Source organism: Acipenser ruthenus, chromosome 12 (assembly GCF_902713425.1).
Source record: "Acipenser ruthenus chromosome 12, fAciRut3.2 maternal haplotype, whole genome shotgun sequence".
Classification (NCBI taxonomy): Eukaryota; Metazoa; Chordata; class Actinopteri; order Acipenseriformes; family Acipenseridae; genus Acipenser; species Acipenser ruthenus.
In genome coordinates, this window is record NC_081200.1 from 24,877,750 (window position 1) to 24,949,838 (window position 72,089).

Below are 72,089 nucleotides of genomic sequence, written 5' to 3' on the forward strand. Positions count from 1 at the left end.
CACTTCCATAGTCGCAGATGATGTCCCCAAATTTATCCAGCTTCTTTTTAACTGTTCCACTTAACCTTTCCAACGCAAAACAGAGATCTGTGTTTACTGTGTCCACGCAGTTTTCTCATACGCTCTTGGCCATTTAACTCCAGCCTCGTGCCCATTTAGGTTATTTTCTCTCTTATGCTGACCGGGTTCACAAAGAATCAAAACATCTTAAAACATATGAATGATCTTGAATTGAATTAGAATTGAAGAAAAGAGAACTAAACACTATTAAAACACAGGACTGAATTTATTATTTATAGGGTTCGTCAAAGATATTACTTTCATGATAGCAGACCAAGTCATTTGCTAGCTCTCAAGCTGAGCCGGAGTGAATCCTTTTCATCTATTACAGCTATACGATCTCCCTCAGCTGATGTTGTCTCAGAACCTGGCCAAATTATCTCTAAGTTCCGCACATTTTTCGCTGGTTTAAATGTTTTAGATACTAATGCCTGTGTTCAATTTCTGTAAAAACTAGATCTTCCCAAACTATCTCCTAAAGATTCCGATTTGCTTGGTGACCCAATCTCTCTTCATGAGCTCAAACGTGCCCTTCAGAGTATGAAGAAAAGTACATCTCCCGGCATTGATGGTATTCCCCCAGAACTGCTAGAGACATTTTCGGATCTGTTAGGCCCAGTATTATTGGATGCAATACATTCAGTGATCGATAAAGGATCATTTCACCAAAACCAAAATTTGGCTCTAATCACTCTTTTGCTAAAAAAAGGGAAAGACCCTCTTGAACGTTCCAGTTATCGCCCGATTTCCTTACTGAATTCCGACATTAAGCTCTTTGTTAGAGTTTTAGCCCTGCGACTTGAGAATTTTATTCGCAAGTTGATACATCCATACCAGGCTTCCCCGAGTGCGGTGGTATCTTTAGATGCCGAAAAGGTGTTTGATCGACTAGAATGGGATTATTTGTGGCTGGTTCTAAAACATTTTGGCCTGGGTGTTTCATTTATTAATATGATTTGTGTTCTATATGCCAATCCATCCGCTGCTGTATTAGCTAGCTCTGCCCAATCTTCACATAGAGGTCCTTGTTCCCCCTTATTGTTTGCTCTCTCAGTTGAGCCTTTGGCCTAAGCTTTTAGACAAGGGAACTTTTCCTCCCCTATTGAAATTGGATCATTCAAAAATGTCATATCCCTATATGCAGATGATGTTTTACTTTATGTATCTGACATTGAACAGTCCCTGCCCTGTATACTTTTTTTTGATACTTTTAGTGCTTGGTAAGACTGTAAGATTAACTGGTCAAAATCTATTTTGTTTCCCCTTAATTCTGCCATGGGTAAAGTTTCTATACCTTCCACCATCCCTGTTAAAAAATAATTTACTTACTTATGAATTGCTATTTGCATTTCTTTGCATTCAGTCGTTAAAGAAAACTAGTTTACATTGCCACAGAAAATTAAAACCGATCTGGGCAGATGGTCCTTGCTCCCGTCCTCCTTACAGTCAAGGATCTCTGTTGTTAAAATGAATATTCTTCCCCATGTTAATTTCCATAGTTCTATGATTCACCTATCTCCTCCTAATACATATTGAGACAAATTACACTCTGTAATAAAAAAAAATATTTGGAAATGGAAGCAATCCAGAATTAAATTTGCCACGTTTCAGCGTGCCAAATCTGCAGGTGGACTGACGATACCAAATTTTAAACTTTACCATTTGGCTTTCCAGCTACGTCCCCTTAAAACCTGGTTTGATACTGTTTCATCTGTCCCTTGGCATTCAATTGAAAAGGTGTTAGTTCATCCTTATCAATTAGACTATTTTTTATTTAATGGCGGTTTGGTCCTATCATAGCTAACTCATTTGCAACCTGGCGGGCTGTTGAGCGATATATGGATATTAAAGATACAAGGCATTACCATACTCCTATTTGGCATAATTGTTCCTTTCTTTCTGGTAATAAACCGTTTATATTTTCAGCTTGGTCAGACAAAGGAATTTGCTTATTTAGACACTTGTTTGGTGCTAATGGCCTACTCAGCTTCCAGGAGTTAAGATCCACTTTTAATTTGCCAGGCTCCTCTTTTTTTTGTATCTTAGGTTACGATCTGCTCTACGTGCATATGGAGTACCATGGAACACAGTGCCCTCTACATATTCTATAAGGAACTGGCTCACTAATAACACTGTGTCAAAAGGATTGATATCAGTTATTTATAATCATTTGCTTAAAAAATCTTACAAGCTTCTTGGTCTACTTACGTCTTGGGACCATGATATCCGTGTGTTTAACAAAGAGATCTCGTGGGATGTTGTGTGGGTTAATGTTTTTACAGCCTTGAGGAATCCAGATCATCAGTTAATTCATTATAAACTATGTCATAGAGCTTACTTGACTCCACCTAAGCGATTCAGAATGGGACTTTCCCCCAATCCAATGTGTGGATTTTGTCACCATGGTGCTACTGGCACTTTTATGCATATGTTTTGGACATGTCCTGATGTTTTTTTCTTTTTGGAAGCAAATTGCCTCCACTCTATCAAGGATACTTAATTATGAACTTCCTCTGGAGCCTTAATTATTTCTTCTCAATGACGACTCTACAATTCAACTCTCTGTTTCTCTAAGGAGAACTTTGCTAGCCGGTCTCACTGTTGCTAAAAAACGTATTGGTTCAGGGTTGGCTTCCTCCACACTCATTATCTTGGCGACACTGGATGCTTACTTTCTCTGACGTTATTCTGTTAGAACTATCTACTGCCAGAGTCAATCATGCCTCTGCTTTTGTTCTTGAAATATAGAAGGAATCCCATGTTAAGGTGTCCACATTGATCATGGAATAGTTTTCTCTTATTTTATTCTGGTCCGTGGGAGGGGGGGCATTGGGGGGACTCAGGGTAGCGTCATAGTAAACTACTTGTGTTTTTACAGTTTTGTATGTACATAAATCTATTTACACCTGTTTACACACTAGTTTATTTTGAAATGTTTATTTTATAATAGTTTTTAATTTTTTGAAGTAGTGCTTTGTATGTGGTAAGTTAGAAAATAAACCTTTTTATGTTTAATTGTTCATTTAAATACGGTGTTTCGGCTGTGCAGATGTTTGATATGATGTGCTTGAATAAAACTTTTGAGTTGTTTTGTGTCTTTCGTTTTAATATTGATGATGTTTAAAATGTACCATGATAATGACTGCTGTGTATGAAGCGCATTTACGTAACTGTATTCAAACTGAGATTATTATTATTATTATTATTATTATTATTATTATTATTAGTACAATGTTTCCAGAAGTGAAAAAAGTTTACACAAGTCTACAGATCTGAAGGGACTAAATATATGTGTACTATATAGTATTTAAATATGTATCATGCACTTAAAACATTAATATACTACATGTGATTATTCTTTTTTTTTTTCATTACCCGAAAAAGATCTGGGTACCCAAGTATTTTTCATTGCGGGTACCTGGTTCCAGATTTTCTACCCGTGTGGACCTCTAGTTTTAATTAACGAAAATTATACACAAAGTAGATATTCCCATTATTTTTTATTTCCATTTGGCTGGTGGGAGAGCCGTCTCTCCCTGTACGCTAGTAGTTTCCATAACGGCGAATTAAGCTGCATCCACACTGAACGCGAGCGAATAATTTATGTCACTGCAGTCAAATAGGAGTATCAGCAGCAAGTGACGATTGCGACGTCGCTTTGAGAACCTTTTGCGTCTCTAAAATAGAACCTGCATCTATACTAAGCATCAAAAGAAACGTATCACTTATATTTCGATAAAATTCAGTAGATGTGATCGAAAAATGACAAACTCTGTTTTAGAGCAGGTGCAGGGCCTTTTTATTGTGGTGGTTAACAACTGACATCACGAAAATGCTGCAATATGATCTGTTGATCTTGGGCAGGTGTTGTGACTCTTGGTCTCCCAGTTCGTGGCCTGTCATTGAGAGAGTGTGTCTGGTTACACTGTCCTGCCAGGTTTAAATTGCTGGCTGTGAGCACCCAAGACGGCGATCCACAGTACACTCCTCTAGTCCAGCCTCCAACATGCCGATTGCACGAAGGCGCTGCTCTCTTGACAGACGTGGCATACTGTTTTTTTTCTGTGATTTTCTTTATTGCTTTTATTCAAGCTTGCAGTTCAACAGCTGAAATCACTCCATATACAGTGTCCAATCAACTGCCTCACTAATTAAGTGCATGTGCTTCAGTCATAGTCACTCAGGTGTGTCATGGTCAAGGATGAATGATTAAAAAGAAACCAAAAACATTTTGTCAATGTCCATCATTTATATACCTTATTTTTTTCTAAAATAAAGGTGTTATTATTATTATTATTATTATTATTATTATTATTATTATTATTATTATTATTATTATTATTATTATTTATTTCTTAGCAGACGCCCTTATCCAGGGCGACGTACAGTCATGAACAAAAATACATTTCAACAATCACAGTACAAGTAATAATACAATTAAGAGCAAGATAAAATACAATGACTTTGGTTCTAGCAAGTACAAGTATATGACAAAATACGATTCAATAACGGAGCAGATAACAGTGTCAGTGATAGTTATAGATTCCAGTACTCTAAAGTACATGATTAACTGCAGTAAAATAGGGAGCAGATAAGAGCAAGTAAAATGCATTTAAGGAAGAGTAATAAGTGTCCAGAGGGAAAAGAGGAGTTTCTACAGGTGCTGTCTGAAGAGGTGAGTCTTGAGGAGGCGTCGGAATATGGTCAGGGACTGGGCAGTCCTGACATCTGTAGGAAGGTCATTCCACCACTGCGGGGCGAGGATGGAGAAGGAGCGGGTTCTGGAGGCAGGGGAGCGTAGAGGAGGTAGAGCCAGTCTTCTAGTGCAGGAGGAGCTGGGTGCAGTCTGGTCAAGGCATCTGTAGGCGAGTACAAGAGTCTTGAACTGGATGCGAGCAGTGATCGGGAGCTAGTGGAGTGAGTGGAGCAGTGGAGTTGCGTGGGAGAAGCGAGGCAGAGAGAACACCAGGTGAGCAGCGGAGTTCTGGATGAGCTGGAGCGGACGGGTGGCAGACGCAGGGAGGCCAGCCAGGAGGGAGTTGCAGTAGTCTAGGCGGGAGAGTACCAGGGCCTGGACCAGTCGGTGAGGAAGGGTCGGATTCTTTGTATGTTGCTCAGGAAGAATCGGCAAGTGCGTGCCAGAGTGCTGAGAATAAGAGAGGCAGAGGTCCAGAGTGACTCCAAGGTTCTTAGCTGAGAAGGAGGGAGAGAGTGTGGTAGATTGCAGAGGAACGGAGATAGAGAGATCAGAGGAGGGGGAGGAGGGAAAGGAAAGGAGGTCAGATTCAGAGAGGTTGAGTTTGAGGTGATGCGAGTGCGTTTTTTTGGTCGCACGACTGGAATGAAACTGACCAATCAGAAGCAAGGTTAACACATCAAACACACGCCTTAAAACAAGTTAATCATGGACGACGAAAAGTAAATTTATGAGGTGCAGCAGTATACATATTATATGATTGCGAATTGAATGACTACAAAGACATCCAGAAGAAAGACAATGTCTGGGTGGCTTGCAGGTGGTGCATTTATGCAAGTTGCATAAAAATAGGTTTATTAATAAGCAAAAATAAACCGGAGCATACATGCAGTCTACATATCCAGCATTTAAATGAAAAAATGTGCACTTTTGCTGGCTTTTAAAAATGACACAAAAAGGTCCCGCATTCATACAACTTGAAAATGTGACCTACTTTTCAGCTATGGCTTTTTTTTTTGGTTTGTTTGTTTGTTTTTATGATAAATAACGTTTTGTTCACTAAATTGTTCTGTGGCACAAATCCCTGACAAGAAGTTATTTACATATGCATAAAGCGAAGTTTTGTGGAGATTCACCAAACAAACAAAAATATTATCGAGGTCCTACCATGATGATGGACAACAACAACAACATAATAATAATAATAATAATAATAATAATAATAATAATAATAATAATGTTGCACTTTAAAATACTTAAGTTAAAAAACAAAAAGGATCAATGAAGGAATTTGTAAAGAAACACAATTGAGATTGCAGTAAGTTGTAGATATACTGTACATGTATAACAATAAAATAATAGAAAATATCGGTTCAACTATACTACTATTGTCCAGATGTCTTCTGACAGCTGCAGATGTAAAGGGCTTCAAATCAGACCGCTACTACTACGACTGGTACCACGAAAAATAAATAAATAAATAAATACTACGACTACAACTGTACAATTACTACTAATAATAATGATAACAATAAAACTGTTGGATGGCTGTTCAATAACTCTGATCTATAGATTTTACAAGTCCAAACTTTATTTTACAATGGAGTTGCCGGAGGTCAGGGTGGTAACCAAACAAGACCTGTTTTGTAATGGGACAGCCCATCTCTAGAATGTCCAATAGGAATGCATGGGCGGGGTCATGTATTTATTTCCTGTCTTTTGGATCGTTTCCAAGTCGCGTCTGATGTGGCGTGACATTCGGCAAGTTTAACTCCCATTGATTCTTATTCTGTACTATTCTGTACATACTTTTGATATATCATGGTCATCAACTTTTTCATCATATTGACAGCTCTAATTCAGAATTTAAGGCCGTGGCGGGGCTGTCTGTGATTTTAACTCATCCATGGATAAAACAGATTTGTTTGTCAGCTTACCGTGTTCTAACAGGCATTGTACACAAAACAAATAATGTTAAAGCCAAGTTGCCTAGCCAAGTTTCAAACACAAAGCTGACAAACATCAAATTATTAATGTATCTGGGCATATTGTCAACTATAAACTAACATAAACATTTTGGGTTTACAGATTTAAAAAAAAAAATAATAATAATTTAATTTGCCAACCGTGGGCAAAAAATAAATAAATAAAATAAATCCTTATTTACTTACACTTGTTTGTGAAGTAACTTAATTTACAACTGCTATCTCTTTAAATGTAAACAGCTGCTAACAACACCAATTCATATTTGGAAATTTAAAAAAAAAGGGTTGGACAACAAAGGGTGCTGGCTTTCTCCACTTGACAAAGACAACACTAATTTGCAGTATTTGAGTAATTGCACAAACACCATTGCAATCATGATTGCAATCATCAGAAACATGTACAGGGACAGTAAACAGAAAAAGAAAGAACATGCAATTTGAAGATGCTAAAATGGTCTCAGAGAATTGCTTCAAAGTTTTCATTCTGGGGCATCACCCTTGAGAAGTGGCAAAAGGGCACATACTGTCATCTCCAATTGTCCATTTGCATTTAGAAGCTTTATTAGTAATAACCACTAGATGGGGCTGTGTGCTGTTCTAGATTTGTTTACCACTTTTCTTTCAGGATTCACACTTTACTGTATGGGTGCATGTACATGCACCTCAGTATGGTTATTGTTGTATTTAATTCATTTAACAACATGAAATGACTCATTACAATTACTAATCTAATCCAATCATGAGTGTCAGGATGTCGGTTTTTGAAGAGATACATTCAAGAAATAAAACACTAAGCTTAAAAAGAACACACATGTGATACCTGATGCATCTAATAAGTCCACTATTTGAAAGTTATGAATATATAATAACTATAACTATATATTTAGCATTAGAGATACATATTAAGTCATGGATGATCAAATGAGAGATTATTCTTTCATTTGCACTACATTTTACTGCCAGAAAATATTGGTCACATTTACCATTAATAAATACAAGCTAGGGATGGAATATTGTTCCACTCAGATCATAAAACAGCCATATATATATGGTTTAGTGATTGATTTAGTGTTGCTAAATGATACAGTAAATAACAAAGATGTAGACTGGTACTGGAAAGGTCCAAAAAGACAAGTCATAGATTTTTTTTACACATTGCACTTTTATGTTTTACACAAAAATACATTTGGCACAGATTCTGTGATTACATAATTAAGAAAATGTTTATGGTATACTTGCATAGTTTAATTCGTTATGGAACACCAATATCTATTTGTTAAATTACACATAGTAAATCTGAATTTCACAAAAATCCATACAAGAACATAAAGATATCATACTTCGAAAATCTAGTATTATAGTATTTTAAGTTGTCATCATAAATGAGTAACTGAAACGTATTGGACATTAAAATTGCATGTTTAATTCGATGTTTTAATATCTTAAAGATACAGCAGTGCTATATTACAATCATGCAACAATCCCTTGCATCTTTATTCAATCTTTTTTATCTTTAGATGTATTCCATTCAGTGACCTGAGGACCACTTTATTGATCTTCTTTGGTATTCTGGACAGGTCTACAGCCAGTTCAAATCGATTCAGTACCATTGCGACTGCCACTTTCATTTCATTCATGGCAAAGTTTTGTCCAATGCAGTTCCTATTCAAAAATATGGTCATGGATTTTAAAAAGCAGCTTGAAGGAAAAAGACATGGCAATACAAAAGTTGTCTTCAAATGAAACATTACCAATATTTGAATGAGATTAAAAATGTTTTTAGAGGAAAGAATTGCAATTTGCATTATTTGAAGCAAACGTTAAACCTGATTTCCTGGAATAAATAAATGCAGGCTACTCAATTGATATTGGAGACTGCTAAGCTTCTTATAACCTACATGCCTTCATTTCCTTGGGCACTACCCCTTAAACAAAAATAACTAATATTGTCCTTGTTGTATAGACTTGAGTACCAGGAAGTCTAGCAGACTGTCAAAGAACTGGGTCCAATAAAAAAAAAAAATTGTGTATTTATTCTTACAGGCCACACAGGTTTGTAAGTGGCAGCATTTGATTTGAAAGCAGGCAAAGCTATGACTCTAAACTGTATGTTGCCCTTAGTAGTAAGGTTACAGATTCTTTCATTTGAACTACCTTTAAATAGCACAGCTCATTAGAATGTAGTCTTGTTTTCCAGTTAACTTGCCAAGGAATGTCACACGAGTCACATGGAGGGTGGGTAATATGTTACCATGGTGGTTCATTGAACTGTCGCTATAAAGAATGCTGTCTAGTTGTCTGCCCATAGAGCAGAGACTCGATTATCAGCGGCTTCCTCTGATTTCCCTGTCTGACTTGTGCTGTTTCTGTTCTGAAGTCTTGTTGTGAGGTCGACTACTGTCTACTAAAAGATAAGTTGAGAGCAGTAAACTGATTTCACTAATTCAAACTATGGCAGGGAAAGTTGTCTCTTCTAGTCCAGGTCTTTGTCATATAAAGGTCAGGGTCCAAGTCAGCCATATAAAATTATTGATACAGTGCCTATCATGTGAATGTATTCACTTTTTCTTGCCAGTTTCAAAGTACTCAGTTCTTTCATAACTAGTATGTACATAAACATGGCGTTTTAAAATGAAATAAAGATTTAAAATGACCCCTTACGTAGTATCCTGATTAAAGTTAAAAAAAGTAGAACAAAACAAAAAGATCTTTAGCATAAAAAAGAAGTGGAAGAGTTCTTATATTTTAGAGGTATATGCAGAGGTAAGAATGCATTTTTGCAGCTTTTGTTAACGCTCATTATACTGATTTGCACCAACCTTGGGCCAGCAGAGAAGGGTATAAAAGCATGTGGGTGTCTTTTGGCCGAGTTCTCAGCTAAAAACCTCAATGGGTCGAAAACCTAAAATAAAAGTGATAAAAAAAAATGAATGACATCTATACCCTTATAAAATTTGCCACAGTAAATGTACCCAATGTTGCAGTTCATGATTTTACCATGGTTATACAATGCATTTACCATAGTTTACCATTTGTTTTTAAGTATGCTTTACCATGCCTCTCTGTGCAATGCTTTACCATTATTTTATTATTTTTTATTACACTTTACTATGGTATGGGGAAGTTTTAATTGGGGAGAGCAGGTTTAATTTCCTAAAAGATAATGTTAGTTATACATTTAAAAAACAAAAACGTTAGTAACATACATCCTTTGCCACGAATTTACATAGAAAACCTGGGCTGTTAGTGTCATAGAAAAGTAGACCACCATAACCTACATACATAGTATACTTCTGATGTTCAATAACTTGTGTTAAAAAAAATGTTGTTACCAAGTTTTGTTACAAATCTAGCACTTATCTAGAAATACTACAAGTAAAAATGTAAGAGTTACATATGTTTCTAGGTAAAGATAGATGGTAGTTTTAGGTAATTGGATACTCTAAAGTGAGCCATAAATAATAATCTTTCTTTTATATAGCGCCTTTCATAGTGGACCACCATCACAAAGTGCTTTACAAGATACAAGACTAGGGTGTGTGAACTATTCATCAGCTGCAGTGTCACTTACAACAATGTCTTACCCAAAAAAACAGAGCACAAGGAGGTTAAGTGACTTGCTCAGGGTCACACAATGAGTCAGTGGCTGAGCTGGGATTTGGACCGGGGACTTCCTGGTTACAGGCCTGTGTCTTTAACCATGGGACCACACAGCCTCCCAAACATAAAAATATAAAGACAATACCTTCACAATATATAGTACATAAATATTACATTTGTGCCATTTTAAAGCATACCTCTGGATTTTCCCAAACACTTGGACATCTGTGGATACAGTAGATGCTGATTCCAACTAGAGAGCCTGTAACAATAATATGTCTATTTAATGAGCTGAAACACACAGAAATATATCTGTTCACAAAACCATTGGACAGGCATATATGGGCATTAACAGCACCTCATATTTTTTATTACATCATTGCATTTCCCATTGCTTGTTTGGTGCCAGCATTTTACACCATCTTGTACAGCCACAGCAATATACCATGCCAGCGCTTTACAGTATATCTATCAATAGCTTCAACACAGCCCTAAAATCTGAATAACTGAAGACTTTCTTTAGTGATACTGAAAATAACTCTTCTAACAAACCCAAGGCCCATGACACATTGTTCAGGTGACTGAGACAGGTAATGGCTTGCATTGTTGTTTTCGTGTACATTTTCTTGAATGTTTCTGTTGTGTTACTCACTAGGAATGCTATGAACTGCAATAGCAACAAGGCTGTTCAGATAATGGATAACACACAACCTTAAAACTTTATTGTGCTGAAATTCAAGGGCAGCAGGTGTAAAGTGCAGCTCTAACAAGACAGAGGAGTGAGGGTGTAACAGGGGAGATCTGTGCTGACTGTCTGACGCATGCATAGTGCTGCAGGAAGAGGGCAGCTGCCAGAGTGGGTGGCGTCAGACCAGAAGCAGGAAGGAATACAGAGAGACTTGGGGTTTTGGTATAACTGAGCGCGTGATCGCGCTCAGCATTTAATAAACCGAACAGAAAATAAAAAGGTTGTAACAAAAATACAGGACACGGCACTTGTAGCCAAAATAAATAGACAGACAAAACGGACTCACACTAAACAAACGGTGCACGGAGAGACAAACAAACACGGTGAGAACAAACACTTTACGTTTACGATTTTACTTTGCTTTTCTTTCTCCTTCTCCTTCTCCTTCTCCTTCTCCTTCTCCTTCTCCTTCTCTCTCTCCCGTTCTCCTCTTCCGAACACCCAACCCCGAGTGACAGAAACGTGCATCTATATATACTGTTGTGCTGGGATTCAATTACTGATTAATTATTCACTTGAATCCCAGCACGTGAATTAATTCTGTGCAACCCCGTGCTCACATATTACATTTAACCAGCACGTAAAGTGATTTGTGCTCTCCTCGTGCCTAAATACAAATCTACACTTTTTAAATACACGTGAAACACAGACCCGTTTATATCCCATGTACCAATGACTACACACCAACATTAACACACGCAACATACAGCAACACATAACACACAAAATACACACAGGGGCAGGCACTTTGCCACAGTGTGTAAATGGAAATTAATGACAATAGTGAAAGGGTTATCTCACTGATTTTGTATCCACCGTCAGCGCGCCTGCGCAAAAATTGACCGTTAATTTAATTGACCGTTTCCAGAAGTTGGTGGTTTGCATTTGAGTGGCTTGTTCCTTAACAGTAAAGTTGGATAAAAGGTAAGATATTTAAAATCATTCATTTGAGGCATGTTTTTTTTTGTTGTTGTTGTAAAATGAATGTTTAATTGTTGTGAAAAGCTTCGGGGTATACCGTGTAGGCTTTTCCATGTCTCCTGACACAAACGTTAAAAGTCTAACAATATGTACAGTTCCTAATTAGCAGAAATGAGCACTTGCTAAAATATATTGCATTACTATTTTGTGTACACTGTTTATGCCACAATTTGACTTGTGCAGTTGATAGTATCACACTAGCCTCTATGGCAGCTCCATGTATTAACGTTTTCAAATGCTTAACTGGCGTTTTGCTTCTTTTTGGTTTAGTGTAGTGAAAAAAAAGAAAAAAGAAAAATCATCGACGAATAGACGTAAAGTTGCAAGTGGATAGGCTATCAAAAGTAAAAATAAAGATAAATAATGAAGTTTAACTAACTCAAAAATGAAAAAAAAGACGTTTTATTTAAATGTTCCTCTGTAATTGTTTTTATTTTAAGATCTTGTTTAATGAAAACGATTGACACCGCTAAGTTAAAATGGAGTCTTAAACCTATTTGAAATGCGACTTAAAATCATGTTTAAATTTAAAGAATAGTACAGTTTACACTTGATTAGAGGACTGTTTCCTCTTTTTACCCAATATGATTGGAAAAATGTTCTCCCCGTCTTCGCATTGTGGGTTTTCTCCGGGTACTCCGGTTTCCTCATTCTCACTACTAGCTGTAAACTCTCCAGTTCGCCCCAGTATAACCGCGTATGTAAAAAGAAAATACATAAAATCACAAGAAGAAGGAAAACGGCGATCATCAGTCTGCTGTGCCGCAGGCATAGGCCTACACTATATGACTGAATTATAAATATCGATCTGTATAAGGGTGTCTACTTGGTAAATAAATAATAAATTTTAAGAACATAGCAATGTGGGGGGGGGGGGGGGGGGCTAATTGCACAAGTGAAAAATATTCTAGTAGTATATGATGAAGTGTATGTGGCATTTTCAGTATTTGAACAACAGCAGTCATTATTTGACTACCCATTACAATCATCTGTTTTAGGTATTTATAAAGTGGATGGTCTTTCGCAAACAATACATTGATGCAATTTTGATGATAATAATGGGAAGTGTTTTCTTGTGCCTCATGGTAATCGGTTTGTTTGTGTGCCCCTCTTGCATAAGGATTTGTCATAGTTATTACCGCATACATCCTTGTAAGATCTTTGCATAAGGTGTAGCTTTATTTCTTATGGAACAGTTTAAGTTTTAAGAGTCAGGAGTTGTCTTACTTTTCATAACAGACAAGGTAGTGTGAATACTGAGTTGTGATCAGTTTACCTAATTGATCGTGTACATTTTCTTTATCTGAACCAGGTCTTGATAATGTATCTTATTGTTGAGTTTACGGAGGAGAGAAACACTAGCATAGTTGCCAAGTCCTGGGTTGATGATGGAGTGGCATGGTGACCTCCTTACAAAGGGCATGCCCGTTTAAACCGCTGCATCAGGAATATGGAGGTGCCAGATTCCGAGCAAGGGTGGAAGCTGTACAATGTCTGTGTACTGTATGAAACTGGTAATTCTTTTCAAACATTCTTTTGTGTTAATGTATCTACAGTATATTGTGCATTAGATGTAATAGAAAAACAGATCTTAAATTATTGTTTTAATAACTAGAAATATAATTATTTTAATTAATAAGACATTTCAATTGTTTTGGGAATTTTCATAATTTCTCTTTCTTTTTTAGCTTCTTTTGAGAAAGCACATGAAAAATTGGCTTTGTCGTGTGACACTTCGGATTTAAACTCTGATGCAGACCTGGATCAGATTGTAAAACGCAAACCCAAGTAAGGAGAATACATTCCTTTTCCTATTATATATCCACATAACACATTATTGTTCTTTATTACATATATCTAAATTAATTTAATATAAATGCGTTATACTTTTCTAAATGTTCTGTATTATAAAAATCCCTGTGCAAATTATTCTATAGAGCATTAGGTTGACATTGAGTTTAGTGTTGCAATCAATACTCTGTGCATATTCAAGGCTGGTGAACATTGTTAATAGTAGAAATTTGCATTAAGTGTGAGTTTTTCAGATCTAATCAGTTAAGGAAAATAACCTGGTTTCTTGGTGTGGTCATAAGAAAACTGCAGTGAAAATGTAGGTGGTGGGGTGAGTGCAGGGGAGGTTAGCCCACAACCGCCTGTCATAGGATTGTATGATTCTGTTTCAGACTGAACAGAAGGTGGTCTTCATCTGAATAATCATCTGATGGGGATGAACCACTGCAAAGGATCTTGAGCAAAGACCAAAGGAAGAACAAAGCACTGCGAAACATTGAGCCTGCACCTGAATGTCCTCCATTACCTGCTCCCAGACCCAAAACTCTTGTGCCAAAGAAGACCACTAACACACCACAAGAGACACCAAAAAGGATGCGGCTAGAGGGTACTCCTCCACAAGCTTTGGACGCACCGCAGCATGTGACACCTTCAAGTAAGGCAGTTGAAATGTAATTTGCTTGTGGAGTTTACAAGAAAACAAACACTCATGTTTAAAATAAGTGAAAAGCTTATTTTTGCAATTGCTTCTAACTGTCAAATTATGTTTTCATTTAAGTGTATGAATATTATTGAAGTCTAGGGGGATTTATTCCAACACCATGTACTAACATATGATTGTTACTGCCACAAACTCTTTATGGTTTCTTATTTCTGTATATTTATTTTTTAAATCTTCTTCATCCACTACATCGTTTAGAGTACCTGCAGCACTCTTTGCAACACCAGGTGTTCCACTGGCATTGAAACATTTACGTACTTGTAAGTATTCTTTTTAAAGATATCTTCTGGTAACTAATAAATAATTTTATATTTCAAAAACATTTATAGATTGTATTGCTCATCCAGTTGCCTAATTCACATTATATATAATTATGTTTTGATTTCACTGTATATATAAATTTGTAAAGAATGTATGTTTGTATATAATTTTATTATGTGGCCTTCTATACTTTATTGGCTGAACAATAATAACATTACATGTTTATATATTATATTTTATTATTTTTTTTAAGTCACTTTCCGCTTTAAACGTATTGAACTGAATATTTAATGTTTGCTGGAAACTGGCAATTGTCTGTTACCTGTATTGCCTTAATTACTGAAGTACACATGCTCAACGACCAAAAAAAAAAAAAGATTGCTTTTTGTGCCAGTTTCCTATATATGTGCTGCTATGAACAACATATTTCCTAGAATATCTGTCGGCCGTCAGTTGCACGTTTTGTTATAAAATCAGTGTCCACTGTTTGCAGCTACTGAAATATTTGATAACAAATCACATTTTTGTTACATATTGCAGCTGTTGAGAGGCACATTCTTGCGATGTTGCATAGCATAAAGCTGCAAGTTCAGCACAACACTGCTGTTCTGCAGTCTCTAAACCCATCCCAGGTTGTGCCATCAACACTGCTCAAGAAACCAGATAGTGTTGACTTCCTGCCACTGGAGGACAGAGCCTCACTGGATGCCCTGGAGGAAAGACTCATCCAGGAAGTGGAACTGAAGAAGGCAATTGTAAGTGTTAGATAGTGTGAACTAAATTATATGTACAGTTTTAATACAGAATTGGAAGAATCAATTATAAAGATTTTCAAATATTACATGTACTTTTTTCATACAAAACTGGTGTATGAAAGTCCAAGACTAAGTTGATGCATTATCTGCCGTTAAAGTAACTGATTCAATGTAAAATATTGTTAAAGCACATTGAAAGAAGGTGGTATAACATGTGATATGGTTTGTGATGTAAACCTGCAGTGATTTCTTCTGTCTTGCAGATAGCCTATCTTGCTCCCACTGGTGGCACTACTATGAAGGAGACTGTGTGGCACATTTGTGATAAAGTCTTTTCACAAGAACTATCCAAAGCTTAACTGGTGTGGAAGAGGAGTTAAGCGAGGTTTCAAGCCAATGAAACTCTGCAAGCTCATAGTTCATGAGTACAGCTCATTTGTTTTATTTTGTTACATTTGTTTGTACAAAGTTTTCTGCATATGTCCAAGTTAGGAGTGTTAATTGTTAACAAAGTGTCAAACATTATTTATATTTTTGCATAATCGGTTAAACTTTGTCATAAAAAGTCAGTCAAATATCTGTAGTGGTCAGTGGGTAAAATATTGATGGGGCACGAATTAGGGGCTGGTATTCATGTAACAAAGTCATTTGTTTCCTTCATACAGTTTGCTCAGAGTAAGTTACTTTTTTATTTATTTAAATACAGTACAGCATACGCATGATTAATTTACAATGGGACCCCGTATTATTTCAACTCCAGTGAGAAAAAGTACATTGGCCTATATTCTATAAGTTCAAAGGGAAAATATTACACATAGATATTCACACTTGTGTTCGATAAAAGTAAAATTATGTGTTTAGGGGTGTATAATAATGTTTAAACTGTGTTTTAAAAAATGTTTAAATATTTACTAAATTACACAGAATCTAACATCCCTCGTCCAAATTTGCAACTTTGATCTGTTCTACCCATTTAGAAGCTAATGTATGTACTGTGCTTTTACACTTTTTAACAGAATCAACACTCAGCAATCCGCTTCTCAGCAATTCCACTGAAGTGGAAGCAGAAAATGTCATTAAAGAATGGCTTCGGCTGTCCCAGGACAGAAAAGGAGGGTGCAGAAAGAGGGAGGAAAAAAACAAGCTGGCCAAGCAAGACGACCAGAAGTGGAAGATTTGTGTTAAATTATTTTTTTGTTTTTCCTTTACTGCATTTCAGAGCTCATTCTTTTATTTGTTAAACAGTGACATTGCTGATTTTATGATTATTATTCAAAAAAGTTCATGTTCGTTATGACAGCACCAGCAATGTTTCAAACCTTACTTATATAATAACAGTGACAGTGGGCGCGTTAAGTAACTGAGTGGCTCAGTAAAAGAATCAACTTAACGGTTTGCTCAGTTCCGCTCTTTCTGAGCCGCTCAGAGCGCTGCTGAGCATTTTGAATTGATGATCAGAGCACTCAGTGAACGGAGTGAGCATTCTGAGAGTGCGCACTCTGAGCCACTCACTTACTTAACACGCCCATTACTGATTTTATGATTATTATTCAAAAAAGTTGACATAAAGAAGTATATTAATAATAAAAATACATTATTATTCAAATCTTGCATTCCGTTTTCATTGATGGTATTTCGTATTATTAAACTGAGTTAAAAAAAAAAAAAAATTCTTAAAGGTTTTCCCCATCTAGAAAAGGAATCCCAGTCAATGGGATAAGCAGATTTATCCCTGTATTCAGAAGGTATTACAGAACGCAAAGCGTAAGGGGTGATACTATAAAAAACTAGGGCATGCAACAACAATGCATTAATGATCTTTAGCTGGACATAGCTACATTAATAATATCATGTGTTTCTTAACTCTCATACATTTTATTATGGCTGGGAGAATATGAAATGCTGTTATCTTTATAATACATACTATTATTGCTGTGCCCTGTTCTCCGCTGGCTCACTTTTAATAAATTATTTTTTCCTAATGTATTGATGTTTCAAACAAAATCCAAACACTTCCATAATGTGTATAATGTTATAAATATAAAGATTGTAGGCCTATTATAATTATTGTAAACACGTAAGTTGCCTTGGATAGACTTCCCACAAATTACTAAATATTATTATTATGTGGATTTTTTTGGCTGTGTTTTTATCCAAAGCAACTTACTGGTGTTACAATTCATAATTTTATATGCAACTTCTGCCCATTTATACAGTTGGGTTTCCTTGTTCATAGTTCATTAATATAGTAGGTAATAAAGCAGGTTGAAAGAGGGCCTCTGTCGAACCATAATATTCAGCATCGGCTGAAGGGCGGATGTTGACGTAGGGCCGACATAAGAGGCATGACGTAGGACCTATGAGCAGAATTATGCTGGGCCGATGCTAGCAGCTGATGTTGGGCCAACATAACCTACAATGACGTGCCTACATAGGGCCTACGTGTAGGTGCTATCTGGGAACGTTTTTCAAGTACATCGTGTGATTGATGTGCACCGTGGCCTACTTAGTAATCGCAGCATGGAGCTTAATTTTTTCCATGATTGAAACTCTTGCTTTAACTTTTGGACAATCGCTCGCATACCTGCTGTCCATACTGTAGTGCTTCCCAAAACAAAAACACCTCCAGAAATGCAAAATAACGTTAATACGTAACACATTTTGCTAGTTAACGTTTGTTACACAAACAGAAATACACAATCAGAAATGTACAATCATACAATTCATTTTAAATGATTTATTTGCTGCTAATATAAATTACAGCGATGTTCACATTCCCTTATCTAGCGTAATACTGTCAAATATATCCGATCTATATGTTAATGTAAATTAAACGTACAAAAGTCATTTTAAATGATGCATTTTTGTTAGGCTAATATATTGGATCTAAAGAGATATTCACATCATCTTATCTAGCAGCATACTGCCGAATAAATCAGATCTACTAATTGAAATATACTATACTTACAAAATTAATTTGAAATTATTTGTTGTTCATTAATATATTCCGATCAACTTATTTCCTGGGCTCAATCTACTTATTTCCTAGCCTAGGCTCGTTTACATTAGAAACAATGGAACCTCCCCTTTAAATTCTAGAGCTTGATCAACTTATTTCCCAATCAACTTATTTCCTGGGACACTGGTACTAGAATAATAGGGCCAAAGGAAGAAAAACTAAATACTTTAGTGTAAAGAGGTCATTTATTTAAATGAATGTAGTCCAGCTTGCAGGATACAATACAATGTAAAATCCCATTGGTAATGCCTATGAACATAGGGGGTTAGTTTCCAGTAATACAGTTATGTACCTTAGTGGAACACATCTATGGAAATGGAAGGACTGGAGAAACCCCTTATAACAATATTTTCCACCTATGATATTTCACGTCCCATTTCCTTATTATACCCTGCTTTTTGCACATTCCCATGATCAATAAACTGTGCTGACTGGATAAAAAATAACTTGCCCCATTAAACTGCATGGCTCTGGATCTCCTTAGCTTCATCACACTAATACATTATTTCCTATTTTATTATTATTTATTTCTTAGCAGATGCCCTTATCCAGGGCGACTTACAATTGTTAGAAGATATCACATTACTTTTATATACAATTACTCATTTATACAGTTGGGTTTTTACCGGAGCAATCTAGGTAAAGTACCTTGCTCAAGGGTACAGCAGCAGTGTCCCCCACCTGGGATTGAACCAACAACCCTCCGTTCAAGAGTCTAGAGCCCTAACCACTACTCCACACTGCTGCTATAAACACAGCAACACGCTTGAAGCTGTGCAGTTGTACTGAGACAGCCCACAATAATAATGCACACCTTGTGTGTCATTGATTTACATAATCAGGCTGTTGAGTACTTCTTAAAACTTTGCCCTATTGAGTGGTTGCTATTAGCCAGAATGACTAGTCTTGCCCTATGAAAACTGCTCATTAAAGCTTTGAAATTAATTTTGCATAGCCAATCACTTCATCTTCTTGAAAAGGGATACACTTGTGTTCTCTACTTAAGGCTCCAAAATACTAGTATGTTCGTTTGCTTTAGGAATGTTATAAAACAATCCAAATCAAAAAAGTATTATTTTCTATCCATCAGCAGGTTGGGTTTGTTTTTATTTTTAACCAAACTAACAAACGCTGCACGAGTTTTGGTTCATGAATGTCAACCATTCATCAGTTGCCAATACTCCGTGTCTCAGCCAACATGAGATTTTGTGACCAAGACAGTTAACACCCATGATTAATTAGATTTAGGGTTAGCTATTCTATAACCCCATTTAAAAGACTTTTGGAATAGCTGAATCTATATGACCATTTTGTGATCAGTAAGACATGACTTAAGGCATATCTACCACTTAATTTGTAGAAATGTGTGTTACATATGATGCAGCTTCCCTAACTTAGAATAATACAAACACACACCTTCAGGCAGCGTTCTCCCATCACAGAATGTCATTGGTTTTGTCAGTTTCCGAGCTATTCCAGGTACTGGGGGGTTGAGACGAAGCGACTCCTTTATGCACATTGTAGTGTAAGGTATTTTACTGAGATCTTCCCTGAAATCAGAACGAATGACCAGTTATTCTCTAAACTGAAGACATGAAATACAAATAGCACAGTGTAACAGTCTGCTCACCAGTTCTGAACTATTATTGAAGTTAAGGTATGGATGTAAAACTACAGGGAACTCAAAATGGGGTCTATTAATCTATTAAATTGATCTGATTGGAGCATCTGTATACAACCCTCAGTGGTGTATTAAAAAATAAGTAGCTTCAAATGGTATGTATAACGCTAACTTCTATATATGTCATGCATGTTTCTGACAAGTTAAAAGTTTAGGGAAAATTCTGGAAAATGTTTAAACATTTAAACTCTAAACTAATAACACCCCTCTACTCAATGATGCGAAGCTCAGGTGAAAGCATTGTGATTTTACCAGTCCATGGTGTCCTTCCCTGCTAGCATGGCCTGTACTTCATCCCTACATTTCTGCTGGTGTTCGGGATTGGCAGCCAGGTTGTACAATATCCAAGAAATACCACTGGCAGTAGTATCATGTCCCTCAAACATGAATGTATCTACCTCTGCACGAATGTCTTCGTCAGAAAGGCCTTTGTCATGTTCATCCTACAATTAAAAACAGGTTTGTCTTCACTGCTTACTGTGAAAGCGTGTGCCAAAACTGCAGGGTGTAACATGATGGGGAATATTCCAAACATTTTAATGGCATAAAAGTTGGAGGAAACCTGTAATATAGTTTACATGCTCAAAACAGCACCTTTTTTTCTTGTTGGTATTATGTCATTACAAATATTTGATTTAATTCAGAGCATTAGCCGTTTCCCTTGCAATATGCTATGCAAAGGAGCATGACTTTCTCTCCTGAGTTGTGCAAAGGAACACTGTGTCCCATGTCTTCAAAGACTGGCAAACCTCCACAAAATACAACTGCTGAATGGTCTGTATCAGCTCCTCACTGGCAGGGGGAAACATACTTCTTCAGTAAATTGTAAGAGGTGGTTGTCACTGTGCATTACAAACAAAGACAATTCCCCCATTGAAAGTAATGAGCAGAATCACGCAGGGTGAATATCCTTAGCTGAATACCGATCAGGTAACCTCTTATAGTCTGCAGTTTGCCTACAGTAGTTCATACAGCCCTGTCATTGAACTGTGGAGAACAGGAAAAGCACTATGTTGTCAGAAGAATCAGTTCACACACGATGGATGGAAGGAATACAACTGTGGAGCCTCAGGAAGCCCTCTGCATTGATTGTTTTGGGTCTACCATCCAGCCTGCTTAATAATATACTTGTCTTGTCTTTTGTCTGGGACCAGTTTCTCCCTTGGAGGGTAGAGTCAATGGGCAGGTGCTTAATTGCCTTTCACTTTGATGGACGAAATGTGTTTTAATATTACCTATTGACTGTTCCTAAACACCTGCCGTGGCCCACACATTCTAACTGAGCAAATGTGGGATGACCTGGAATGTCAAATGCATCAGCAACCGCAGTCACCAACATGCCTGGCTCTCCACTGAAATATACGCAGCTGTAACTTGTTTAAATGGATCTATCACTAATATTTTCACCAATTTGGTTGAAATTAAAGGTGAAACAAATGTTATGAACTGTTTGCAGGGAAGAGACAAGATATAAAATCAAGATAGTGCTGTGGTAACGTACCCTTGCACACAGCAGGATATCCAAGAAGTCTAAATACCTCTTCTTCTGAATTTTGAAAAGTTCTTTTCCATCCTGTAGAGTTTCTTTTCTTTGTTTTATCACTTGTTCTGTCATAAGAAGGGAATAATAATAACACTTTTTTTAAGAAACCTTTTCCACAGTATAGTGGCAGAAACAAACCATGTTCTGTAGCTATTACCACAGGACCAACAATAATACTACTAATTATTATTATTATTATTATTATTATTATTATTATTATTATTATTATTATTATTATTATTATTAGTTGTAGTAGTAGTAGTAGTAGTAGTCGTAGTTGTAGTAGTAATTTAATCCATGTAGCCTTTTATGAGTAAATAGCATACCAGAAAAAATAATTATTAAAAAAATATATATATTTTACCTGTGTGACCATGTGCTAGCTTGCAGGCTTTCCGAAATCTATAACCATGTGGACTAAGATGGAAAATAATGTCAATATGATAAGGAAAATACCTAAACCTGGTATTTGTGAGATTGCAAAGTTCGTACACAGCGCTGATGTAAGAATTTGTACCGCTGAAATAAAGAACACAAAAAGACCAGATTTATTTTTTTTATATTAATCCCTGCTTATCACTAATGACATGTTGACATGAAAGTGTTAATAATGCCAGACAAAATGGTTAATAACAACTGTTAAATGTACTTTTTTCTTTCTAAACATCCTATGTTCTGTAACTATTAACTGAAAAACACAGAAACACCTTCATATTATGTGCCACAGATATGATAAAAATGATACAACAGAACCCCTTTATCCAAGATGCCCCCCTTATAATGCATATTCTGCTGTACTGGTATAATCTGTGATATTGATAGCTTTTTTTTTTATACACAGCCCAGACTCTGCACACTCCCAATTGCTAATGTGTCTAGGTGCTGAAGGGTGGAGGAAGAATCTGAAACAATAAGTAATGCCAACTCTCTGATTTGTATTCCTTGAGAGACCAAGAAAATGTCTCTCAAAAATACAAAACAATATGCACAATATATCTTTCTTGCCTCTGCAATTACTTTATTGTTCCAATAACGTCACAAAGTCCTTGATTATATTCACGAGGAAGAATCCTCACACATTTTGATGCGCCAGTTAGTCATAGCTTAAACATATTTACCTCTCAGTCTGGCAGTTGCTATGGTAACTGAAAGCACACTTCATTATACTATCAAGGGTCATCAGGCTAACGTGCTGGTAAACTTCCATAGACTCCTCCTTCCCAGCAAGTTGTTCCCATTTATCCTGTTTAATAGGAAAATGCTTGTAACACATAACCTCAGAAAATAATATAAAAAACACATTATAAAATTCAGTGGCCCTGGATGCTTTTCTCCAGTGGTGTGATCTACAGTGCATGTTAACATGTTAAAATGCAAAGTTGAGGCTTGGATGTTTATAGTATAGTCAGTGAAAGAAAAAATGACTCTATACTATGTTTTTTTACTTCTGGTGCAATCACAGGGACTGATTAACCTTTTAGCTTGTGATTAAAAATAGTGTAATGTAGGATGTAAAGATCACGCTGAACACAATTCAAATATGTGAGTAGAAAACGTTCTTACTATATGTAGATGTATTTTTTTATACACGCTACACTTGCCCTGGCATATTTGATGTTTATGAACAAGTGTTACATTCATTAATGTTTGGCCTGGAGGGGGGCCATCTTTCTCTTCCTCTTCCTTCACCACTGATATTCTGATATAAAGTATATTTTTGTTTTATGTTTTAAGAAGCAATATAAAATAGTTCATACCAACATAATGTTTGAAGAATCTGCTACCAGTTTCACATATGGTTTTAAAACATCGTAATGGAATCCAGGCGTCAAAAGTCTCCTATGCCGAAACCATTTCTGACCATCTGCCACCAGCAATCCGTTTCCTGTTGACATATGTAAACATGTTGGTGAAATGTACAGTATATTATATGCCTCATAAATTAAAAAAAAAATCTCTTAAAGAGCAACTTTAGTCTGAAATATAGCACATAACAATTGAGTAAGGTAGACACAAATGCCAGAAGTATGACGTCTACCGATTCACTCCAAAGAAGTGTTCAGATTTTTTATCACCTTCATTTCCCAGTTGACTTATGAACCAGATATGTAAATAAAAACATTGAAACAATCGAGATTATGATGAAAAAGTAGTGTTTGTGTTGTAAACACTAAAGGGTGAAAATCGACTCTACAGTCATGACTGCGTTATGTTGTCACGCGAATACACTGTGAAAAAGCAAAAGAACGTCCGTTGGTCAGCGCAACTTTAAGGGCAGGGTCCCGAGTGCAGGATGGCCCTATAGCCTGGAGATCGCAAGTTCGAATCCAGGCTATGTCACAGCCGACCGTGACCGGGAGTTCCTAGGGGGGGCCGCGCACAATTGCCCGAGCGCTGCCTGGGTAGGGAGGGCTTAGGTCGGCAGGGGAATCCACGGCTCACCGCGCATCAGCGACCCCTGTGGCCAATAGGGCGCCTGTGGTTCTGCAGTGGAGCCGCCAGATCTGTGTTGTCCTCCGGCACTATAGGTCTGGTGGCATCGATGTGGATCCGCAGTGCGAAAAATGCTGTCGTTTCCCGAGTCAGCGGGGGAGTTGCGAGCGGTGAGCCGGGAATACAGATAATAATAATTGGGCATACTAAATTGGGGAGAAAACCGGGGTAAAAAAATTGGCAATGACTAAATTTATAAAAAAAAAAGAAAAAAAAAATAGCTGTAAAAAACCCATGTAAACCGGAGCAGGAATCGTGCTTGTGTCTCACGAGATGCATGCATGTTGTTAAGCACAACTAACCAAACTTTTAACCTCATATTATTATTATTATTATTATTATTATTATTATTATTATTATTATTATTATTATTATTAGTAGTAGTAGTAGTAGTAGTAGTAGTAGTCATATTTTCTTTCTCTAATTCTTTTAAGATGTTCCAGGAACAACAGAGCTCCACCTCTTCCACCACACAGAATTGGAATGAATTGTTAGCATCAATTGGCATATTGTGCAATAAGTAATGGATATAGTTAACAAACAACATGAATGTACCATATTGCTTTAAATAAAGACTTTTGTTTGAATGCTTATAATATTACAAGACATCCACGTTTCATTATAATGTGTGTGTGTGTGTGTTGAGTGGATTCTGCGCCTGGCAGTCACTGGCTTCTCGGAGCAGAGGCAGGGTATAGGGACCGGCAGATGTGTACAGGAACATTAGGATGCTCAGCCTGGTACTCCGCCTATAGAACTGCCAGTCCATGAAGCTGCTCAGGAACCTTGTGTGTATTTTTACATATCCCCCTGTTCTCAATCTTATATTCATATAGGCCTAAGGATCATACTGTTTTGTATTGTATTGTAGTGTAACCCCCCGTGTTACCACATTTTCCACATACATTTATAGACTACTTGAATTAAATACAACTTTTAGAGGTTACGCATATCTATTTTTTGAAGTTTTATTTTATATACTTTTGTGTGTGTGTGTGTTGGAAAGGTAACGAGACACAAACAAGCGTGACAAAGCGTGAAATGTTTTGGGGTAGACAAATGAACAGTACATACCGATCCAAGGAATAAGGAATTTATATGCAATATCATCTTTTGGTTCTGTAAACATGAATATAAATACAACAAAATAGGTTAATAGCTCAAGAAGCAATACTTCTTGACAACATTTTACATATATTACACATGAATGTTACAGTAATGTATCATGAAGACCTCCTAACTGAAGCAAATCATTAAAAATAACAACCCAATAGCAAAACTTTTTTTTGGATTTTTTTTTTTTTCAATGGTATAAATTGTTATTACAGTATATTATACACAAGATAAGATGTTTTGTATTGACACTGTAAGTGCTGGAGATCTGCAGCAAGACCATTCCTTAAAACGAATTCAACATCTTAGCTGATCCCAAATCATTCAAGTAATGTATATATCTAAAACAAATCTATACAATCAAAACTGGGTAAACAAAACATGTATAAAGCATCTGCAGTTTAATTAGACTATAAAGAAAATGGCTGTAAGTACAGTAAGAGAGAGACACATACCCGTTGTTGCTAGGATGGTTTTAACATAATCTGGATGGTTGATCTCCAGGAATGACACAAAAGGCCCAAACCAGAGAGGGACACAGTAGGGATACTGTTTTGCCCAGTTGACGGTCTTGTCTAAATCTGTCCCATCTTGATGAAACTTTACAGGTTGGGGAAGAAGGTGGGTATGTACAGTATTAAACACCAAAGCATACATTACAAGTGTACTAACGACAGATTATTCCGTAGTTTTGATGAAGTCTGATTTATATTGTATTCTGTAGCTTTGCATTAAGGTCTGTACATGTCATATTTTGGTCACGCATACATGTGTTCAGAGTTCTAGTGCTAAATGACTTTTTTTGTATTTCATGCATCTTGCATTCATTCAATCCAAGGGCAGAATTACTATCCGAATTGCATTGATCTAAACAGATTCAGAGCCTGAATTATGGAAATGATCCAAATTCAGCTGTTTAATTTAGCTTTTAAATACCCTTTGTTTATTTAGCAGATGCCTTTATCCAAGGCGACTTACAGAGACTAGGGTGTGTGAACTATGCATCAGCTGCAGTCACTTACAATTACGTCTCACCCGAAAGACAGAGCACAAGGAGGTTAAGTGACTTGCTCAGGGTCACACAATGAGTCAGTGGTTGAGGTGGGATTTGAACCGGGGACCTCCTGGTTACAAGCCCTTTTCTTTCTTAGTACATGCAATTTAAACATAATACTCCATGAACATTCATGCTGTGCTACGTTTATTTCACTCATGAGTATGGCATATACAACCCATAACTACCTGGACTGCATGAATGTTGCAAAAATAAAGAGACTTTAAAATAATGGAAGTAAATTACACAGGTGTAAATGCCTTTAATCACAGGTTATCCTGTTCATCTGTATACTGAGTGCCCAAAACATTTCAATGACCTGCTATAACATAGAAACAAGTGTGTCTCATTTTTCAGGTTTCTGTGATTTGGGCCACTGCAGCATATCTGTAGTTTATCACAATACATGTGCATAACTCGCCTTTTAAGCAGTTAAACAGTAATCAAGATAAGTAGTTAAGTAGAATACACTGCACTCACATGTTTATGGAAACAGGTATAACACATTCCTCTGCCATAGGTTTCTAATAGCAAAGTTCAGTTGTGAAGGTTTTTTTTTTTTTTTAACATTTTGCAAGACTGCATTCACAGCTATAAGTTCAGTAATATTACAATCTACTGTAAAAGGTAACTGGTAACTGTTTGGGGCACTATTTCTACTTTTGTCTTTGTGGACTTTAAGCTTCCTTTGTTAAGCAAACAAACAAAAAACAAACAAGTGTAAAACAAGTGGATGACACAGATTTCTATAGACAAATTAGAAAATGGTAAATGAGAAATTGAAATGTTGTTCTGTTTTCTTTCTGGAGATTTTTTTTTCCAACGGAAATACGGAATACAATGCTATATATGGCTGTTAAACCAGTTAGGCAAAAACATGATATTAACCCTAAAGCAGAAGCTAGGGACAGAACCATGCTTGGGTTGGTTTAACACATGAACACAAAATGGCTTCCTTGTGGCACAAACACAAAATTATGATGATTTTGTTTTACAGTGAGAATAATCTGGAATATGTCCAAGAACTCTAGAAACCGTTATTATTATTTCATTTCTTAGCAGACACCTTTATCCAGGGCAACTTACAATTGTTACAAGATATCACATTATTTTTATATACAATTACATTTTTTTTACACAATATTTTTACATCCAATTACCCATTTATACAGTTGGGTTTTTACTGGAGCAATCTAGGTAAAGTACCTGGCTCAAGGGCACAGCAGCAGTGTCCCCTTCCTGAGACTGAACCCACGACCCTCCGGTCAAGAGTCCAGAGCCCTAACCACTACTCCACATCCCATATACTGGTCTAGGCTTCTAGATTATGTTGATCCCTTTAGAAAATGGCCAACTGAGTGTCCCACTAATAAAAGTAGCGGTCAAAAGTTTGACATGTATATATTTTTTTAAGATTTAAGATATTTCCATACAAGACTTCAGGTGATTAAAAAATCACCTTCATTGATTTTTTGAACAACACTAAAAAATGTCAGGACAAATGTCAGTCAATGAGGCACCTGGAAAGAGAGGCCATGACACAGCCACACCTCTGGTAGAGTGCGCGGCCACCCTCACAGGTGGGGATAGGTCAGCATTATTGTATGCAGTCGATACTGTGTCCACAATCCAGTGGGACAGTCACTGCTTCGGCAGGGCTTGACCCAGGGTCCTTTCACCATAGCAAACGAACAGCTGGTCAGACTGACGCAGTAAATGGGGTCTGAAAATACCTCCACTGTAAGCATATAGTGCTCTTGTGGTGGAAGTCCTAGCATTCTGCAGTGTCCTAATGACTGCATCTGAGAGCCCTAAGGCAGACAGACGGTCCCGTTCAGGAAAAGTGTACAAAAGCACTTTGGGCCATTCGTTGGCTAATGCACTGCTCGGAGCTCCAGCATATTTATGTGCAGGGATGTACAGCAGCCTGTCCAGGACCTGCTGACTCCTTTGCCTGTCCAGACCTCACCCCAACCCAGGATGGATGCGTCTGTCGTCACCACTTGACAGTTGTGTATCGCTCCATCCTTACACCTTCGCTCAGGTGAGAGACTTGCCACCACCAGCGTAGGGCTTCCTAGCATAGGTGAGACACGGTCAGCCGATGGTGTCTGTCGCGCTTGGGGTGTAGCTGAAAGGAACTGAGCCAGGCTTGGATCGGGCGCATGTGGAGTAACCCCAGCTAGATGGCTGGTGAAGCTGCGGCCATCAGACCCAATAGTTTATGACAAAACACCTATTGTACTGTGAACCCTTGTTGAAACAGGTCCAGACAGTTGTGAATGACATCTACTCTGTCGTCCAACAGGTAGGCTCGCATCGTAAGGAAATCCAGCCGGTGACCCAAGTAGACCGTACTTTGCAGCAGTATTAATTGACTCTTGGCATTGTTGAGGGTGAGACCCAGCCTCAACAGATGCTTCGTCACAATCACTGTGTGGGCCTCTGCTCCTTCCTGTGACTGGGAACAGATCAACCAGTCATCCAGGTAGTTCATCACCCTGATCCCTTGCAGCTGCAAGGGAGCTAGGATGGCACCCATGCACTTTGAAAACGTGCGGGAGGCTAAGGAGAGGTCGAATGGCAGCATGGAAAACTCGAAGACACTCCCCTGAAAGGCGAAGTGGAGATACTTCCTGTGTGCTGGACGAATAGGGACATTGAATACGCGTGCAGGTGTTATAGACATGCTGGGGCATCGAAGGACAGAGGCTCTGAGGCACCGAGAGGTGCCTAGCCTTAACCATATGTACTCAACAAAACCCAGGGTAGCGCATAGCATACAACGGGGTGGATACACAGGCTTGAGTGGCTACAGTAGGCAATCAGGAGAGCTGTACAGGGAAGCGCACAGTGTTGCACCAGGGTGCAGTGTGGCGATAATCTGGTTCTGGACCACGTGCAGTCACACAACGGGGCAGCATGTAGCCTTGTCACACGGCTGGCTGAGTGGTGCCATCAGATCCAGGAAATGAATACACAGAGACCGGACAGATGAGGTGAAATGATGAAGGCGCTTGCTTGCGCCGGTTTATTATAAATAAAAAGGTTTTAACAAAACACAGGACACAGCACTTGTGGCCAAAATAAACAGACACACAAAACGAACAGACACTAACAAACAGGGCCGAACACTAAACAAACACGTCCCGTGCTGCTCCTCCAGCACGACGTAGCAATTGATTATTTTTATTCTTTACCTCCTCTCTCTCTCCCGTTCCTTTGCCCTGAACACACAACCCTGAGTGAATGAAAGTGCATCTATATATACGGTTGTGCCGGGATTCAATTACTAATTAATTATTCACTTGAATCCCAGCACGTGAATTAATTATGTGCAACCTCGTGCTCATATATTAAATACTTTAAATGCACGTGAAGTGATGTGCAATCCTTGTGCCTAAATACAATTATACATTTTAAATAACTCGTGCTGCACACACCCATTTATATCCCGTGCAGCCATATCTATACACCAACATTAACACAACACACGCAACACACAACACAGAAATGCACACAGGGGCGGAGTACATTGCTACAAGCCTATACCGGAGTGGAGCACAGGCTCAAGGAGCTGCGGCGTGTTAGGCAGGATGAAAAAGTGTACTGCTTTTTTTTTTTCTTTTTTTTAACTGCAAGGCAGGAATAGAAAAAGAAAATAGAGGCTCACACGCACAGCAATTGAGCTATGGGAGAACAACAGTCACCACGCCAGGCGGGTGAGCTGAAAAATGTTATTATTATTGTCATTACCAAGCGCACCGAATAGGCGGGCTGAAACAAGCTAGCAGATTCAACTAAACAGCGGGGCGCAGCAGAGCTAGGTCCCGGTTGAGGCATCGCGCTTCTTTTTAACATTTTTTTAATAAACTGCAAGGCAGTAAAAGAAAGAAACACATACATGGACGCAACAGCAAAGCTGTGAGGGTAAACGGAACAGTCACCACGGCAACGCGGGTGAACTGAATTTTTAAGCACACTGAGACGACGGGCCGAAACAATCCAGCGGAGTCAACTGCACAGTCGGGCAAGGTGGGGGATCACACGTCCCTTTTCCTTAATTTTCTTTTTTTTGGCTGCAATAGCAGAGAAGAAAACACAAAACAGCCAGCTCTGTAAGGTTAGAAAAGCAGACTACAATCGCAAAGCAATGTAGGCTGTTGAAAAGAAAAAGATTAAATGTAGTGCAGTTGTGCAGCGTTTATAGTTGAGTTCACAGAAGCAGAGTTTCTGATTCCAGGGGAGTGGCAAGCCGGCTTCCAGCAATAAATTGCAGGGGAATGCCAGAAAACTTGAGATAGAGCTGTTTCACACAGGCTCAATCACAGCAACTGGAAAAGGGTGTCTACCCTGGACTGCGTGCAACTGGGGCAGCGCGTAGCCTATAGCGGAGTGGAGCACCGTCTACAGGCAGAGGGCATTGAGGCACCAAGCCCCGTGCCGCGTGCACCGAGCACTGAGGCACTATGCACACCGAGGCACCAAAGCACCAGGGATCAGCTAATGCAGTGGTGCCTACCCTAACTGTGTGTAGTCAGCCTCCTGGTCAGTGAACAGCATGCACACACATAGGCTGAAGCCATGGCGGGCGAGAGCACCGAGGTACTATGCACGCAGAGGCACCGAAGCACCGTCGCGAAGGGAGAACTCACTTTTCTTTTTTTTTTTTTTGAAGGCCCGACGCACTGAGGTGGGTGGGCAGAGGCAGCTGGCGAGGTCTACTCGAAAGCGAGTTAGGTTAGAACACAGCCCCGGTGAAGGACACACGGCTGACTGGCTGTTGTTGCTCAATGACGGGGACGGCAAGCCGAGCCCCGGCAGAGGAACGGTGTTCTCCCTGAAGGTGTAGGTTGAAAGACAACACACTCACACACCCTAATACTGCACACTCATATGACAGACAGCCAAGAAACGACAGTCTGCGACAGAAGCGAAGCAGGCTGTGAGAAAGAAAAAAGACACTCAAATGGAGCCGCTGATTCCACAAGAGCGACAAGCCAGCTCTCAGCACGAATGCAAGGGAACTGCAGTCGACTCAGAGGAGCTCTTTCAAAAACACACTCGGTTAAGTGACACAGAAGCTTACCTTACCGTAGGGGAGAGGCAAAAGAGGAAGTGATCACCGCGGAGCGTGTACTTTTTCCCTCGGCAGGCGGGACTGAGGACATGACTCCACGAAGGGGCCTATCGGCAGCTCTGACATAAAATGCTCAGCGAATACCTACCTAAGGCAGACATATCCCAAAAGTATTGTTTGGTGGTCATCTTCTAATCGAAAGGGAATCGTTACATCATTAACTATGTAGTAAATTATATCACAAACACATTATCAGATTTAAAATAGAAATAAGTGAGTGTGGTTACCAGGGCATCAAAAGCCTATACTTACTCTGCAGTTTGTTTTCAAACACACTTTCTTTCCATTGACAAAGGTATAAAACATACAGACAAGTTGGGAAGTTGGCTCTTTTTTGCAGTCACTTTGTTTTAGTTTGTTTTATTTGCTATCAAAGATTAAATGTCAGAAGTTATTGGTTTATTTGTAATGCATATACAATGTATAAGAAAAGACCAATAACTACCAGTAGCTCCCTAAAACAGTTCTTATAAAATGTGTTACACTGTAACTTACTCTGCTGCAACAGATATAGACTGGAGTAAATAATGGCACACTCTCGAGGTAAGGAATCCTTACCAGACCAGCAAATATTTGTAGTAATTTTCTGACAAGACAGTAAACTCATATACTGTAAAACTTCAATTAATTGCCGGGTTTAAAATAATCGCCTGTCTCTATATTACGCGCATGGTCTGCTGGCAAATATTGTAAATAAACGACGGGTCTCTGTCATTACCATTGAAATTTAGGAAGATAAGGAGCTTGAGTGTAATGAAGTGACAGCGATGAAAGTGACTCTTAGGATTAATAAATAATAATAATAATAATAATAATAATAATAATAATAATAATAATAATAATAATAATAATAATAATATAAAACGTAATTTAAGGTAAGCCTACATGTAATGCATATTTGTTTAATGCCGTTATTACGTTATTAAAAATGTTGATAATTTTAAGTGCTGAAAGTAGACCAGATACAAATCTCTTGGTGTATTTTAACGTGTTTTGTTGTATTAACAATGTACACGTTTGAGATTAAACAGTAAATTATTTTTGATAATGACACTTATTACTTTTAGTGTTCATTTTTAAAAACATTTGAGAAGTTTGTATTATTATTATTATTATTATTATTATTATTATTATTATTATTATTATTATTATTATTATTATTATTCTGTAAGGGTTAGCCTACACGCCTGTGTTCTGATAACTACAGGGCTGTCTTTTAGTGGATTTAACTGTTATTATTATTATTATTATTATTATTATTATTATTATTATTATTATTATTATTATTATTAACAATGGTAGATCTAATTCTGTTTTTAAATACAAATTCGTTCTTCTGCTTGTTCATTTTCCAACGTTTTGCATACAATATTGTTAGCCAGTGCATATAAAAAGACTGTATACTTTCACTTTATACTTGAGGGTGTACAATACAATGTAATTTTGTTATAAAACAAAACTGTTACTTAGTTCCCACTGACACACAACCTTTTAACAAAGTTGCTGGAATGTTTAAATTGAGTTAAGATCCTGCTACGGTTGTGTGTTAGCGGCTTCTCAATGACCGCATGAAGCATGTGAAGCTATTGATCTAATAAACGCCGGTCTCTGTCAAATACGCGCCGGGTCTGCTGGCAAATATTGTAAATAAAACTTTAATTGAAGTTTTACAGTAATTCACTTATGTAAGCCAGCAACTACAATGTCATAACAGTAAACCAATACTGTCGTTGTGTCCATGCACCGCCTGTTGCTGTTTCTTTACTGCTCTACCACCATAATATAATTGAAATCAATTCACGTTTCCTTTATGTTTTTCTTATACTGTATATACTACAACACGTAGGCCCCTATTCTATTGCAGCCAGTTCACAATATAAACATTTTAATACTGTACCTCATGCACATGGCCATAAAGCCAGTGTGGCGGCGGTCCAGGAAAAGCCTCCAATACTTTGATCGATTGTTTTCTACTAATAAACAGCTTTGTTATTTTCAGCACCAAGTTTACCAGACAGAAGACAGCAATTAAATGACACACGCGATGAACATCGAAAGGAAAGGACACCAGATTTCTTAAAGCTTCGACCGCGTCCATTGCTACGCAGGTACTTGTCAAATAGGTTGCAGCACACTGTATGTATACTCTGAATACTATGCTGTTTGCATGCTGTATCTTGATACACCACATGACGGTGCTATTGCAGCTTCCTACGTGTAAACGAAAGCAGACAGCAGTAGTCATGCACTGTATGATCTTCCTATATTATTATCAACAATATATATATATATATATATATATATATATATATATATATATATATATATATATATATATATATATATATATATATATATAATGTATTAATGATCCATTCATGCTAGTTTTTGCAAGTCCCTGTTTTTAAAGAGTATAGTTTCAAAATATTTTACAAATTGTATTAGCATTACATAATGCTAATACAATCAGAAGTGCATTTGAAACAGACTACTATAAAGTAAGGCATGTAAACTGAGAGCGTTCTGTAACCTACTGTAAATCTTTATCACTTGATTTAGAATAGGTTAACACGGGACCATATTAAGCTGTGGTTATCATTAATAACAACAGTTTTATTGTAGTGTGGTTGAAGTTAGTATGGACAGTGTATTTTTTGTTAAATGACGTAAACAACACGATGACGAGTTAGTGGTAGGCTGAACTTCTGTTACACCAATCAGATGACGGTTTGTTGGACAGTCGTCCTGTCAGCTGCTGGGGAAATAAAGCTGTTTAAGCAAGGTAGTTGTTGTTGATAAGTACATGTTAAAACTTTAAAATAAATACCAAAAATAGTGTACGTTTCAAATTGAATGGAATCAGAAATAATCTCGAGACCAGAGGAATGAAATGGTGACGGTTTTAATCTAACTACTTAGAGATAATACTGTACTTTGCTTGTTTAACATTTGGAAGAGGTAATTGTCAGTATTGGTACGCTTTTAGTTACTTAAGTACAATCGCACCTTCCCTCTGAAGTATAACTTATATTTCGTCTGTTTATGTGTAAAAATAAAACGCGCACAAGCTGGATAACAAAACGCTGGATATTGGGTATAAGTCGGGTTCGACAGGGGCCCTGATACCGCAGAAGAAAATGAAGAAACGAAAGGAACTGGACGCTCTGATTGGGCTCGGCGGTGACAGTAAGAGGAAAAAAACCAAGAAAGGATCAGGACACAGATTGCTCAGAACAGAGCCCCCTGATTCCGACTCCGAGTCAAGTTCCGATGAGGGTGATGTATTTAACACCCTGGGAAGCTCTGGGTTCAAGTGCGTATATTATTAATAATAGCTACGCAGAATTACATTTTTGTTCAGCATTTCACACTATATCTGTTTGTAATCTCAGATGTAGCAAGACTTTTCCATGGAAAGGCTTTGTTCGCATTTAAGTCATTGATGCGGCAAAGCCTTGATTTGTGTGAAATACTTTTAAACCTAGTATTTAACCACTCATTACAACAATTTAAAGTAATGATAAAGACTTATAAAACAATACAGTTGCAGCTTTTACAATGCTGGTATAATATAGCACTGTAAACACAGCATGTTTGACTTAAACCCTAGCAACATATGTTTTCTTAATACAGTACTTTTTGGACGAATACAGTGTGTGATATTTCTTTTAATAGGGGAGGCTACACACAGTGCTGCAAAGTGTGCTATCCTTTGTGTGTATTCATCGTTCTTGTAGCATGTGTGGTAGCATGTTCTGGCTTGATATGGATGCAGATAGCCCTTAAAGAGGACCTTGATGCTATGAAGGAAACGATTCGAACAAGTAAGAATTGATCGCAAAATTATTTTATTACCTGAGTTAAAAATGATCATTTACCATATACTATACCTATACTGGTTATAGCTGATGAAGTAATTATATAAACAGTGATGGAAATTATTGCATAGCAGTTTCACCCATTCCAGGTTTTACTGCTAGTTCGTTTAGCCCCAGTTTATAGGTAACAAGTGCAGGTGTGTCTTATTAAACACATAGTAAAACCAGGAATGGATCAAATGCAATGGGAGTCTTATTTCCATCTCCGATCAATCTTGTTGTGCACTTTTGAAATAAGTATAGGTAACACAAAATTAGTAATAGTTAATTAATAATAGCTAACACTGTATTATATGACTTGGTCATGCTACTTTATCTGAAGTGGGACAAAGTCCAAACAATCGGTAGCCACAGACATGTCACATATAAGCCTACAGTATTCATAAGTTGAAAAATCCATGCCAGTCTAGTTAATGTTCTGTATACAGGAGGACTGGCATCCAAAAATCTCCTTTGAGAATCTCTTTTTTATTAATGTATTCTTTACTTGTAACTGTAATGTGTCTGTGCCACAGAATAAGTAGTAACTTGGAAAATTTGAGACATTTTGATGAGCTCGGAAGAGTATTTAATCATGTCGATATCATTCCTTCTGGAAAATAAGTGAGATCACACATTAACCAATTTCAATTAATTCCAAGTACAGTAGTAATTTTGGGAGCAAACAGTGTTTTTATTATTATTATCCCTTATACAGCAGTGACTGAGGACAGGAATCATCAGCAGCAGCAGGTTCTGTTTCTGCTGTACCTTCCACACCTAGCCACTGATAATAGAAGGAACTTAAGTATAGTAAAAAAAAAAAAAAAAAAAAAAGCTTCTAAAGTCATTTGAGCTTCAGTTTGAACACTAAATAGCTGAACTTGTGAACAATTAAGATTGACATTTGGGATTTTTTTAAAAATGTACCCTGTTCCGCAAGATTTTTTCACTAAAAAACTGGTGACATGCCAGCCACTCTTATTATCTGAAATAAGATGGGTAGTGGCAGCTTTTATTTGCTAGCAGTGATTGGTCTGTCACATTTTTGTTCATTGAAAGTAAAATAGTCTCATATACTGTTGCAGTTCATATTATGAGGAATACATTTTTTGCTTACTCACATAAGTAGGCCTAAGCCTTTTTATAGTTTGTATTTGTGACCCATCACAGTTTGTTGTCTTGGTGTTATGGAACATTTTCTGGGTTGGTTTATTAGGTTAGATTTGTTGGTTTCAATTGTGATTTCGGTACTGACTTTATGCAGTAGCACAGATATAAGCTGTCTGTCACTTTGGAACTGCCTTTGCTTTGCATACCACAAAGTCAAGCCTCTCTCTCTCTGATCTATAAGAGAGTCATGGAGTAATAATATAATGTGTGTTGCTAGAAGCACTAAAAATCAATCCAGGTATTGAACAGTAACAATTTAGGGGTATCGGTTGACAACATTAAATTAATTATTTATCACTGTAAAGAATACCTGCAGAGCTGTGTTTAGAGGAGATCAAAAAGCAGTAGGAATCAGAGCTAGGAATGAGAAGGATTTTTTTTTCCAATGTCAAAGGATTCTGTTTCTTTTGGATACCGTTATACTTGGTTAGCCTTGATGAATTAATATAGAAAATATATATTTTTGTAAAATGAAAGAAATTAAAGTGTTGAAATGTTATGGCATTGTTTAATACAAAACAGGATATGCACATGTAAGCTCATGGAACAAACAATCAAACACCTGTTTAAATCAGGGTGTCAATTTTTTTTTTTTTTTTTTTTTTTTGCATTTACTGAAAATTGTATATTTTACAAGTATTTCTTTGCTTGTTTTCTTTCAGTGGAGTCCAGCCAAAAGATATCATCACATGAGATTTCAAAGCTCAGTGAGGATCTACTTGAAAAACAGAAGCTACTTGAAAATATGGAACGTGGAAGCAAAGGTCTTAATAAAATTTGGACAAATATGACAGAAATACATGAACAGGTAAAAAAAAGCTTTAAATACAGTACATATACTCATTATGTAAAGGACTTAAAGGTCCTTTAACAAAGTACCATTTAACACATCTGTGGCATTTTAGTTTAGCCACAGTCTTCTAAAAGGCCACAATTGCAGTCATGTTCCACAATGTGTTTTAAAAACTCAGGCCTTGAGCACATCCTGAGTGCTCTGAGAACTTTGAACATAAACATAAGAATCCTGGGAGATGCAGCAATTGATGGCTGTTACTCATCTTCCTACTATGGGACTTTACATTTTGAAATATGTATCTTTTTAAAGAAATGTTATACATTGTTTCTCTTGGTAGTAAAGAGCCATTTTTAACTTCCACATATTTTCTAAACTAGGGTGAAAAAACATACACAACCCTCAAATACGTTTTAGGACACCCTTGTATAAGGTTGTATAATCACATAAATATTTTAAATGAAGAACTATGTTTGGCCATGGGTCTAAGTCTACCATCAATTGGCCACATGACCTGCTGCTCAATAATGTACATAAAAAGTCTCAAATACCATTTTCTCTCAATATCTCCTGACACTAAATCAATATTAATAATATTATTATAATATGTAGGAAAAAATCATATTCTGTATAAGGGATAAAACCACTGCAGGAACTTGTAACTCAGGCTCCATTTTTTTGTATTGAACATTTTAATCCTATAGTGCTACTCTGGATGTTCATTTATAATTTCGTGTTGTGTTTTCACACTGGACACTGCAATTTCTTACCTGCAGAGATTATGTAAAGCCCTTTATTTTAGTGGACTGAAAATGTAATGTGTTTATATATACTTTAAATGTAGCAACTTTTATTTTAGCGGTTTTCACCTCATCACTGGACACCAACTTTAAAGTTTAATGTTTGTTTTGTGAAAAGATTTGAAATGACAAAACAGTGGACATACTGCAACAGCTTTGAATTGTATTTGTTATTAAATATGTTTACTGCACTTCTTGATTCTTTATCGTGTCTGTGTGCTCTGCTCTACCTTTTTGAATTTTAAGCATGCCTAATGTTAAAAATACTCCCTCTGCATAATGTCTGTGATTTCTCCCCTCACTGAGTCAACCCCCACCACACACTTTTGCCTTAACGACAACTTTACACCCCCTGGTTGTAGACTTGGCAGAATCTGGCAGTATTCTAACACCAAGTTGGATTTCTCTTTTCTTAAGAGTTTTCTGACAGAACTTATTTTAATACCAGTATTGCTTTTTCCATTTTAGATTACCTTAATTGATTCTGCTGTCAGTCACCTGCAAGCAAATATAAAATCAGCTTCTGACTTGATAAATCTACCAACCACAGTGGAGGAACTTCAGAAAGTAGGTGCAGTATGTTGCAGTACAAAATGTACCTTTTAGCTTATTTGTGACTGTTAGCCAGCTGTGCAGATACACTTTAGCAGAGCACTGCAACTGCTGGCAAGTGTATAGATATTAGGACTATAAACCTTAACCACTATCTTCAGTTATGTCTCAAAAGATGAATGTGTCATCCATTTCCCTCTAAATTTCCCAGATGCAGTAAAACAGCATCAAGCAGTGTGATTTAAATGTGAAATCAAATTGGACCATGGAGAGTTATATAACGTGTTTTTAAATAGCATTGCCTTTATTGAACAAAACCCCTTTGGCATAAAACATTTACTCTAGTAACACAACATTCTTTTGAAGGTGTGTCAGAAGACAAAAACATACTCTGGAATTTCTAAATACAAATAATATTAAAAAAGAATACAAAAATAAAAAAAAGTTGGACTGAGTTGCGATTCCCAATATATAGCAAATGGTTGGTGCAAACAACACATTGTTTTTATTTATATTGGGGAAAGCAAAGTATGATTATTTGTAATTTCCTAAAAACACATGTACATTCTTTTCAGAGTGTCGCCACTATTGGGAGCACATTAACAAGTGTTCAGCATGATGTAGAAACTATGCAAACTTCTTTGGACAGGAAAATTGTTGACTCAATTCGGAAAAATGAGGTAAGTTAATATTTTACGTGAAACACTTCAGGAGATCTGCAATCATGATAGTATATTGCTGTTCTTTAATAGTCTTGTGAAATTCAGTTCTATACTGACGGTTCAATCTTGGATTACCCTCCAGCAGGGATGCATGAATCATGGCCTCTGTGTTCATCTTCAATGTGTTTCATGTAATGTATATTCAAATTCTCAGTCTTTATTGCTGGGGTATCACTTATTTATGAAGTGTTTTTATTGCCCAAACACAGTTTTTGAATTTCTGGATTGGTTTATAAATCAACATTTTTATTAATAAATCCATTCTGTTCTGCACATTTTGCAGTAAGTGCCACTCGCTCACTATTGATTTTAAAACAAAAAAAACAAACACATACAATGTACAAAAATAAATATATTTATTCCACATGGTAACTTGGGAAATAAAAATAAAACAATAAATAAATATAAATAATGAAACAAAGAACTTGTCAACAAAGAAGAATTGTCAGTAATGCGTACCTGTGGCAAAGTGGTTAATTGTGTACAGGTGCAGGTGATTAAAGAACAAACAGACAATTGTAATCCAGATGAAAAGGTTTGTTTTTATTAGTTGTTTTTGTGCAGTGACTGACGGCAAAACAAACAGGAAATAATGATGGCATGTAATACAGCGATGTGTATTACTTACATTTATAATTCCCCAAGCTGGTCCCGAAATAACAGTCCCGTTCTTGTATCCCCACATTAAACACAAAACACATACACAAGTCTGGTTAGTGCGTGAATTAGTGATTGTGGTGCAATATAGTTTTGCAGTGGTACAAGTGAAGTGCTGTTCTCGGTTTGTGCTGGCCTCTGGCGACAGCTCTGGAACGTGTTAGCCATCTAGTGAATACACTCAGTGATAGACAGTACAAACAAACACTCACGATTTATTTCACTAACAGTACGGGTCCTTCCAGGTAAATGACACAACCAAAACAAAGGAACAGATAACATTGCTTCGACCCCTATTTATACCATTACTCATGACCCCTTGGTAAATGATTGCAGCTGCTTTTTATGATCTGCAGCTGCCACATCATTTCCCCTCCGGGTCAGTGAGTTAATGTACTGAAGCTCTGTCTCTTTTCTATGTGACCGACTTCCTTTTACCCCTCTGTGGCGGAGTGTCCCGCCCCTTTTCAGTCTTTTCAGTAAAAGCGTCAGAGTCAACACTTTCAGCTTTATCAGGAATTCACAGCACGCCCTCTCTGGATAAATGACGTGTTCTCGCTATTGTCACTAATAGTTTAACACACCTTGCATCTTGTACCTTTTTTTTTATAGCTTTCTAACTTCCACTCACCACTCCTTCCCAACTCTTACCGTGCCCCCAGCAAACTTACAGTCGCCACTCATCCCCTATCATGTTCTTATTAAAAAAAAAAAAAAAAAAAAAACACTTGACACTACATTCCACCCTTTGTACGTGCAATCCCTCTCTCTTATCTCGCCCCAGCAGACATAGTCGCCAGTCATCCTCCTATCCTTTCCTTTCAAATAATAAAAACAGTCGCCACTACTCCCTCCCCTCTTGCCTGGTCCCCAGCAGACTAACAGTCGCCACACATCCCCTTATCTTACCCTTTGAAATAGAAAACAAATCCATTCCTCACTATCCTCCTATTTTGTATGTGCAAAAAATCTAAAAAGCCATCCTATCTTACCTGGGCCCCACCTGGTAAGATAGGCGGGGACGTTATTTACTTCTTAGTAACCTATATGTTTTCAGTGTGTCCTTGTTAATCTTCTGACAAGACTGGACTAAATAAAAATGTTTACTGTAATGTGTGTATCTTTCATATATGTGACTTATGAAGTGACAATAATTCACGATTACGATTTACTGGAAATATTTTGGTAGCATTATTGTATGTGCTTAAGGACCAAGTTTAAAGCACCTTACGAAGCTGCTGTATCAAAAATTAATACAACTTTACTGGTGAAACTGCAGTCAATTATTGTAAGCATAATATAATCTTTTTATGTAAAAAAAATATATAAAGTCCTGATAATTGCCTTCTTTATTCTTCTTTGCATTGCAATAGAATGAAAAACAAGATGAAACAAATAAAGAATCAGATCAGTCATCTGCATCCTCAGCAGTACCGGCATCCAGCAATTGTACACCATGTGTCATTTTCAAACAGGTACAGTAGATCCTAATTACAGTTGGCTCCATAAAGGCTATTTAAACTGGAAATTAGAAAATGAATGAGGTGTTCTCAAGAGTAGAAACTCTTTCAAAATATATTCAGCATGGTGTATTTTGCAAGGCTTTATGAAAACATTTCAGAGAATATGTAACATGATAAAGTGACCTAACACTTTTAGATATTAGCTTCATACTTGGTACACAGCTGTATTCTGTGATTACCACAGTCAAGTTTGATCACGGGTATTGTACTAGAAGAATGTCTCTTTCCTATAACCCTATTGTGTAGAACTCACGAGATCCATTTCACCAGGTTAGACTGCATTAGACTTTACAAAAAAGAGCGTTAAATATTAACATTAACCCTTTACTGCCCTGTGTGTGTTCCCATACCTATTTAATACCTGTTTTCTCAATCTCAAATATATTGGACACTGGGTAGCAAAGGGTTAACTTTAATTTACTTCAGTGTGCATGTTGTTGTTTGAAAAATCACCTTTTTTTCCTATTAAAGGATTAGTTTATACAAAACATTTTCTTGATTATTGAACACCATCTGAATAATCCTGTTTGTTTCCTTTCTTCTCCAGGATGTCCTTCATCTACATGATGCTATTAATGAGTTGAATGCCTCACAAGTGATTTACCAAACAAAGAATGATCAAAAGATTAGTGACATTAATTCAACAGTACACAATATCACTCTGAGAATCTTTTCATTAGAAAATTATGTTTTCGTCTCTAACGTTAGCAGACCACCAAAGCATAACGTGAGTGGCATATTTTACGTTGTCCTTTTTGCTAAAGATGTGACTGAAACACAGTATATGAGTTTCATAAACTAGTAATTATAAAGCCATTGTTAGATTTCCTTTGGTAGTTTTTTTCATTTGACACGGGCCTTCTTTCCCATCTTTGCATTTCACTAGCAAGTTGTCTTTTTTTTTTCCCTTGTCAATAATACTTTTGTAAACTTTGTATCAATCTTCAAGAATATCTAGAAATTAGTACAGCAGGTTTGAAACTTAGTTTTTTTTGTGGTTAGAGCTATGCATTAAACATATTTATTTTCTTACTGTGTCCATCTGAAGCTCGTTTTGTCAGTGTACAGCTATTGCCAAAAGTTTTGCATCACTAGAATTTTAGGATTGATACATTAATTAACCCTTTGCGGTGCATTTATTCAGCGCGTCTCAGGTGCATCGGGTCCAATTTATTTTCACACGCTCAGTTTATTTTAGACACGCTGTTTAAAAGTTTTTTTTTCACAGTAAAACAGGTTTAAAAGGCACTGCATATCAACAGAACACTCAGTACTGCATCTCCAGCCCCGCCCCACCCCTTGTTCGCTGTATTTTTCACATACCTCTTCATAGTCGTGCATACCGATAAATCATCTCCTGATCACTCGTTTTATCACCAAACTCCTCAATAGTGCGATCCAAGTCATTGGATTATTGAGCGCTGGATGCAGAAGCAGCTATCTTGTTTGTTTATGTCCGTGTTATCTCTGTGATGCCGGGGCTATGTGTATTGCTCAGATACTCCCCCCCCCCCCCCCCCCCCCCCCCCCCCTCCCGGCTTCACTCGGCTCCTATCGGTCTCACTCGGTCATTGAATAGTTTTCTCAGCTAGAGACATGTGTTTTACCTCTTTTTGATGATGTCGGATAGGGTCGGACTGGAAAGGGAAAATTGTAATGTCGGACCTGGTCCAACGTAGGACCGCAAAGAGTTAAATAATAATAATAATAATAATAATAAATAAACTATATGAAATTTAGATATTTTATTTGACATTATGTAATCAAAGAAACTACAAAATCATATCAAGTCTACCAAAAGCCAAAATAGTAGTATAGTATTTCATGTTAGATTTTAAAATGCCACATTTTTAAATTTGTCGTTTTTTTTGTTGTATATGGAAAACTACAAAGCAGTATGTAATTTCATATGTTAACGTAACATTATTCAGCAGGTTTCATTTCACTTTATGAAGCAAAAATAGTTAATTCTGTAAGGTGATGCAAAACTTTTGACCACAGCTGTAAATACTCCTTCATGCTCACTTTTTAATTTGTATTTTTATTTAGGACTCTGAAAACGATGATCACCAGGTCACTGAACTGAGAGAGAAACTTCTGCTAATAAATGCCTTGACAAGTAAACCAGGCAGTGAACAACTCTATGAGGATTCTGTGCATGGTGACCCAGAAAGTGACCACCTTTCTCAAGAGAACAGTAAAAAAACAGAAAGCAAAAAAATCCCCATTATTTCTGAACACAGTCCAAAAACCAACAGTGAAGACTTCCCTAAGAATCCGGATAATGGGAAACTGGAAAGAGACACAGTCAAGAATTCTGGTAATGGTGAAATAACCAAGAGTGAAGACCTCCCAGCAAACTCTGATTCTGCTAAACAGGAGAATGAAGACACTCCTAAGAATTCAGATAATTCCAAAGACCTTCCTCGAGATAATAATAAAAGACCAGAGAATATGAAAAGTGAAAACCTCTCGAAGAATTTTGATCTCAGTAAACAAGAGAGTGAAGATCTTCCTGCGAATTCTGATAATGGTAAAAACAAAATAAATACCTTTTTAAATACTCAATCAAAATATTATGCTGCTTCTACTGTGAGGGAAAACATCTTTAACAAATGTTTGGCCTGAGGGTCAAATACCCTCAGGCCAAACAAGTGATGCATAATAGATTTCACTCTGGTTTGCAAATCCATTAAGGGCCAATCCCATATGGAGTGTTATTGCTGAGCGGTCCACAAGATGGCAGCATAATAACGGAATATTTAATCTAAGTACGATTAATTTAATACTGATTTCCATTTAACACAACCTTTTACTTTCTGACCTCTTCAAAGGTATTCTAGTCCCATTTTCTTAGGATAGTGGATTGATATGAACTTTTTTTATTATTATTATTATTTACAGGTGGGCTTCGTTTATATTCAACATCAAAACCAACTAGATTTCCAAGGTACATATCACATGCTGCTTCGAGACAGAGTATAAAAGGTAAGAATTGTATATTTGTCACAAATTTTCTTTGCAGACTAAAAGAGAATATTCACCACACTATATATCTCTCTATCTCTGAAAGAAAAACATATTGCAAATGTGAAAAAACGGCAAGTTATCAAAAGTGCCCAGCCATTTATAGTAGATATCAAAAACACAAGCCAAGTTTCAAGAAACCATTGGGGCAACCTTGTCCAGCGCACAGCAAATAGGCACAAATGTAAAACTGATGGGGGCCAAGGTTGCCCCAATTGTTTCTTCTAACTTGTATCAAAAATACAAGCTAAGTTTGAAGAAACAATTGTATTAAAAGCTTTCATCTGATTTTGCAAACTATCATAATAAGCTTGATCCGTTCATTTAGTATATTGTAATGTTTAGGAAGTAGCACTCAGGGAGACTTTGTTGAATTCTCAATGTTTGTTTTATTTGAAACTACAGAGAATTCCTGTCAGGGGCCAGAATTCACGGCACCAAAATAATAACCCTATGCTTTCGTCTTGGCACTTTCACTGCATATTCTCTCTGGTCACAGCTCGCACGCTTGCTCAGTCGCACCCACAGTTTCTCATTCAAGTTCAGCGCTGGACTGTCTCCAGTCCCCAGTCACATCCATGCTCTGCAACCCCCAAAAACAGCAACACACATTCTTCTAGATTTTTTAATTAGAAAGTAAAAATATATGAAAGCATGACAACCTTTATGTACAAAAATCTTCACTAATATAGAATTGAACAAGAACTGTTGAGTATTTATTTTTGTTTCATACAGTATTAAATTGCAGTGTTTATATCTGATGGTGAAAAAGAAATAAAGAAGTATCAATATAGATAAAGAAAGTAATAAATGTCTATGTATTGATTTATGTATTCATTTAAATATTTATTAATGTATTTATTTATTTGTTTTACTTTTACCATATATATAGGCTATCCTTCAGCATAGCTACTTCTCAGAAATGAATGTTACATTTTGTCCAGTGGGGACCACAATTAGCGTTACTCTCATCAACCAGTATTGAGAGGAAACCATACTTCCTTGCGCTAATAGGGATTACAATGAGAGGAAACCAACATTTTTCAGAGATCAAGATCAGAATCTCAGAATGATGAGATGACTTGAAAAACAATCTCCAAAAAAATCTCCAAAATGTTAAAAATAACAAAGTCCCGAGAATTCTCAGCTGGCTGACTTCATCTTTCAAAATACTGCTTGTTTTCTCAACTAATCGTGTAGCACTGACAGTATAACACAACACACTTGCAATCTGAAGGTTATAGTTTCAAATCCCATGCATGCTAGACCTTTTTTTTATTTATATTATATAAAATATAAAAAAAAATTGCAGGCAAATGTTCCATTTTAAAACATAAATAAATAATTTTATATAAATGATACAGACATCACAATAAGTGTGTTCCCTAGTACGTGTCCATGTTGACAAAAAGAAGTTAGTTGTCATTAAACTCGGATGTCCTGTAATATACATATGCGTGGATAAAAGTGCCTGGTGTCTACAAAAATCTGCAAAAAAAAGGGGAAAAAGAATGAGGAGGAGGAGAAGGACATTTTTGCCTTACTTTGACGACTTATTTCTCTTACTTTGACAAATATTGAGAGTGTTGGGAACTACAAATTAAAAGTGAAATGGTGCTTTTGGATGATTTACTTTTGCTGCGCCAATACCCTGAAAACACGTAAACTATCCTTGCTGCATAGAGAGTCTGGCAGTTCTTGCTGATAATGGCGCGAGGAACTACTGTTCCTCTCAATACATATATATTCAAAGAGGATGTTAAATGTCTAAGAGACACATATGGCAAAATCATAGATGAAGAAAAAGAAATAGCAAATATATTAAATGATTATTTTTCACAGGTTTTTACAAAGGAGGACAAAGACAACATGCCCCACATGTCAACCTGTTCCTATCCAGTTTTAAATAACTTTAGCATAACAGAGGCAGAAGTGTTAAAGGGACTAGGAGCTCTTAAAATAAACAAATCCCCTGGGCCGGATGAGATCCTCCCAATAGTACTCAAAGAAATAAAAGAAGTTATTTACAAACCGCTAACCAAGATCATGCAGCAGTCTCTTGACACAGGGGTTGTACAGACAGACTGAAAAATTGCAAACGTAATACCGATCCACAAAAAGGGAGACAAAACCGAACCAGGTAACTACAGACCAATAAGCCTGAAATCTATTTTATGTAAACTTATGGGAACTATAATAAGATCTAAAATGGAAAATTACCTATATGGTAACAATATCCTGGGAGACAGTCAGCATGGTTTTAGGAAAGGGAGATCGTGTCTAACTAACATGCTTGATTTTTTTTGAGGATGCAACATCGACAATGGATAATTGCAAAGCATACGACATGGTTTATTTAGATTTCCAGAAAGCTTTTGACAAAGTCCCGCATAAAAGATTAATTCTCAAACTGAATGCAGTAGGGATCCAAGGAAATGCATGCACATGGATTAGGGAGTGGTTAACAGGTAGAAAACAGAAAGTACTGATTAGAGGAGAAACCTCAAAATGGAGCGAGGTAACCAGTGGTGTACCACAGGGATCAGTATTAGGTCCTCTGCTATTCCTAATCTACATTAATGGTTTAGATTCTGGTATAGTAAGGAAACTTGTTAAATTTGCAGACGACAAAAAAATAGGAGGAGTGGCAAACACTGTTGCAGCAGCAAAGGTCATTCAAAATGATCTAGACAGCATTCAGAACTGGGCAGACACATGGAAAATGACATTTAATAGAGAAAAGTGTAAAGTATTGCACGCAGGCAATAAAAATGTGCATTATAAATATCATATGGGAGATACTGAAATTGAAGAAGGGAACAATAAAAAAGACCTAGGAGTTTATGTTGACTTAGAAATGTCTTCATCTGGACAATGTGGGGAAGCCATAAAAAAGGCCAACAAGATGCTTGGATATATTGTGAGAAGTGTTGAATTTAAATCAAGGGAAGTAATGTTAACACTTAACAATGCATTAGTAAGACCTCACCTAGAATATTGTGTTCAGTTCTGGTCAGTTCTGTTCACCTCGTTACAAAAAGGATATTGCTGCTCTAGAAAGAGTGCAAAGAAGAGCGACCAGAATTATCCCGGGTTTAAAAGGCATGTCGTATGCAGACAGGCTAAAAGAATTGCATGTATTCAGCCTTGAACAAAGAAGACTACACGGTGATCTGATTCAGGCATTCAAAATCCTAAAAGGTATAGACAATGTCGACCCAGGGGACTTTTTTGACCTGAAAAAAGAAACAAGGACCAGGGGTCACAAATGGAGATTAGATAAAGGGGCATTCAGAACAGAAAATAGGAGGCACTTTTTTCCACAGAGAATTGTGAGGGTCTGGAACCAACTCCCCAGTAATGTTGTTGAAGCTGACACCCTGGGATCCTTCAAGAAGCTGCTTGATGAGATTCTGGGATCAATAAGCTACTAACAACCAAACGAGTAAGATGGGCTGAATGGCCTCCTCTCGTTTGTAAACTTTCTTATGTTCTTATGTTCGTATGTTCTTATAAAAGTCTTAAACATTTTGGTGAGGAGGGGGTTATACTAACGTAGAATCAACCCATGCCATCTACTGAACGTCATGTCACGTATACATTTTAAATAAAAAATACTTTTACTTTTTTTTTTGGATGCTTCTAGCCCCCCACCCCCCATCATATTGAGAACCACTGGGTAAATGTAATGGATTAGCTACTACAACACTTCATATTAGCTGCTCATGTATAGTTTGTATGAGTTGAAGCAGTTCTACATGGAGGAGTGGGCCAAAATTCCTCCACGGCCCTGTGAGAGACTAATCAATAACTACAGGAAGCGTTTGGTTGCAGGTATTGCTGCTAAAGATGGGGTAACCAGTTATTGAGTCTAAGGGGGCGATTACTTTTTCACACAGGGCCATTGGGTGTTGCATAACTTTCTTTAATAAATGAAATGTATCAATTTTTTGTGTTATTTGTTCACTCAGGGTCCCTTTTATCTATTATTAGGTTTTGGTTGAAGATCTGATAACATTCAGTGTCAAAAATATGCAGAAATGCAGAAATTCAGACGGGGCAAATACCTTTTAACAGCACTGTATATTGTAACTCCTGAATGTGTCTGAGACTTTTGCACAGCGGTGTGTGTGTGTGTGTGTAAAATATATATATATATATATATATATATATATATATATATATATATATATATATATATATATATATATATATATATATATATATATATAGAGCTCTGGAAAAAAAATTAAGAGACCACTGCAAAATTATCAGTTTCTCTGGTTTTACTATTTATAGGTATGTGTTTGGGTAAAATGAACATTTTTGTTTTATTCTATAAACTACTGACAACATTTCTCCCAAATTCCAAATAAAAATATTGTCATTTAGAGCATTTATTTGCAGAAAATGACAACTGGTCAAAATAACAAAAAAGATGCAGTGTTGTCAGACCTCGAATAATGCAAAGAAAATAAGTTCATATTAATTTTTAAACAACACAATACTAATGTTTTAACTTAGGAAGAGTTCAGAAATCAATATTTGGTGGAATAACCCTGATTTTCAAGCACAGCTTTCATGCGTCTTGGCATGCTCTCCACCAGTCTTTCACATTGATGTTGGGTGACTTTATGCCACTCCTGGCGCAAAAATTCAAGCAGCTCGGCTTTGTTTGATGGCTTGTGACCATCCATCTTCCTCTTGATCACATTCCAGAGGTTTTCAATGGGGTTCAGGTCTGGAGATTGGGCTGGCCATGACAGGGTTTTGATCTGGTGGTCCTCCATCCACACCTTGATTGACCTGGCTGTGTGGCATGGAGCATTGTCCTGCTGGAAAAACCAATCCTCAGAGTTGGGGAACATTGTCAGAGCAGAAGGAAGCAAGTTTTCTTCCAGGACAACCTTGTACTTGGCTTGATTCATGCGTCCTTCACAAAGACAAATCTGCCCGACTCCAGCCTTGCTGAAGCACCCCCAGATGAGTCCTATTTTCAGCTTTGCCCAACACCTCGTCGTCTAATGGTTAGACGGAGACCTGGAGAGGCCTACAAGCCACAGTGTCTCGCACCCACTGTGAAATGTGGTGGAGGATCGGTGATGATCTGGGAGTGCTTCAGCAAGGCTGGAATCGGTCAGCTTTGGCATGAATCAAGCCAAGTACAAGGTTGTCCCGGAAGAAAACTTGCTTCCTTCTGCTCTGACAATGTTCCCCAACTCTGAGGATTGGTTTTTCCAACAGGACAATGCTCCATGCCACACAGCCAGGTCAATCAAGGTGTGGATGGAGGACCACCAGATCAAGACCCTGTTATGGCCAGCCCAATCTCCAGACCTGAACCCCATTGAAAACCTCTGGAATGTGATCAAGAGGAAGATGGATGGTCACAAGCCATCAAACAAAGCCGAGCTGCTTGAATTTTTGCGCCAGGAGTGGCACAAAGTCACCCAACATCAATGTGAAAGACTGGTGGAGAGCATGCCAAGACGCATGAAAGCTGTGCTTGAAAATCAGGGTTATTCCACCAAATATTGATTTCTGAACTCTTCCTAAGTTAAAACATTAGTATTGTGTTGTTTAAAAATGAATATGAACTTATTTTCTTTGCATTATTCGAGGTCTGACAACACTGCATCTTTTTTGTTATTTTGACAAGTTGTCATTTTCTGCAAATAAATGCTCTAAATGACAATATTTTTATTTGGAATTTGGGAGAAATGTTGTCAGTAGTTTAAAGAATAAAATACTATAAATAGTAAAACCAGAGAAACTGATAATTTTGCAGTGGTCTCTTAAGTTTTTCCAGAGCTGTATATATATATATATATATATATATATATATATATATAATATATACACACACACACAGTGGCTCTCAAAAGTATTCACCCCCCTTGGACTTTTCTACATTTTATTGTGTTACAACATGGAATCAAAATTAATTTAAATAGGAGTTTTTGCCACTGATCAACACAAAAAAAGTCCATAATGTCAAAGTAAAATAATTGATTGCATAAGTATTCACCCCCTTGAGTCAATATTTGGTATAGGCACCTTTGGCAGCAATTACACCCATGAGTCTATTTGGATAAGTCTCTACCAGCTTTGCACATCTGGACACTGCAATTTTTGCCCATTCTTCTTTGCAAAATTGCTCAAGCTCCGTCAAGTTGGATGGAGACCTTTGGTGAACAGCAATTTTCAACTCTTTCCACATATTCTCAATTGGATTGAGGTCCGGGCTTTGACTGGGCCACTCCAGGACATTGACCTTTTTTTTTTAAGCCACTCCGTGTGGCTTTGGCTGTATGTTTGGGGTCATTGTCCTGCTGGAAGATGAGTTTTCTCCCAAGTCCCAGGTCTCTTGCAGACTTCAGCAGGTTTTCCTCCAGGATTTCTCTGTACTTTGCTGCATCCATTTTGCCCTCTATCTTCACGAGCTTTCCAGGCCCTGACACAGAGAAGTATCCCCATAGCATGATGCTGCCACCACCATGCTTCACGGTAGGGATGGTGTTCTCAGGATGATGTGCGGTGTTAGGCTTGCGCCAAACATAGCGCTTAGCGTTGAGGCCAAAAAGCTATATTTTGGTCACATCAGACCACAGAATCTTCTTCCACTTGGTCTCAGAGTCTCCCACATGCCTTCTGGCAAACTCTAGCCGAGATTTGATGTGAGTTTTTTCAACAATGGCTTTCTTTTTGCCACTCTCCCATAAAGGGCAGTTTTGTGAAGCACCCGGGCTATTGCTGTATGCACAGTGTCTCCCAGCTCAGCCGTGGAAGACTGTAACTCCTTTAGAGTTGCCATAGGCCTCTTGGTGGCCTCCCTGACTAGTGCCCTTCTCGCCCGGATACTCAGTTTTTGAGGACGGCCTGTTCAAGACAAATTCACAGTTGTGCCATATTCTCTCCATTTCTTAATAATGGACTTTACTGTGTACCGATGGATATTCAGTGCCTTGGAAATGTTCTTATATCCTACCCCTGATTGGTGCTTTTGAAGAACCTTATTCCGGATTTGCTTTGAATGTTCCTTTGTCTTCTTGATGTAGTTTTTGTTAGGAAATGTACTAACCAACTGTGGGACCTCCCAGAGACAGGTGTATTTAACCTGAAATCATGTGAAACACCTTAATTGCACACAGGTGGACTCCATTCAACTAATTATGTGACTTCTAAAGACAATTGGTTGCACCAGAGCTTATTTAGGTGTGTCATAGCAAAGGGGGTGAATACTTATGCAATCAATTATTTTCTGTTTTATATTTGTAATTAATTTAGAACAATTTGTAGATTTTATTTTTCGCTTTGACATTATGCACTTTTTTTGTGTTGATCAGTGGCAAAAACTCCTAATTTAAATCCATTTTGATTCCATGTTGTAACACAATAAAATATGGAAAAGTCCAAGGGGGGTGAATACTTTTGAGAGCCACTGTATGTAGATTATATATATATATATATATATATATATATATATATATATATATATATATATATATATACATATATACACAGTGCCTATAGTAAGTATTCACCCCCCTTGGACGTTTTCACAGTTTGTTGTGTTACAACCTGAAATCTTGATGCATTTAAATTGGATTTTTTTTCCTTTGATTTACACAACCTAGGGGGTGAAAAAACAAATCAATTAAAAATAAAAACCTGAAAAGTCTTCATTAGATAAGTATTCACCCCCTTTGCTATGACACACCTAAATAAGCTCAGGTGCAACCAGTTGCCTTCAGAATTCACACAATAAATTAAATGGAGTCCATCTGTGTGCATTAAATACACCTGTCTCTGTAAGGTCCCACAGTTGGGTAGTGCATTCAAAGCAAAGAAACTACCATGAAGACCAAAGAGCTTGCAAAACAACTCCGGGATAAAGTTGTGGAAAGGCACAGATCAGGGGAGGTGTATAAAAAGATTTCAAAGGCATTGAATATCCCTTGGAGCACAGTCAAGTCGATCATTAAGAAGTGGAAGTTATACGGCACCAACCAGAATCTGCTTAGAGCAGGCCGTGCTCCCAAACTGAGCAGTCGGGTAAGAAGGGCATTGGTCAGAGAAGCCAGCAAGAGGCCAATGACAACTCTGAAAGACCTACTGCGTTCCGTAGCTGAGATGGAAGAAACTGTCCATGTGTCATCAATAGCTCAGGTACTCCACAAATCTGGCCTGTATGGAAGAGTGGCAAGAAGGGAGCCATTTCTGAAAAAAGTAAAGTCCTGCTTGGAATTTGCAAAAAGGCATGTGGGGGACTGAAAAGATCTGGCAAAAGATTCTGTGGTCTGATGAAAGAAAAATTTATCTATTTGGCATAAATGCAAAGTGTTATGTGTGTTGCAAACCTAACACAGCACATCACCCAAGTAACACCATACCTACTGTGAAGCATGGTGGTGGCAGCATCATGCAATGGGGATGCTTTTCATTGGCAGGGACTGGGAAGTTTATCGGTAGAGATACTGATCTAACCAAGACATTTCAGTTTTTTAATTTTAATTAACTGTTGTTTCACAGTAAAAATTATCTTGCCTCTTCACAGTGTTGAGTAGGTTATGTAAATCAAAGGAAAAAAAATCAAATTTAAATGCATCAAGATTTCAGGTTGTAACACAACAAACTGTGAAAACTTCCAAGGGGAGTGAATACTTACTACAGGCACTGTGTGTGTGTGTGTGTGTGTGTGTGTGTGTGTGTGTGTATATATATATATATATATATATATATATATATATATATATATATATAATTTTTTTTTTTTAAATCCTTTATTTTCATCAAATTAGTGACTGATTAATAAAGAGAGCTTACCAATAGTGTCAGACTACAGCGGCAAAAACAGGTCCCTTTTAAGTTTTTTTCCCAACTTCAAAATGCAATAGGTAAGAAATTAAAGTTGCTTTTGCAACTGTAGATGGCCTCCATTCTATAATAATAATAATTTATTGCATTACTATATATATTTTACCAAAGCAAATGAAATTATATATATATATATATATATATATATATATATATATATATATATATATATATATATAGTAATAGCAGAAATACCCATAATGCAAAAAATAATACTGCCTTTTTTCTGCTATACATATTATATGTATATATTTTTAATTTCCGTGCAGACCTGGAGGATTAGTTCCAGAGGTCAGATGAAGGCCCTCAAGGACAGCTGTCTTATGATGCTCAGAAGAAACTTTGAATCGTCAACACCGGAGGTGAAAGAGCTTCAATATTTAGGGATATAAGGTACATTGAAGGAAATTAAGCATTACTGTAATAATTCTGGAGCTTTTGGAAACATAAGACATTGTGAGTGTTGCACTTTTAATTTGTAATTAACCTGTCCACAATGTAACACGTATGCTCTCCTGCACGGTCTGTATTTGTCATTTTAAAACTATTTGGAGATCTGACAGCTGTAGATTTTATTAGCTGTATTGCATAGATTAAATTAATGTATATGCCTAAGAAACAAACTAGATATATAAAGCAATACGGTATTTAAAGGACTTACAGATTCTAAATCTTCCATTTTAACTTGAAACCAATAAGAAGTGGATTCAAAAACAAAAAATTTACAATTACTATTCAGCCCATAATTAAAATAATGAGGGGAGGGGTGCCGCCATTGCATTTGTAGTTAAATTCCACAGCTTCACCCAATGACAGAGTAGTACCATGTTACATTCTGAAACCTAAAAGGGAATGTGGCAGTTTTGAAATTGCTTTATTCCTTATCATAGATTAAATGACATTATGTGAAACCTTACATTTATGCTGACCATCTCTTTTAGTTATGCAGATATTTGTCTTAACCTGAGGCATCTCGTCAGTCTCCTCTGTAGTGGAGGGATCTGTGGAAATTTGTTATTTCTTTTTTAAGGATTTCAACTCTTAGAAAATAAAGAAACACTTAAGTAACCTCAGACACTAAGTGATGTTTTGTAACCATTTTAACAAAACACATAGGTGTTGAAGTAAAGGAATATAAATCTGAAAGCCCCGTCCCCATTTTTTAATAATGTAGGATTCAGTGTTACAACCATGATAACTGATTCTCTGTTATCTTCAATTATAGAAATGCAAAGTTTACAATTGGCATGTTTGCTTCTTATTTATTAATTTGGTAAGTAAAGCTTTTGTACATTATTGCTGCATTCAAGGGAAGACCTTGGTTATTGAATCTACTTTTTACTCGTTTCAGTGGCTTTTGAGTCAGAGGTAGAAGGGCTATAAATTAAAGCATACTAGGTAGAATATGTATTTTAACAGTTAAATAGTAATTTAGCAATACAAGTTGGACATTTTCTGTACATACGAAAGCTTTAACCTATTATTTAACAGGGTGTAAATCGACAAGCTGATTTTGTATGTAAAAAAAAACAAAAAAAACACAGTTCTCACAAGATACAGATTCTGGGTGTGCATTGTAAATGGTAGTTAGAAATGCACTGAGCACTGTCCCAAGCATTCTCTGAGAATGTGCTTTGTTCTTGGGAACAATGTGTTAAAACAACATAGCCTTTGCTGTAAATAGTTTTAAACCTGCTTTCTGTATTATACTTAAATCTATTTTGAGATGTTCTGTATAAAATATTTCCAGCATTGTATAAGTGGAAGAAACTTTATGAACATGTGTTATGCATGTTTCACATCATGTAACATGATTAAACATCTAATTTATCAAAAAAATGTGATTTTAAAATTGTCTTTATTTACAGATAAACTTATTTTTTTTGTACATTCTTTGAATAGAGCATAACTTCTTATGAGCATATATAGATTATTCATTGACATTTTATGTTACAAATATTTAGTCAATGTAACAGTTTGGATCATGTTTTAAAATACTTTCCTGCAACTCAAGGAAAATACTCCTATTTGAATGCTGAAACAGCTTATTTATTTACACTTTTCTTTATAATGTTGGCCACTTGAGGGCACTCAATGCATGTTTTGCTAAATATCTTGAATCACTCAATTAATTAATCTTTAACTAAATAATATTTGAAATTGATTTAAAATTAGTTACCTGTACTTAATAGTGTGTAACCTTATCTACTAGCAATGTAGAGATATTTTTTAAACATATAATAGATTTCTATTTAGAGAATGATAATTGTAAATGTCCTGTGACTGTTTATAGTCAGATGGTAATACTAATACATTTGTAGAAGGGTATAAAAACATTAAATAATACATAATACTACAAAAGTATATTATTATTATTATTATTATTATTATTATTATTATTATTATTATTATTATTATTATTATTATTTTAACCCATTCTTATTGACAGTAATGTTTAGTCCAAGGGTTAACTACAGTTGCTGACCTCAGTAACTTCTTAAGTGCAATCATTTCATTAACCTAACATGGGTCTAACTAGATGAATTTCTGCTGCAGTTGTATGAGAAAAAAGGTAATAAATAAGGTACAATCTGCACATGAAGAAGACAAGTATTTAATGTTTCGGATGCATCCTGATGAGCTGTTCTACTGAAACCAATGGTTTTGGCAGGTTAACACACCACATGGTGTGTTCCAATTACGATCACTGAAGGAGGCTTTAGTAAGGCATGACACAAGCCGAGTGTTATTTAAACTGCAGCCTTGCCCCCTGAGTTTGTTCCCTTGTGTGTTATCTGTGAAGTACGCATGTCTCAAAACAGACTTAACGATCTATTTGAAGAGTTCAAGAAATTAATATTTATCAACACGTCACATCTAAATCTATTCAATTATTTTACATTTCCTTCAGGTGCACTAGTCCTGACTTTTCACCTAATGTTCTTTGGTCTTAAGCCCAGTACACCCTGCCCCATGTGATGAATTGGGACACGATTTTCAGTCGCATCAGGACATGTATTACGCTTTGCGATGTGATTTTACAGGATCGGCAGATCAATTTCAGTTGGCTCGTAAAGTTTAAACATGTTTAATATTTCGTGTGTTATGTGACGATCACATCTGGGAGTGTGTACCGGGCTTTATATACAATATATGGAGGCTGCCTTGTCAGTTTGTCTGTATGTCACACCTACGTGTTTACATAGAAACACTTATTATCAAATTGTGATGACATTTGTAAAGGAAATCATTTAGCGTCATTCATTATTCAGAATTTTGGAGTCTATGAAGGTCTACTGCCTGTACAGACATGCATGTGCATTAGGGGTGTAATGACACACTAATGTCACGATACGATGAGTATCACGATATGCAGGTTGCCATATGACATATATCATGTTACATGTGAATGTCCTGATGAGCTACTTGTATGATGCATAATAACGTCATATGATCATGTAATGATATACTTACATTAGTTAGGGAGACTGTGTATTAATACCAACTATAAAACACATATATACTTCATTCAAATACCACTTGGTGACCTACAATGAGCTATGATGTGCTTTTAGTCTTGTATAGTGATACAAACAATATATTATTATTATTATTTATTTCTTAGCAGACGCCCTTATCCAGGGCGACTTACAATTGTTACAAGATGTCACATTATTTTTACATACAATTATCCATTTATACAGTTGGGTTTTTACTGGAGCAATCTAGGTAAAGTACCTTGCTCAAGGGTACAACAGCAGTGTCCCCCACCGGGGATTGAACCCACGACCCTCCGGTCAAGAGTCCAGAGCCCTAACCAATACTCCACACTGCTGCCCTTGCATAAGTATTCACCCCCCTTGGACTTTTCCACATTTTGTAGTGTTACAACCTGGAATTAAAATGGATTTAATTAGGATTTTTTGTCACTGATCTACTCATAATAGTCCAATGTCAAAGTGGGGAAAAAAAGACTAAAATCTACATATTTTTCAAAATTATTTACAAATAAAAAACTGAAAAGTCTTGATTGCATAAGTATTCACCCCTTTTGCTGTGACACCCCTAAATAAGCTCTGGTGCAATCAATTGCCTTCAGAAGTTTGTTAGAGAGCATATGAAGACCCAAGGAGCTATCAAAACAAGTCCGGGATAAGGTTTTGGAGAAGCACCAATCAGGGTTGGGTTATAAAAAAATATCCCAAACTTTGAACATCCCCCGGAGCACCGTTAAATCCATTATTAAAAAATGGAAAGAATATGGCACAACCGCGACTCTGCCTAAAGAAGGCCGTCCACCAAAACTCAGTGACCAGGTAAGGAGGGCATTAGTCAGAGAAGCAACCAAGAGGCCAATGGTAACTCGGAAGGAGCTGGAGAGGTCCACAGCTGAGATGGGAGAAACCGTCCATGGGACAACTATAACCTGGATGCTCCACAAAGCTGGGCTTTATGGAAGAGTGGCGAGAAGAAAGCCATTGCTGAAAAAAACCCCTATCAAATCCCGTTTGGATTTTGCCAAAAGGCATGTGGGAGACACAGCAAACGTCGAAAAAAGGTTCTCTGGTCTGATGAGACCAAAATTGAACTTTTTGGCGCAAAGCGCTATGTGTGGCGCAAAGCCAACACTGGTCATCACCCTGAGAACACCGTCCCCACGGTGAAGCCTAGTGGTGGCAGCATCATGTTATGGGGATGCTTTTCATCGTCAGGGACTGGGAAACTGGTCAGGATTGAGGGCAAGATGGATTGAGCCAAATACAGGGAAATTCTAGATGAAAACCTGTTTCAGTCTGCAAGAGACCTGGGACTGGGGCGGAGGTTCACCTTCCAGCAGGACAATGACCCTAAACACACAGCCAAAGCTACACTGGACTGGTTTAAAAACAAGAACCTGAATGTCTTAGAATGCCCCGTCAAAGCCCAGACCTCAATCCGATTGAGAATCTGTGGCAAGACTTGAAAATTGCTGTTCACCAATGGTCCCCATCCAACTTGACAAAGCTTGAGCAATGTTGCCAAGAAGAATGGGCAGAAATTGCAGGATCCAGATGTGCAAAGCTGGTAGAGACTTACCCAAAAAGACTCACAGCTGTAATTGCTGCCAAAGGTGCTTCTACCAAGTATTGACTCAGGGGGGTGAATACTTATGCAACCAACAAATGTCTTTTTTTTGTTTAATTAACTTTTGTGTCACAATAAAAAATATTTTGCACCTTCGAAGTGTTAAGTATGTTGTGTAAATCAAATGGTAAAAATCCCAATTAAATCCAATTCCAGGTTGTAACACTACAAAATGTGGAAAAGTCCAAGGGGGGTGAATACTTATGCAAGGCACTGTACATCTCACAATACAATGTGTAACAAAAGTATCACGACTCATTAATACACAATGAGTAGTTACACCACTGTATATACAGTTGACCTGTGCATAAGTTATGGTGATCAGCTTATTGATGTTGGCTCTAATTTGGAACTTACAGCTGTGGCTCGTTATGATTGTCACTGTGATGCATGTTTTGTTTGTCAACTATACTCTTGTTTCCCCAGAAACCCTTTGGCACAAGACATCACAGTGCATCAATGTACAGATTGTGATGAATCTGAAATGCTGCAACACTGCTGCAGTATTCCTTCCATGTTTGTGTCCACTAAGGCAAAGTCCACTTTCTGATCTCCCTTTGGAACAGCTGTCCACTATAGCACTTTGTACAAAACTTGAAGTGTTCATTCAAAAATATTAAATATACTGAACTGTATTGCTGTATTGTATTGTTTTACTTTAGTTTTTAAGGTAACATTTAAGAGATTAACTTTAATTTTGTATTTTTTTGCACTGTTTGGGAAGGTCTGACCTATTTCCTTTGACGTCAAGTTAAACATTTACGTAAACATTTGCTGCCATTGCCGGCATGTATAACTAATGTAGATAATTTTCAATTCTGTATAAATTGGGGCGACTTTGCAGAGGGTAAAATACAAATCTAGCAAATAAATGTTGTTTTCTGATCTACTTAAATACCTTGATCCTGTTAAGCCTGAATTTTCAAACACTCTCAATCCATCCCATCCCGAGACAATGTTGACCACAAACGTACATGCTGAAGTTCACTTCTATTCCCACAAGTCTTTACTCAGATATCCAAACAGGGTTAATAGACATAACCCCCTTCATGGCAATAATATTGCCATGTCAAGAAATCCAGTTACTTATGGACTTCAATAAATGACCAGTACTTAAATGTGTGTTTCAGTGACAGTTTTTCAATTCTGTGCCTTCTGAAAATGAAGACAAATAAAGAGATGAGTGAACCTGCAATGAAAATTAAATTCCTTTAGCAATAATAATGTCATACTACCCTCTCTTCTACCTACCCAAGATCACCTAAAAAAAAGCACTCAAAAGCTACATTTAATCTTAATTCAATCGGTAATAGGAAAGCATTCTGTGTTCAGGGTGAAATTGCCCATTTTGGAGTAAAAGAGATGAAACAGATTCACTTCTAAGATATTAGCTATGGCAGATGGATGCTCCAAGCAATATGTTCTGTAAAAATATTAATGATAAATGGTCAACAAACAACCTCCCCATAAGGGATAAGTGCATGCAGAGAATAACCTCACCAAAGACCAATTATTATTATTTATTTATGTTTGCAATACATCTCCATAATTTCAAAGGTAATTAAAAACTGTGGTGGTTCAAGTAAGTGCTACCCAATGATGAGGCAAGCATTTTCCAGAACGGTGTTGTTACCAAGGCACAGGTAGTTGAAAATGGTATTGTGACAGGGCAGGGGCTCTGCACAGTAAAAGAGTTTTTGTGGCTGATAGCCATCTTGGCTTAAGAGTGAGGGGTGTCACGGAGTGACCCTAAAACCCTTCCCTTGTACAAGGTGTGAGCACCTTTTTTGAGTGAAAGGTATATGCAGCCAAGATGTCTGACTCTTTGATAGAAACAGTTTCATTTATTTCAAGTCTTCCCACTGATGATGGGAATGGGAATGTAGAGATGGGAGCCCAGCTAACAAGTTTTAAGTTTTTGCAAGTCTCAAGTAAAGGCCCTGGTTGCCCACACCTCTGATGTAAAACGCTGGATGCACAGGCCTGTCGTGGTGTTCGCAGAACCAGTCCGAACTGAGCATGGCGCAGAGTTCAAATCCTGTTGAGTTATTGGATGATTTAAACTAACCTGTATTGATTGAAATAATATGATAGACTCTTTTTCAATAATTATAGTAATACTGTATATACTCCTTTCAAATAGATCTGTAAAACCAGTAAAAAATATTATTGGCAGTCTATGAAAGCACTTGCTGGAAGGAGTCAAACTTGGCAGACTCTTATCATAAGAGAGAAAAAGTAGCTTCTTTCATTACTTTACTTTCATTACTTCATGTCTCATATTAATCAACACCAAAAAATTGGCAAAAGGCTAGGATGTCTTAAAACCTGCTTCAACTGGATTTTGTATGAACAGAGAAAGGGGTCAGACTTAATTCAGTAAAATAATATTACCATTTCTAGGAGCAACTGTTATACTGAAGTAACTGAATTAGAAATACATATTATAAAATAATTTAAAGTTAAACTGTTATACAGATAACATTATTATTGTTGAAAGAACATATTACTGTAAAAAATGAAAGTTGTTCAGTACTAACTGACACTGTCATAATATTGTAATAATTGTACTGTGTTTGAAATAATATAAAACCAGCATAAATAATATTGCAGCAAATTATGAACAGGTTACAATGATTTGAACTAAGAAAATTGAACAAGTGTTAATGTTAAAAAAAACTTGTCTATGTGCCTTTGTTATTAATGCACATACACTTGTGGAAGCCTGTAACCTTGAAAGAAGGAGGCATCTGGGGGAATTAAACATGGAGGCTAGGTATTGCAAATTAGGAAAAACAAAAAGTTAACCCTTTTTAGACAACGATATTTGAAACTAAAAATACCTATTTGATTTTATTTGATTGTTTTGTTACTAAGCGTAGAGGCTTTAAATAAAAAAAGTATTCTGATCTAATAATAGAGTGACAAAACTCTGAAGAGAAATAATATGTTTTAAGAATTTTGATCTAATAGTAAACATAATATTTAAACTAACAAGTGTTTTTGCTTGTTTAAGGCTCTACTTAAATACAAATAGACTGTAAAAGCAGGAGCGCACATTTAATTTCATCAATTTAAGAATTAGTTCATTTTCTATTTCCAACTAAACAAAAAATCTTTTAGACATTACAGTATCCATTAAATTAAATAATATAAATGATTAGTTTATATAAAGGTTTTACTGCAATAAAAAAAACAGTAACTGTTAGGTTGGAATATTAGACAAATAGTGTAAACTGTATTCAATAATTTTAGTACACAAAAAACCTACAGAAAAATAGGCTTGCCCTTATCTGCTTACATTTAGCGCTGCTAGATATGGAAGGTTCTTTTTGGCAGTCAAAGTGAGATTTACTTGTAGTCTGCAGTTATGATAAGAAAACCTGGCAGTCGTAGCAAACATTTCATAAATTAGGGGAGTTGGGTCCAGTATCGGTTCTTATCAAATAAGTAGCGACTTTCTTTGGGAGAAAACTGTTTTCATGCGGTGAATTTGGAGAAACAGAGAGAGAGGTCAGGCATAGTCCAAGAATGGCACAGTTAAATAAGCTGTTATACTTAACATGTTTATTATAGCTTAAATTTAAATGAAAATAACTGGACTGACCACTGTATGCTTATTCAAAGGCAGTCTTTGTCCCATACTTTATTAACACACATTTGTACATGAAGTTAAACTGGCCCATTGAGAATGCACTGAAAAGGTAACATAATAAGGGACATATATTTTTGCTAAATAGAATCAAATAGAGCTGGTGTTACATATTAAAAAAAAACATCTCTCATATATACACATATACTTATATTATAGGAAGAATTCTGTGAACTTTGGTCCACCTGACTTTTTAGAAAAAGGAGGAGTTGGAAAAAGAGAGCGATGAAATCATGTTCCAATATTTTTTGGCAAGAAGTTATATACAATCAGTTTTGAAAAAGCAGTTGACCAGATCCTTCTAGAATGTATAATTAACTTAAAGATAAGAAATGTCAAGGCCAAGTGATGATTAGATTTACTTGGGACTTCTGATGTATTTAATGGAGGGAAAATCCTATATAAGCCTAGAGCAAGACCCCATTCAATACCATTCAACTTGATCTTGCAAGCTGACATGGTCCATGCTCTTAGGGTCTCTGAAAAACTGATTGCTGTTTGGTCGAAACAAGTCTCAGCCTTTTGAAGACAGTTCTTATTTTTCAATATATTCTGCACTACACTTCCATATACTGGAAGGTATGCATCAATTTTAATTTAATATCTATTTTATATTGATGCATTGCTATAAGGTATAGAAATTATGTTTTAGTCTTAAGTGATATATATTGAATGTTCTAGAATTTAGCGGTACGTGTTTTTTTTTATAGCTTTTTTGCATTTTATAGCCTAAGAGCTAAATATATGATAACCATATTTGTATTACTGTATTGAAGTATTAATGCTGTTAAACCTGTAAAGACACTGGGAATACCCAGACTGCCTGTCAGCTGGGATTCAAAGTAGTCTGTAACTACTCAATCCATTTTTAAGCATTTAATAAACCAAAGGAGTACTGATACTACACTGATTCATTAAAGCTTCAAATTAAATGAGTCTGTGTGATTTTCTTGATGATTAAAAAGTCATCTGAATACTTTGCAAGCCCAGTGCACTAACGATCCACTTACAGGAGTCCAAAACATTGTTATGTCTCCCCTGAGTTGCTCAGAGCATATATATAAATAAAAAGAGTATGTTGCAACAATTCTTGACAGGGGGAACAGCCTGGAGCCAAGATGGCCACCCTATGCACAGCCACATGGTTTTAATTAAGGTAAATATTGTTATTTTGGTCATTTATTGTGTTCACTTATTTTGTAATGGGACTTGTTTTTATTCAATCTCATATTCTGCAGTATAAATGTGTATATTAATGGGACCCAGCAAAGAGTTAAGTTTGGGCCTTGTTGTAAAACACTAAATTTCTGTGTGAGAATGTGGCTGGAATTGAAGAAACTGTGGACCTTTATTGGTGATCCAATTGATTAATAATGCAATGTGTTTTAAATGATGCAGGTGTACAAAAGCTGCACCTGGCCTGTATGTTCAGTCCTGTAGAGGCTGGGGCTTAAGAAGGCGTGCAAGTAGGTTGCTGCCAAAAGCATCCAAAAGAGGTGACTATATTCTTATCATTTGTTTGCATTTAATTTTGTTAATAAATCCTGTGTGTCTGTGTGGTGCATCACCAGTAGCAGATGGCTTCCCCATTGAGGCTCATAAGGAAGGCACCAGCTATTAATTTGCAACTGGTTAGATTGCTTAAAGAAAATAAATTCTATCAAGATCTACCCAAGACCAAATAATGTGTCATATATAACATTTGTGCCAGATATAGGGCAGCGTTGTGCAGATAGGGAAATTACTTTGGACAAACACCAGCTTAACCCTTCTGATATTGTAATTATTAAACTTTTTTTAAAAAAATGCATTTTTAATGTTTAATAAATCATATAAGATAATAGCAACAACTAGAGTATTTTCATTGGAAAATGGGGATAAAATACAAACAGAGAAAATAAATGTCACTTTTTTATTTTTTTATTTTTACAGTGCACTGTAGCCCATTAGTTTTCTATAGTTTAAAGCAAATGGCAACAGCAAAGAAACATACAAAATACTGGTAACAGGTATGAAATCGAGTGAGCAGGATAGTTATTTTTCATATAAAAAGACATGAGGATTTACACAGCTGACATAAAAGTAAATGCTAAAATTATACATGGCTCAAAATGCACTGTGCACCTTCTGGCTGTTCGACAAGCCCTAAATTAGTCAGTGCATTTCCCTGTTATTGGATTTTATCAGAGGGAAGTTAATACATGTAGAATGCCTGCAGGGCTTAGACATTTACAGTAGATTACATTCACAGTCATCTTCACTCATAGGGCTACAACTGTTAGAAATTAACATTTATGTTAAACGAGGAGGCTATGTGGTCCAGTGGTTAAAGAAAAGAGCTTGTAACCAGGAGGTTCCTAATTCAAATCCCAGCTGACTCACTGTGTGACCTTGAGCAGGTCACTTAACCTCCTTGTGCTCTGTCTTTCAGGTGAGATGTTGTTGTAAGTGACTCTGCAGGTGATGCATATAGGCTACTAGATATTTTTTTTATCAAATTTCTTCTTTTTTTTTTTACTTTCAAGAAATACATTTTAGGACCTAACGGTAACTTAAATACTAAAACCTACATAAATACACAACCTGCACTGTCTCAAATCATTTTTACCAGTACTTTTATTATTTTACATGTTTTGCAAACAGTTAACAAGGTACCTGAACTGAAGATCGGCTCCATGTAAGTAGAAGATTTATTTTTCTATTTAGGTATTATTTAGGCTAAAATATCCACAACACAACATGGTCCACTGCCAGGACACTGAAGCCTGAAGGCTACCAGACCACAGATTCTGAGCAAACCGCATTACTCATTGAATAGTAATAACGTTTGTATTCATTAGCAACAAAAACTAGTGCTGCATAAAATCATGAAAAAAAAAAACAAACAGAAAAAATTGTGTATTTTTTTTTAACTCAGTCATTTTCTGATAGCAATAGAACCCACATAAGAGGCTTACCTTCTGGTAAGGCCTTTCTCATTATGTTAACCTTAATGTTAAATGCCCAAGCATTTAACGGCACAAAGCGAGCCTTACCAGACGAGAAAGCCCTCTGCTTCGGGTTCTACTGCTTAAGCAATGGAGAAGGCTTTACTATTTATTATCAATATTTTACAGATTCGTTATATGTTTCAGTAAACTTAATAACAATAACACTAAAACAATAACAATAAAACATAGTGAAAGCATGGTGAAGCATAGGTAAACACTGTAAAGCCCAGAGGGGTATGCTAAAGCATATTAAGAGTATGGAAAACCTTGGTAAAACTATGGCAAATGCATGAGAAAACTGCAAAATTACCGTACAAATTTACTGAGGTAAACTTCAGGGGCCATATTTTTTACTGAGCTCATACCGCCTTTAATGCCTTAAAGTCACATTTTACAGAACTGTAAGGGGGTCACCAGTCCCCATGGTTATGCACACATCTGCTGTGTCAAAAATATATTTACTGTCCAATACGCAGCAGAGCTGGTGGAAAGCATACAGTAAACTCAATGTCACAGGGTAAATAGCAATGCACTGGTAATTACCTTGGTCTACCTTAATGTAAAATAGAATGAAAAAGGGCTCCCAACTGTATTGTTTTAAGTAGTTGTTGGAAGAGCTAATACAGAACGCTTCAATGTAGTTCTTGTTGTATTGCTGTTACAAGTATTGCATAGTTTCTTATTCCAGGCGTCTTTTCATGATTTAATGTACATTATCATAACTGCTTACCTTATAAAAGGCTCACATTTTATTTTCCATCCGTCAACAAAACAAACCTCCATTTTCTCCTTGTTTCTACTTATGCTGGGTGTAGTTCCATAGCTTTTCTGTAATTTACTATAGAAACAAGCAATAGCCACTTATAGCCAAGTAATAATGTAGTTACAATGTACTACCTCGTTTTAATTACACTGTAGTTACCAATTATTACCTGGTAATAATCAGTGTGAAATATTCTTCTATGGACCTTTGTGATTTGCATATTGTATACCTAACCCAGGATTATTTAATTGCACTGAATTGTCTCATCTTTAAGATTTGTATGTGTGCAGAAAATGACATATTTGTTGTATAGCCAAAAACAACCATTCCAAGAATAAACTAAATTAAATCATTAATATTACCTTCAGATGTTCTGTAAACTGCCTTCTACCTTCAAGACCAAACCTTTGAAGTGGAGGATGAACTACGGTACTTTGAGGCTTAACCTAACTGGACTTTGCAATATTAGTTGTTTGAAATGGTAAATGCTTTGCAAATGATAAACTAAAGGAGCAAGCAGAGCATTTAAAGACATGAGCATCCATTTCAGAGTTATTCTATATGCTACTAAACATAGCATCTTAATGATAATGTATGGTGTAATGCATTTTCATGGCTTAAAAGGATTTGTCTGCAGCTGAAGTTTATCATCCAAGGCTATTATTGTCTGTGTTAAGATGCTGGTTCACTAACCACACTCTCAGAACTGTTTTTAAATCATTGCTACAGTGTAATGATATTTTGGAGCTTTATATTTAATTGGGAATTGAGCTTAATGAAACTTAATACTGGAAAGCCATTCATAGTCCAATATCTTCCCTCCCTCTTAAAACACTTAACTTGTATTTGTTTATGTAAATAAAGTGTAGAGGTGATGCTGTGCTCTAACCTCTTATCTGCCAGACCACAACAACATGTCACCCTCTCCAAGCTTCAAAGGGACTTGATTAATTTGATAATTCCTTGATAATTAGTTACTAGTTATTAGTTTCTTGGCACCAGGAATTTCAAAACATTTTAAGGGTTAATGGGCAACAGCGATATCTAGTGGATAAAACAAACTGTACACTTTGGTAATAGTCAATGGACAGAGATACAAGAAACTTGATATGACTAAAAAAAGATATTTTGTTGTTATTTTGTATTAAATCTAATGATATAAATGTACATAGGCATGAAATGTTTTTGTATGTAAAACCATAGGCCTAATATTGGGATTATTATAGTTACTGGACAACAGTCATATAAGTGTTTTATACAGTTACTTTACTACAAACACTCAAATGTTTAGTATATACCGAACGCGTATTTCATGGTGAAAATGAAACTAAAACCTGTAGTTAATTCCAAGATACTCAGAAAGAGTTATTTTACTATGAGAGTTTTGGTTTTAAACATGCTTTCCTTGATGCTTGTAAGAATGTTTATTTAGGTGTGGTTTTATGGTATGTCATAAATGCTATCTTTTTTTTGAAATACGGCTAACACAGAGTTCAATGGAGGTATGTTCGTCTTCTTTATCGAATGAACCAATCGTAAGAGGTTGAAAAGAGCTTCTCTGATTGGTAATCCTAGATGCATTTAAGCTTGTGTTTGTCCTATTTTCTATGTGCTGCTTGTTTCCATCTAAGGGTGCGCGTTTCCATCCAAAAGGTGCTCTCTTCCATCCAAGATGTTCTCTCTTACCGTCCAAGACGTGATCACTTCAAGGAACGTGTTCCCTTCATCAAAGGTGTTCACTGCCAACATTCTACGAAGAAGAAGTCTACGTCACAGCATGAGTGAAGTATCCGTTGCTATGGAAACAATCTGATACGATCTACCAAGCAACGTGCCTGCCTGCCTATCTAAAAGACTGCCTGCCTGCTGGTCGACACCATTAAAGCTGTGCCTCTCCAAAAGAAATGTGTGCGAGATCAAGTACATTTTTCTAGAACTGCCGTTTCTCCACTCAAGTAATTGAGTGTACCTTCCGAGATCCATAAGAATTGGGTTCTCGTGGTCTTGTATCTCCAAATGACTATTCATCAACTAAAGTAAATGTTCCTGCTTGCAAGATTGCGATTCTGTTTGAACTTCCCACTATTGACGTCACCACAAGACATCCAGCTGCAATGAACTACTGAGATTGGATCCCTTCTGCCTGCAACATGGGAACCTTGTCGCGTAACTATTAAATTGGCGCATAGATTAAGCATATGATTCCTTATCTAAATAATGTTTGTTGAAATGTATATTAATCCAAGTTATTGCATACTCTGAATTCAAAGGTTACATGAAAGCATTTCTGACTGGATCTGAACTCAATGCATATTACTCTATAGAGTCCATTGTGCGTTTCCTATTGCTGTCATTTCCATTTGGGGCAAAGTTAAAACAAACTTAGTAGTTGGAATTAATTCCCTAGATAACTAAATTAGGTAAATATCCGCTACAAGAGTGTGTAGCTCTCTTTAAATCAAGTTGTTACATATACTGGTTGTTATAGGGTTGATTTGGTTAAACTATACCCCTGCTGGGATAATCAACACCTGGATTTAATCTGAGAATACCACTAAAATAAAGTGGTTGATTTCAGGGTAAGGCTGATCAAGTCAACCACAATACATGGTATTTTGAAAAGAAATAAGATGCTGTGGCGCTGTGGTTTGCAGTGCGCAGGTGTAAAGGTGATGCTGTGCTCAAGTAATGACAAACAACAATGTTCATGTTGCAACTGTAAATAATAATCACTGGCAATACACAACTATGTGTATTGCTCAGTAAAACCCACGGGGTTCAGTCCCAAAATAATAATCACAGTAAATCCACACACAGAACACAAACACAGTCACAAGTCCAAAGTGAGTGCTTTTTAAGTGCGAGTAGAGAAATACATTTATTTGTGAACAGTAGTGCAGTGTTGTCCAAGTAGGTGCTGGCCTTTAGCGACAGCTCCTGGTACATGTTAGCCGTCTAACAAGAAGAAACATTTACAATTAGTACGACAGACAAACACTGAACACTCACAGTAGATCAGTCCTTCAGCGGTTCTCTCGTAACCATAACAAAGGAGCAGTTTGGTCGGCCACATCCCCTTTTGTACCTTCAGTCACGCCCCCTTGGTTAGCGAGTGCAATCACTTTTCCTCCAATCCACGATTACCACATCGCTTCCTGTCTGGGGCAATGACTTGGTGTACTGTGGCTCCGCCCCCTTTCCTGGATGGCTGACTTCCGACTGACCCTGGAATGAACTGCCAAACCATCCAGTCTGGGGCACACTGTTCACTTTACACAGCGCCCTCACCGGTCGGGAGGAAGATTCATATCAAGATTTATTCTTTCTCTGTCACAGATGCCCATCAATACAGGCGTATTAGTCAAATGTAATTTTTTTATTGCCTTTTTTACATTATACTAAGAACAGTCAATAAGCCTGACTTCTATTATATGTAAACTTATGGAAACTATAATAAGATCTAAAATGGAAAATTACCTATATGGTAACAATATCCTGGGAGACAGTCAGCATGGTTTTAGGAAAGGGAGATCGTGTCTAACTAACCTGCTTGACTTTTTTGAGGATGCAACATTGACAATGGATAATTGCAAAGCATACAACATGGTTTATTTAGATTTCCAGAAAGCTTTTGACAAAGTCCCGCATAAAAGATTAATTCTCAAACTGAACGCTGTAGGGATTCATGGAAATGCATGCACATGGATTAGGGAGTGGTTAACATGTAGAAAACAGAAAGTACTGATTAGAGGAGAAACCTCAAAATGGAGCGAGGTAACCAGTGGTGTACCACAGGGATCAGTATTAGGTCCTCTGCTATTCCTAATCTACATTAATGATTTAGATTTTAGTATAGTAAGCAAACTTGTTAAATTTGCAGATGACACAAAAATAGGAGGAGTGGCAAACACTGTTGCAGCAGCAAAGGCCATTCAAAATGATCTAGACAGCATTCAGAACTGGGCAGACACATGGCAAATGACATTTAATAGAGAAAAGTGTAAAGTATTGCATGCAGGCAATAAAAATGTGATTTATAAATATCATATGGGAGATAGTGAAATTGAAGAAGGGAACTATGAAAAAGACCTAGGAGTTTTGGCTCAGAAATGTCTTCATCTAGACAATGTGGGGAAGCTATAAAAAAGGCTAATAAGATGCTCGGATATATTGTGAGAAGTGTTGAATTTAAATCAAGGGAAGTAATGTTAACACTTAACAATGCATTAGTAAGACCTCACCTAGAATATTGTGTTCAGTTCTGTTCAGTTCTGTTCACCTCGTTACAAAAAGGATATTGCTGCTCTAGAAAGAGTGCAAAGAAGAGCGACCAGAATTATCCTGGGTTTAAAAGGCATGTCGTATGCAGACAGGCTAAAAGAATTGCATCTATTCAGTCTTGAACAAAGAAGACTACACGGTGATCTGATTCAAGCATTCAAAATCCTAAAAGGTGTAGACATTGTCGACCCAGGGTACTTTTTTGACCTGAAAAAGAAACATGACCAGGGGTCACAAATGGAGATTAGATAAAGGGGCATTCAGAACAGAAAATAGGAGGCACTTTTTTCCACAGAGAATTGTGAGGGTCTGGAACCAACTCCCCAGTAATGTGGTTGAAGCTGACACCCTGGGATCCTTCAAGAAGCTGCTTGATGAGATTCTGGGATCAATAAGCTACTAACAACCAAACGAGTAAGATGGGCTGAATGGCCTCCTCTCGTTTGTAAACTTTCTTATGTTCTTCTTATGTTCTTAACTGGGTGGACATATATAGCCTCCACACTTGGGTTTAGTACCATTTTTCTCTAATCTAATTTCCTTTTTTTTAATTTCCAATTTGTTAGCGATGCTTTGAGATTGAGTTTAGAGTAAACATTCTACTCTACAGAACACATTTACATAATTATAATATAATATGTCCCCAAACAGTGGCCCTACAAACATTAAAAAGATGAAATATGTAAACAAGGTCCTCCCCCTCTATATTGGTTAACGCTATTCACTTCTTTTAAAAACAATCAGGAATATTTTCTAGAAGAACTTTTTCTGACCTCATTCATTCTTCAGAAAGGAGAGCACTCACAAGTTAATTGGATGAAACCATTTATTAGATGTCGATGCCAGTGGTTTAGTAATTGCATTTAAAATGTTTGGCTCATAGCCTTGTCCCTGAGGAGCACCTAGCATGGCCTCATAAAGCCAGGCTATTGATTAATATAATGATAAACAGGCTTTTTTTTACATATATGTGGATTTCTGTAAATGTGTATAGTGAAAGAGACAGAATTCAATGTGTGTGGGCTATAGACCGCTGCAGAAATGGAACTACAGAACCGGGGTGGGTACAGCAGGTCCTTTGTCAATGGGCAAGGACTCTGAAAGGCTGATGGATGTAAAAAAAAAATGAAAAAAGGACATTTTGTTTTTCTTTTTTAAAGCTGTAGCCCAGTCAACCAATAAACATTATGTACCGATTTTAACATTCAGATTCACAAATTCAAGCAGAATAAACGACTGATTTTGCTCCCACACAGTAATGTTTTAAAGAAATACCAAATGAACAGATCACACACAGACTTTGATGCAGCTCTTTTCATTTACTGTAATACATCTAACATGAAATTTGAATTGGTTAACAAATGTAATGCGGTGTCCCTCGGATTGTCCGCTCTGACCCGTTTAATGCTATAGTCCGGGTTTACCAAGCATACAAGTCCAAGCCACAGGTACGTTTCAAATATGGAGGGTTGTGTTAACAATATTTACAATGGTTCCAAATATCTTTGCGTGACCTTTTCATAACAAAATAAAACAAAATAAATCCACTTTGGAGAATTACTCAGGGCAGCTAAACTGTTCCCCCACACATAGGTCACCAATTTATGGTATCAAAACATACTCTTTAGATTTCGTTTGTCTTATTTCACTTTCGGTC

The 72,089-nt window shown here is 36.8% G+C and overlaps 2 protein-coding genes and 1 long non-coding RNA gene across 4 annotated transcripts; 2 read left to right on the plus strand and 1 right to left on the minus strand.

Annotated features, from left to right (window-relative positions):
• Positions 1–7,889: 7,889 nt before the first annotated feature.
• LOC117417283 (cytochrome P450 4B1-like) lies at positions 7,890–33,782 on the minus strand. The gene is made up of 12 exons (XM_059034707.1): positions 33,539–33,782; positions 25,903–26,047; positions 25,409–25,453; positions 23,599–23,726; positions 22,960–23,084; positions 22,206–22,360; positions 21,800–21,906; positions 20,551–20,741; positions 20,034–20,167; positions 10,539–10,603; positions 9,561–9,643; positions 7,890–8,403 (listed from the first exon to the last, which is right to left on the minus strand). The coding sequence occupies exons 1-12, from the start codon at positions 33,737–33,739 to the stop codon at positions 8,235–8,237; spliced, it is 1,548 nt and encodes a 515-aa protein (XP_058890690.1). The 5' UTR covers positions 33,740–33,782; the 3' UTR covers positions 7,890–8,234.
• Positions 13,182–14,604, plus strand: LOC131740079 (uncharacterized). The gene is made up of 3 exons (XR_009330734.1): positions 13,182–13,584; positions 13,759–13,858; positions 14,254–14,604. It is a non-coding gene; the product is annotated as an uncharacterized LOC131740079 (long non-coding RNA).
• A 506-nt stretch (positions 33,783–34,288) lies between the features above and the next one.
• On the plus strand, positions 34,289–55,461 carry LOC117416492 (EF-hand calcium-binding domain-containing protein 14-like). Of its 2 annotated transcripts, XM_034027602.3 has the most exons (10): positions 34,291–34,954; positions 35,317–35,465; positions 37,334–37,479; positions 38,733–38,831; positions 39,392–39,496; positions 41,569–41,670; positions 42,266–42,445; positions 43,768–44,251; positions 44,623–44,706; positions 53,892–55,461. In XM_034027602.3, the coding sequence occupies exons 1-10, from the start codon at positions 34,779–34,781 to the stop codon at positions 53,903–53,905; spliced, it is 1,539 nt and encodes a 512-aa protein (XP_033883493.3). In that variant the 5' UTR covers positions 34,291–34,778; the 3' UTR covers positions 53,906–55,461. The 2 variants fall into 2 exon arrangements, with proteins under 2 accessions (XP_058890691.1, XP_033883493.3); XM_059034708.1 differs by lacking the exon at positions 42,266–42,445 and having other exon boundaries at positions 34,289–34,954.
• The last annotated feature ends 16,628 nt before the right edge of the window (positions 55,462–72,089 follow it).

Excerpts from the sequence above, each read along its gene's own strand:
- LOC117417283 (XM_059034707.1), bottom strand. The coding sequence starts at position 33,739 with ATGGACGCGGTCGAAGCTTTAAGAAATCTGGTGTCCTTTCCTTTCGAT. Across the intron at positions 22,361-22,959 it reads AGCAACTGCCAGACTGAGAG|CGGTACAAATTCTTACATCA; the intron begins GTAAATATGTTT and ends TCTTTATTTCAG. Across the intron at positions 9,644-10,538 it reads GTGTTTGGGAAAATCCAGAG|GTTTTCGACCCATTGAGGTT; the intron begins GTATGCTTTAAA and ends CTTTTATTTTAG.
- LOC117416492 (XM_034027602.3), top strand. The coding sequence starts at position 34,779 with ATGAAGAAACGAAAGGAACTGGACGCTCTGATTGGGCTCGGCGGTGAC. Across the intron at positions 37,480-38,732 it reads TGACAGAAATACATGAACAG|ATTACCTTAATTGATTCTGC; the intron begins GTAAAAAAAAGC and ends TTTCCATTTTAG. Across the intron at positions 44,252-44,622 it reads TCCTGCGAATTCTGATAATG|GTGGGCTTCGTTTATATTCA; the intron begins GTAAAAACAAAA and ends TATTATTTACAG.